At 43.4% G+C, this 72089-nt stretch overlaps 1 long non-coding RNA gene across 1 annotated transcript; it reads right to left on the bottom strand.

The window, feature by feature from the left end:
• Nucleotides 1-24008: 24008 nt before the first annotated feature.
• LOC120230682 lies at nucleotides 24009-52277 on the bottom strand. Its single transcript, XR_005528114.1, has 3 exons — nucleotides 51968-52277; nucleotides 24719-24840; nucleotides 24009-24596 (listed from the first exon to the last, which is right to left on the bottom strand). It is a non-coding gene; the product is annotated as an uncharacterized LOC120230682 (long non-coding RNA).
• Nucleotides 52278-72089: the final 19812 nt, after the last annotated feature.

Here is a 72089-nt window from a genome sequence, read left to right as displayed (position 1 = left end):
AGTCAAGCAAACTTCCTAATCAGATGAGCTCTCTTCCTTCACCCAAAAAGCAAAAAAAGAAGATGGTAGGTGTGGTAGACTGATCTCATCCATGATCCTTCTTGTAGCCATGACCTCTAATGACCTCCTACTCTCTGTGCATCCAGCCATGTGACTTGCTTTATCCAATGGGATGTCAGTGGATGAGACACAAGCAGACGCTTGAAAGAGCACTTACATGTTTCCATTTGCATTTCTGTTCCCGCCTTCTGTCACCGCTGAGACAACGTGCCCCAGCTAGCCTGCTGGAGGATGGGACACAAACGTGGGAGCAGAGTTGACTCATCAGTCATCCCAGCCAAGATGGTCAATAGTCAGACAATTACCAGATATGTGAATGAGTTCTGAGACCAGAACTGCTTGGCCAATTCAGCCTAAACTGCCAGCACACAGACCCATAAATGAAGTAGATGTTTATTATTCTGGCTTTGAGATAGTCTGTTATGCAGCATTATTGTGACAGTGATAACTGATACAAAAGTAAGGAATTATGAACCATAAGAAAAAGGCACTTGAACCAAGGAACTTTGGGGAGTTAGGGGAGTTAACTTTGGGGAGGTAGGAAACTATAGGATTTGGACACATGCTCCTGAAGTCCCTTTTATTTATTTATTTATATATTTATTTGTATATTTGTATATTTGTTCATAGGAAGGCCACCTGAAGAATGCTGTGCAGGGAGATGAAGGCAAGATTGGAGTAGAACCAATCCAGGGATGTGTCACCTTGTGATTAGTTCCTGATAGTGAGGGTGTCTCCCGATCTCTGAATTTGAATCCATGGATTCAAACATATACAGCCTCAGATGAGTGTAACTAAATGATTGTAATAAAAACAGAGCAGTGCCATCATCATTCCACGAATACATGCGAATATGCATGTATGTATTTTGTACATAGATTATGCTTGTTTGCCTTCTTATTGTCTGAAGTCTCTCCCACACTCTGAGGTCTATAGGATAGAGATCAATTCTGCCTTGTTCACCACTGTAGAGTGTTTTCTTTTTATTTATTTGTTTGTTTACTTGCTTTTTAAATGAAATACTTTAAATTTTTTAATGTTTATTTTTGAAAGAGAAAGAGAGAGAGCTTGAGTGGGGGAGGGCAAAGAGAGGGAGACAGGATCTCAGGTCGACTCTGAGCTGGCAGTACAGAGCCAAATGTGAGGCTCAAACCCACAGTCAGATCATGACCTGAGCTGGAGTTGGATGCTCAACCACTGAGCCACTGTTTTATTTGTTTGCCATCATATTTGTTTGTTTGTTTGTTTGTTTTTACACAATTATCTGGAGGTGGGAGTAGCTTTGAAGCCTGGATTTTCCTCCCTGTGTTGATCCGAAACGCTGGGTCTCCAATCCTCTTCAGGTTGGGTTGAAAGAACTGGGAGAAAACAAAACAGTATGAGTGACTTTGACTTAATTAAATGGAAACAATTAAGCGTCAGGCATTGGCAAGGCCATACTTTGTGGTCAGAGGGCAGTTGCCAGAGGCAGAGGAGCATTTGATAGCAGGAGACCTAAAGTGACCACAGGGTAAAGGGCCTTGAGGCATCAGAATCTTTTTGGCAACCAACAGCTTGGATGACGTCCCCTATCCTGCCCATCATCAAGGAGGTCCCACCCTCTCACCCTGCCCCACCTCTACAGGACTGAGCACAGGCACTTGATAGGAAGCCTTCAAAGATACTTTTGCAAAAAGCAGTATCACAGAGTCTTTATATTTCAGGGGAAATGAGCTCTTTCTGACTTTTTAACGTTTCACAGGTCTATGTAATCACACACAGGTACCAAAATAACTGGACAGCAGAAATAAAATCAGTGAATTGTAAGCAAAACAGAAAGTCTCCATCCTTTGAATACTGGACATCGAAGAGCTTCTGGATCTAGTGCCTCAGCTCAGATGCTAGAAAATGGTTAACCCAATGTGGGTTTGTTTGGACCAATGTGGAAGGAAGGTCTTCGTGGACTGTTGAAGGAAGTGACAGTACGAGAAGAAGGTTCCCGAGCAGATACTTACCCTTAGCCTCCTCTCTCAAAAAGATGCAGCCATTTCTTAGGAAGGAGGGATGGGAAGTAGCCTCTAAATTGCAGGGGAGTTAAGCCTACATATATTTTATAATTTGCCTCCGTGTATTTATGCATTTTAAGTAGGGTACAATAAGTTTAATATGTGCATTTTATTTTATTTTTTAATATGTGCTTTTTAAATAGAACTTTCTGGACATGATGCTTTAGTGACTCCCAATTTGTGGCTCCAGCTATAGGAAGTTCAAGCACAGAGCGGGCAGTTCAGAGAGGTACTTTGGAAGTGGACGGTATCTTCCAGCATTCTTGATACCATCTCAAGGCAGGAACTTTCTAGATCACTTCTGGGTGTGGCCAGCTCTCCTCAGAATACTAAATATCACCAATGGGATTGGTTCTCCAAAGATGCTCACCCAGTGCCGTTTTCCAGGGAATTTGACTTTCTGTCACAAAGGGATGCTAAGATGGGGGCCCCGTGCCAGGGTGAGACAGGCCCGCGTGCCAGGCATTTGCCTGAAGGGCAAGGCCTCTGGAGGCCTCTGGACATTCCATAGGGCGGATCAGAGTCCTGGTTTGCGGGGGAGAGGGGGTGTCTCCGGAGCCATGGCCTTTGTTATAACTTGGACGCCCCACCCCCCAATTCAGCTTGCGCCTTCCCCTCCCCCATCCCTTAGTCACCAGGCATCTAGAAAAGCTCTCCCCTTGTTTTATCTGGCAGAACCTTGGGGACAATAATTGGACTAGGTTCAACTGGCCAGGAAACCAAAGCCCACAGAAAAATGCCTCATGACTCTTGCCAACCTCTGCTCCGTGCCAGTCCCAGTGCCGGACAAACAGCCCTGCCAGCGTTTGGATTTGAGAAGGGAAGTACATTCCGTATGTGGAAGCCGCATAATAGAAATTATGTACTTTTCAGGGGCTGAACAGGCCAGCACCACTGCTGCTCCCATTATGTGGCTCATGAAAGGGTTTTCACCTCCTGGACTGGAAGGGAGTCGGTCTGTCTGCAACAAAGGCGTTTGCCTCTGTGGCTTTCTGAAAAAGAATGTGTGTGCTTGTCAAAACAGAACTTTCCTGCGTACTTGGAAGAGGACGCCTGTCTGCTTGCCAGAAAGGAGCAGGGCTCAGTCTGGTTAAAAAGGGAAAAAAATTCCACTGAGCAGGCCCGTTAGCCCCTGGCCAGGACAGCCTGCCTCTCTCACAAAGACATTTGTTCACTGGGCATCGCCGCCTTCCCCAGCAACTTCCCGCCAGTACAGTCTGATGCGTTCTGAAAGGCGGGGAGCTGGCGAAGTCATTGGGGTGCGTGTTTTCCTATCATGGAAAGGTAAAGAAAACTTTTCTCCGTGGTCGAGGGGAGACCCAAGGCTCATGGAATCATGAATCATGTGTTGGTAAACACCCTCACTTTGCTTTTCCAATCATTTTTCCCCCTTCGAAGTAGGCTGCTATTTCCCCTGTGATAGTGGAAAAACAGAGACACAGAGACAACTTGACCCCCGGACCTGGAGGAAGGCCCTGGAAACCCGCTTAGGGATTAATCAGCTGGTTATGATAGTATGGCTCTCCTCCAGAAGTTTGCTCTGGATTCAACCTCCCAGTGCAGACCTGAGAATGTGTTCAACCAAAGAAAAGTTCAGGGTCCAGATTGGCTCTACGAGTCCAAGAAACACCACCGATCTCTTCTGCAATGATCATCTAACTTGGGTGTGATTGGCAAATCCTTCCTTCCAGTGCCTGACACACCCATTCCCATGATGGCTCCAGATTCCCAAGGAAATCGTCATGAAACCTCAAAAAGTTCACTTAGAACAGGAGTCCCATTGCCTCTGTAAATGGATCATGTCTTCATAAGACAGATCTGCACAGTAGACTCCTTGAGGCTACATGTGTATTTGAAGCCACTGATCATGAGAACTGCATCCATTAAATTTGGGCTGTGGGGTAACTTTCCCTAATAGATGAAAATTGCCTCGCTGTTTCCAAGGTAGAAAAGAAAGAATACAGTCAGGGCCTGGCTTAATCTCACATTTGCCTTGTTCTTTGTGGTTGCGGGAGCATTATGATTTGAGATACTACAGTCCTCAAGTATCTGCCTGAACTTCTGGGGACACCCACCAGAAGTCTGCAGCATGAAGGACATTTATGGCTCCAGTTCCCGAAACACTAGTTGTGAGCTCCAGGACAGTAATAAAGTATGACCGCAGATCGTAACTGTTGTTAATTTATGCTTGTTTAGAGGAAACTGGGCATTTTTGTGAACTGACGCGCACAAACTTACACATTGTTTATTGATAACCAATAGCTCACATCTGTGGCTGTGGTTGCTTTGTTATTAAGAATGTGCCTGAGTCCCTGGGGCTCTGAGGGTGAGTGTAACACAAGCACCTGGTTTGAAGCCATGCAGAACTTCATCATTGTTCGAGAAGTTAAAAATCACAGCAGGATATAATGATAAGTGTGGCCAACAAATGAAACTTCAGACACAGTCTCCTCTGTTAAACCTGCTGATCTCCAGGGGGTTCATCTGCTGGGTGCGCTCTGGGGTTCCTCACGGCTCTGGGCTAATACCTAAAGTCAGTGGTAAGAACTTACAAATGTGGTCCACTTGTGATTCAAGAAAAGTACACTAAGTTGAAGAAAAATGACAACATGTATTTAATCAGGATGTGTGCTAGGAAGTTGCTGTGAGCATGATGTATCTCTTTATATGATGCAGTTGAAAGCATACAATACTCCCTAAGAAGTGTTCTTGCCAGAAAGAATGAAACCTGGCTTTAATCAAACATCTGCAGGTAACTACCACTATACAGGAAATTCAGGAGATAGAGGAACACGCTAAACAACATTATGAGAAAGAAGGAAGCCAAGTCCAGAAGGTGGGACATTCTACAGGACAAAGGACTTGATTCCTTGAATATGTAAAGGACTTTGAAAACAGGGGGAGTGGAGAAACTGTTAGAGATTAACAGAAACTTAGGACATATATTTAAAAAACAAAAACAAAAACCAATGTGTCGGTTGGTTTGGATCCTGATTTTATCGGACCAATTGTAAAAGTATTTTTGGAGATATTCTGGAAAATTTGAACAAAGGTGGGTTATTAGATAATCTGGGTTGGTGATAATACTCTATGGATATGTTGAAAAACAAAAGTTCTTATTTGTGTGTGTGTGTGTGTGTGTGTGTGTATGTGTGTGTGTGTGTGTGTGTGTGTGTGTAGCTGCGATTTGCTTTGAAATACCTTAGCAAAAAAAAGTGGATATAGTTAATGTAGATGTAACAAGATTAGCAAAATATTGCTAAATGTTGATGCCTAGGTAATGTGTCCATAAGATTTCAGTATACTATTCTCTCTACTTTGGTGTACATTAAAATTTTCCAGAATATGGGGGTACCTGGTTGACTCAGTCAGTTAGGCATCCGACTTCAGCTCAGATCATGATCTCATAGTTCGTGAGTTTGAGCCCCACGTCAGGCTCTGCACTGACAGTGCATAGTTTGCTTGGGATTCCCTCTCCCCCATCTCTCTGCACCCCATTCTTTCACTATCTCTCTCTCTCTCAAAGTAAATAATGAATAAACTTTAAAAAATATGTATGTTAAAAAAATTTCCAGAATATGTTCCAAATGAACAGAAAGTGGTGGAGACATGCAGCTTTCCAGCAAGGGAATCTTGAAAGCTTGCTGTTCCCTTACTTGGTGATGAGAGAGGGGTTGTTCAAAGCAGCAGTGTGAGCTCAGAGGCTGAGGCAGAGGGGGGTTGCCGGTGCATGTGACAGCCAGGAAAGCTAGTCCTGAAGGTGGCCCACAGGCTGATCACGGCTTAGACACTGGAATCGTAAAGACCGTTGTCTCTTCCCACTCCTCATCCTGTTTTCCTTTCATCCTCAAACAAATATTGACTATCCAACATAATGTTTCCTGGAAAAACATAAGAAATAAAGCAGATGCTCTGCTTCCGACAAGTGGACACACTAACATGGAGAGGATTCGGCAATTAGTTGAACAGTACAAACCCCTAAGCATCCTTGGCCACTCAATCCATCCATCTTCCCGGATATATCAGTGGAAAAATGGCGGCCACATGGTGGTGTGAAGATGGAAGGGTCAGCAGAGGATCTGGGATTCTTCAGAGGATCTGGGAACTTTGGCCACAGACAGATGCTTGGGAATGCTGGTCAGGCTGCCCCTCACCGTGGCCTTTCTGATTTGTCAGCCAGGATCACAGCAATCAGACAAAGGGCTCTGGTCTATGCTGCCGGGCACTCTGGCTCAGGGGGCCGATCCGAGCATGGGTGTCTCCTTGGCCACAGGCACTTCCTTACTGGACTTCAATCACTGGCCCTGGGACCGTATAATCTGGAACAGCCTCCAGGAGACAGATGGCATATGCGTGCTGGACTCTGCCTTTCCTGGGGATATTGTCACATAGTCCCAGTTGGCCAAGTACCTTTGAAAATGTATTTGCGTTGGCCCCTGGGAATAACCATTTCAAATCTCTTAACTCCATGCCCTGTTCCCTTCCTGCCTCCTTTCCTGTCATGGACACAGACACAGGCAACCCCATCCTTCACTTCACTGCTCTTCCAAGAACCCGGGATCACTGCAGCCCCGCTAAATGATTCTCTCTCCCTCCCCTCCTCCGCACTTGTTTTATTTGAAGAACTCCAAAGGATTGTTTGGGCTAATTGCAAAGGCCGTTTGAATGAGAACAAGTCTCTGGTGAAAGAAAAGCCACGGTTTAGAGAATGCTTTGTCCAGAAGCAATCTTGTTTCTGAAAAGTGTGCATAGTAACTCTAACTGCTTATCAAACAGCTCCAAATGTAGGTCTTACCTTTTGAATTGCTGGCTTTTAAGCTGGCCTCCCTGGCCTCCCGGGTCTCTGCAGAGGTGCTTGAGGGGCCAGTGCAAGAGGGATAAGATACAAAAGGACATCTGAGCTTGCAGGGTCCCACAGCCCACCTTCACCTCAGAGAACTTCCCTTTCTTTTGCTTCGTCTATGACTTAAAAAAATCTCCCTGTCTAAAAAAAAACCAAAAAAACTGAAAGCTGAAAACCAACTGCTTTAATAAGTAAATATTCCAGCTGATTGTTGATTTACATAGAGTTGTTGCTAAAGGGCTTGGGAAATGATTTCCTAAGATCTGAACACTCTCCCTGCAAATTTGTTTCATCTATTTATTTTACTGACAAACCTTTCCTTCACAGCTATCATGAGGACAAACCGGCCTGGTCCCACGGGATTTTGGACACATTTGCACAACTGGGGGATCCAAAGGTAATTGCATTTTCTATAGCTAATCTTTTTCCCAAGTGGAAGTTCAATGTCACCAATCAGCCAACATCCCATTTTGGGCATGCCTTTGTGGCTCGCTGCACCTTCCTGGATCCCATATCAACATTTAGAAGCCACCTGAACATGGCAGGGGCTACGGGGGAAACAGTCTCTCACTGATCATGAAACCTGACCCTCTACCTGCTGGAAAGCCAGATTGATAAATCCGGGTAGCCTCAGACATGCCCCTCTTCACCTGCCAACTCCCATAATACCCCCAGCGAAAGGCCAAGCAACATTTGATAGTGACAGGAAAAGCGGCCACACCATCGATCACGAAATCCCAGGGCAGCAAAGAGAGTTAATCACTGCCTTCTTGTCACTATTTCCGATAAAAACAATGGCAAAGTTACTGCCTCATAACCACAAAGTACCTTCATGTTTCAGAACAGGTAAACAAATCGTGGGGGCCACCATCTCTTCCAAACCCCAGAGGAGTGCATTGAATATCAAGGGAACAAACCGAAGAGCAGAGAATGACACCCTGACAACTGTTGTGTTCCCAGTAAGGAGTCAGACAACCATATTCTCTAGCTGACCGTAGAGGAAGTGCCGTTCCATTAGTGGAGAACATGTTCCAAGCAAAGCCCTATGATCTCACTAAATGAGACACAGACACAGTGAGTGATGTCTTGTCCTCAAGCAGCTTATGATCCGGTGACACTGCAAGGTTGTATTCAACTAGCTATAAAACATAAAGCACAGGGTGTTAATATCACGAGAGGAAATGGCACAGGCACCAATGTCAAGGGGATGAGAATGGCATACCACCATGAGGCCTGGACTACAGGGTTCAACAAATCACTATACCCTTGCATTTGACATGGACCATATTGCAGGATGCCCCCAGCAATGCTACACCCCTTTCCATATAAGCAACACATATGCAGGATGGAGGTCTCTCTCTGGTTACTGTGAGGACCCAGAGAGACTCCGGAGAAGCTGGATTATTGGCCCCAGGAAGTGCAGAAAAGGTGAATGCCGTGTGTACAAATGAAGGAAGGACAGTGGTCCACTTGGCCTGATTTCAAGACCAGAGTACTCTTTATGCCAAAATGTCTCTCTAGTTTGCTTCTTTTGAAATAAAAGATGTGCCCTGTAAACAATAATACCTTTATAAGGAATCCACTTTGGATTGATAATGGGTCAATGGCACATTGACATGCACAGATGTTCAGAACTGGCAGGTTTGACAGAAAGAAGATGTCACTCAGTCACCTCACCCCTCTTGTTCCTCAACCTCATTAGGAACTTCAGGCCCCTGATGTCTCCACTTTCTTGCTGTAAATCATCTTTTCCCTCCGGCCTAAGGAGGGGGTGCTCACTCCAGGGAAAGTTATTAGAGAGTTATAGAGAGGTCCTATTGAATCCAAAGATGGGAAACGATCCTAGGCCTGTGGGATTGACATGTTTAGGAGTTAGGGCTGCTCTCTCCATACCTTAGGTACTATTTTCTCACTGCTACTTCTTTCTACCTACCAATTTCCTTCTCTGTCTGCAGATCAGCCTCTTGTAGCATCTCACTAACTTGTTCACAGCTTCTAAACAGCCACTCCGGCCCTAGGTCAATTGGGATCCCCAGTGTTCCACACAGACATCCACATGTCCACGTGTTTTGGTTCAGATTCCCAAAGCAGAGGGTCTGATGACTCAGCTCGCACACCATGACTTGATGGTGGGCCTGTAGTCAGGTGTCAGTTGGGTCAGGTGCCCAGCTTTGCTTCGCACAAACAGCCCAATCAGGGACGTAAGACCACATGACCCGGTGCATAGAACAACGCATCCTCGCCACATTTCAGTCTGCTAGGACTGCCACAACCGGGTGGCTTAAACAATGGAAGTTAATTTTCTTGCAGTTCTGGAGGCTGGAGATCTAAGATATAAATGTTGGTGGGCTTAGTTTCTTCTGAGGCCTCTTTCCTTGCTTGCAGATGGCTACTTTCTTGCTTTGTCCTAACATGCTCAACCCTCTGTGTTGTCTGTGTCCTAATCTTCTTATAGGACATCTGCCATATTAAATGATGGCCCACCCTAGTGACCCCATTTTAACTTAATCACCTCTTTAATGGCCCTGTCTCCAAAACCAGTCACATTATGAATCAAACTGAGGGCTAGGGCTTCAGCATACGAATTGGGGGCCCAAGTCAACCCATAATGACCAATGTGCCCACCAGAGGGGATGTGGGAGGGAAGAGAATGACTGATTTCTCTCACACCATGGCCTGTCATATTCTTGCCAGAATTGTCAACTCCTGTGTCATTGTCTTTTCATCACACACCTGGGGGAAAAGAAAACCCACCTATATATCAGTCTCAGTGTCTCAGTCTATAATTGTGCTGCAGATCACTTTTAAAGAAAACCACCCCTACCATACATATTGGTACTGCGCCAAGTTCTCCATCATCAGAGGGGCCCAGAGAGACCTCTGTGTGCCCTGAAATAGTCCTTCCGCCCCTTTTTCACAGCATCTGTTTCAATTTCTTTCTACTCTCTTCAAACTGCTTCTCTTTTGGCAAATATTCTTACTTGCTTCTCCCTGCAGAAGATGGAACGCATCTGAGAGGGACTCCTTTGACTTCCTGTTACTGAAATTACAAACATACCTGCATCTGCTTCCATCTTTCCTCTCCTTCTAGTCAAAAGGAAGGAACTCTTCTCCTGTCTGAGACCAGTCCCAACCCCTAGGCTCTGGGTCTCTCCCCTTCCAATCTCTGCAGTCTCCTCCTTCAATTACCCCTTCTCCATTCCACTGGTTCATTTCCATAAGTATTTATACATAATCAAATTTCTTCCATATGACAAAAATCCTCCCATAACCCATGTTCTCTCCAGCTAATCCTCAGGACAAACATTTCAAAAGGCTTGACTGTTAATGCTTTCTACTTCCTCACCTCCCATTTGTTCCTCAACTCCAGTAATGTGGCTTCTGTTCCAATCACTTTGGTAAATGTGTGTCACTTCCCTTTGCCACTCCCTACCATACTCCTTTACCGAAGCTCACCAATCAGGCTTCAGCTTAAATCTCACTTCTGGGAAGCCATCTCTGCCTTTAAGACTGGGTTTTATACCTTTTGTCTATGTTTTCATAATGTTTGACTTTTCCTCTTATCATGAAACTCATCGTGATGACTTCCAATGATCCATTTACTTCCTGATTATAAGCTCCTCGAATAGAAGGGCTATTTTTCGCTCACTAAGGCATCTGACTTCCTGTGTCAGTTTCCAGAACAAAAAAGATGTTCAAAGTTTAGAGCTAATGAAGGGCAGTGCCATGACTCAAACCCGAGTCAATGCCAAACCCTATCCAGAATAGTTTCTGTATCTGATTATCAAGGAGATTTCTCTAGACCAGGGCTTCTCAAACTTTAATGTGTGATGCTCATCAGCAGAGCATCTTGTTAAAAGGTGAATTCTGACTCAGCAGGTGTAGGGTGGGGCCCAAGATCTGCATTTTAACAAGCTTCCAGGTGATGCTGCTATTGTTGGTTCATAGGTTCTACCTAAAAGCAAGGGTCTAGCTGATATAAAACAAAATACTTCTGTAGACTATATCAGAGAAAGAGAGTTTCCCTCACTCAGTGTAAGCTCAGATCCCAAACACAAAGTGGGAGGGTTCCTCTGCCCCCTGTTCTCTTCTTTCTCCAGCCTCAGAGCACCTGCTCCCGGACAGCCAATGAGAAATGAAGTCAATGATTCCTTCCTGTGCAGTTATACATTTTAACTCACTCTGCAATTCTTGACTGCATTTTTCGCTCTAGGAAAGATTCTAATTTGACAGTGGAGGATGAAATAAACCCTGAGTTATCAAATTGTATTTCCTTGATCTCTCCAAACAAATTCCCTCAAAACCTGCTGAGGAAATGGTTCTGCTGTTTCCCCAGTAATCTGCGTAGAGTTGATGTCATTCAAAACCCAGAGATAAGCCAGGGCTTTTCCCTTCTGTTTCTTTAAGGTGTATCATCCAAAGGAACTCTACACTTTGGAGATGCTTTCTCTGTAAGAAATTGAAGACACAGTGCCTGTGAGCCAACCAAGCAACTCCATAGCTGGGGAAGGCAATTGGAGGTCACAGAGGGATGCAGTGTGCTGAGTGTCAAAGACACTGACTGTTGGTCATTTCTACTGAGCACATATAGCTTTCTATTTCTTATTGTATTAAGCATAAGCTCTTCTTTTCAACTTTGTATCCACCATTACCTTACTTTACTATACCTACTGGACTGGCTTAATATTGGTTTAGTTTATTTATCTATATCCAATCAATATACACAAGAGAGCATCAATGAGCTGAAAATTAAAAAAAGAACCCAAACACACAGATATAATGGTGCAAATGATAGCAACCAAGAAGTCATTAAAACAAGAGGATATTAACAAAAGCTAAGTCTCTAGGACCTTAGGAAACTTAAGTTGCCAAATATAGTGTCAATTTATTTCTATTCCAAAGTTGTCTAGGAAAATCTAAACCATAGATTTTGCTGTCTTGCAAAAATCTAAACTTGTACTGATGCTCGGAAAGGAGACAGGAAGAAATTCGAGGCTGGATTAGCTTAAAACCCTCCCTCTATCAAGAAAACCTTCCATGTGTGCTCTCCTGATGAGGGTGCGGTCAATGGCAATGTGCTTATTTGTCGCATGTGCTTGTTTTCCTTCCCAGCTAAGTTGTACATTTCTTCACAAGGGTGTCTGTCTCTCTTCTGAACGCAAAAGTCTTACTAAAACTTCCAATCTTACCTCTCCTCCAGATTACCTTAGACTCCCATCTGAGGGAGCTCCACTGAGCTTTATGTATAAACTGTTGCAAAAAAAAAATCCATAATTATTCCCCTCTTCATGTCCACATCCCTGTGCAATGTGACTTAGCTACTCCTCCAGTGAAGAACTGGAATTTTTCCCCCACTCTTAAAAGCTGAGCTGGCCACGTGACTTTCTTTGACCAATACAACGGGGCAGAAGTAATATGTGGAAGTTTCAAACCTAGACTTCAAGAGATCTTACAGGCTTCTGCTTGCTCCTGGGGGCCCCGGCTTCTGCCACAGGAACCAGCCCAGGCCAGCCAACGGGAGGATGAGAGACACCATGGGGTAGAGTCAACTCAGTTATCCCAGCATGGGTACCAGATGTATAAGAGAGCATAGCCAAGGTGAGCGAAGCCAGCTCCAGCAACCCACCAGCTGACCACAGGAACATGACTGAGCTTAGCCAGGATCACCCAAGTGTGGCCAAGATGAGAAGAAAAGCCCAGTTGAGGTTCACGGACATTTTGATAAAATTTCAGTGTTTATATTTACCAAATTGTATTAACTTACAGAAATAAAATGAAACAGATGGTGCCCTTCCAGAAAGAGTTCCTGGATTTAGAAATAAGATTAAATCCTAAGTGTCCATTTGAGGACTTTCATGAATGTCTGGCCAGGACTGGATGGCTTGCCTCCCTACCGCCCCATCCCCTCCATCATAAGCCATTTGCCCAACACAGAGCTGAGCACACAGTAGGCTTTCAGCATAAACAGGATGAATACATGTGGCTTCCCATGTGTCTTACAGAAAACTGGAATTCATCATTAAGAATCCTCTACATCAAGATCAACTGTAAAGAAGATTATTCCTTCCTTCCTAGCCACTGGGGGACAAATAAGGGTAGGAAAATTTCCCAGGAAGGGCCAAGAGTTCTCAACTTTTTTTTCTTTTTCTCTTTCTCTTTATTTTTCTTTTTCTTTCTTTCTTTCTTTCTTTCTTTCTTTCTTTCTTTCTTTCTTTCTTTCTTTCTTTCTGCTGCTCTAAACACCTTGAGTCACACACACTTAGATAATGGGAGCTCACTGCAGAACTGGGCAGGGCCTTTCCTCCCAGGGTGGGAGGTGGTACTTATCAGAATAACAGTGTGAGTGTGTGGTTTGAAAAAGCCTTCCAGGGGCACTTGGGTGGCTCAGTCCCACTTTTGATTTGGGTTTAGGTGGTGATCTCCTGATTCACAGGATCGAGCTCTGCATCGGTCTCTGCACTGACAGCAGCGAAGCCTGCCTGGGATTCTCTGTCTCTCTCTGCCCCTCCCCAGCCCATGCTCTCTCTCTCTCTCTCAAGATAAATAAATAAACATTAAAAAAAAGTGCCTTCCAAGTAATTCTGATCTGCCCCCCTCCAGCTGCATGGAGAATCACCAGGCCTAATATATCTCTGAGTAAACAACCATCTGTTTTCAAACCCTCCTTAAACTAAAGGTTTCTAGTCTTCTGCTGTTCAATATGGCCTCGAGGCATATGGCTGCTCAAATTTAAATGAATTATAATTAAGTAACATCAAAACTTCAGTTCTCCAGTAACACACTGTAAGCACTCCGTGGCCACTTGTGAACGGGAACACACAGAGAGCACTGCCATCACAGGACTTCCCGGGGACAGTCAGCCCGTGAGCTCCCCTTAGGCTCCTGCAGCCTCTGCGTCCCATAGTGAGTCATCTCATTGTCCAATCCTTGGTGTATCTGTCCTATTTCCATTTCCATTTTATTTACCTTTTCCTCTGCTTGCCCCTTGTGTGCCTTCTCCCCTTTAGTTCATATGAGCCTCCCTGAACACCTTCCCCCAGGTCCTGGGTGTCCGCAGCTTCAATATTTTTCTTTTCTGGGAGCACATTGAAAACCCACATTTACATTTAAATGAAGGCCCTACTTCAACCAGACAGAGGTATGCCTCGAAATAAATCCGTATGTTTCAGGCAGGGGAGTTATCTTCACTCTTGTAATATAACCTGTCTGGACTCCATTGGAAATGATTACGAATCTGCCGTTCCCTGTGCCTTCAGGAATAAGAGTGCCAATTTGGGTGTCGGCTAGGAATCCAGGTTGCAAGCCCTTGCTGAGGGCTGGCTTCCACTCTTTCTTTGGCTGCACTGTCTCTAAAATAACTGATAGCAGTTTAAAGCGGAGCAATAAGTCTTGCTGCTATAATTGGACATTGGGCAGAAAAAGATCTTGAGCTATAATGGGAGGTATGTTTGCTAAAGGCGGTCCATCTTTCTGTCTTTCAGGCATCTGCTCCTGCTGACGATTTCCAATCTAAGAAGGATCATCTTGACCTCTTCCTACCTTTGGGCAACCCAGTTCATCTCTAAATAGCACAAAGCCGTTAACTCAGAGTGCACACTTTATTCATCTTGGAGACCTGGGGAGTGGGTAGGGGAGAGAAATTAGTGATCTTGGAAATGAGAGGAATGAATAAGAGTATGTATGCATGCTTATGTTGGGCTCCTCTGGAAGCAGATCGTGAAACAAGGATTTTTAATACAAACAGTCTCTAAGGAGTTGATCCCAGGAAGCACCAGTATGGAGTGAGCAGGTGAGAGAGAACGGAAGGAAGCCAGTAGGAAGTACTGATTACATCTATAATCCCACTAGGGTCCTCCAGGAAATAGTGTAGACCATGCACTCAACCACCGTGTCATTGATGGTTATTGATCAACCCAATTTGCTGATGGAGATTCCTGGGGACATTAACTACCTACACTGCCCACGAACAAGTCAAACACAATCCTGCAGTGAGAGCCCTCAGAATAATTGCAGCTGCAAGGGCTGTCAACATGTATGGGAACGGTAACACCAAGAGGTTATGCATTGGGTGCCAATAGACCCCTCTGTTTACGAGACGAGAGTTTCATCCATTTTCTTAAGCAAGCAGGAGGTTTGTTTTTATATCACTTGGACCATTAAAACAAATCATCCCCAGTTGTGATGCATGTTGAGAACCATATTGTGGCATTCCCTCCCCTAGAATATTAAAGTCAACCCCGACCGGGAGAAGTTATCATGGGTACAGTGGACTCACTGCATTGGCCTTCTTGGTTTTCTTTTTGCCATCCTGCATGGCTGTGATGGAAGGATCTGTGGATCACAGAAGCCTATCTGTCTTCTGGTGGCAGAGGTGGGCATATAGTCCAGGCCAGCCCTATCATAGCCCTCATACGGTGTATAAATGTTCAAAGGGCCCACACGGGTCTCAAGCAAGGTCAATCAGAATGCTTTAATGAGATTGCATGTAGCAGCTTCTTAGGGGCCATGTAAGCCTGGAGCTGCCAAGGACCACCTCTCCATCCACAGAAAGAGAACATCTGGAAAATGAAGCTGTACAGAGGAAAGTAGGACCCTGCAATTGGTAGGCAGAGACTGACTTATGGTGAAAATGTGAGTCCTTGCATCCCCCTTTGGCTAAGTCAGTCCACTCCTGACTTTGAAAGCATACAAGCCGACAAATGCCACTGTTTGCTAAGGTTAATTTAAACTGGGCTCCCATCACTTCATCGAAAGAATCTTGTCCATACAATGTGTTCAAGAGTATTATACTTTTTGTCTTTTTGAGGGCAGACTCTTCATCCATTAGACTCTACCAAGAGATCAGCCACTGCATTCACCAGTGGGATACCAGTGTCACCTTTAAGTGTGTCCTGCTTTTACTCTAAGGGCCATGGAGGAAGGTTAACTTTGCCTAAGATTTACTTGTCACATGGACAGTATACACGGTATAACTGATCAGTTTCTCTCCTCCTGCTGACTGCTAAAAAGACCTTGGGAAACGTGTACTGTTTTTCATTTCCTTCATTGCTTAATTTCATCACAGCTTTTATGTCTTAAACTGTAGGTATTTTTTTATACCACTGAAAATATGGGTTTTTTTCCCCTTCTTTTTCTTTTGAATATGAAGAATTGCAGCAGCTATTTTCCCACCCTCCAGCGTCAGCTTGTGGCTATGATGAACTAATCCTTGCATTTAACAGTAACCCAATTCACTGAGCTTCTTGGTTTTTCTGCCTCGGAGCTTCTCCAAAGTCACCAGGGCTTACTCAGTCCACACAAGCACAGCCCAGAGTCTTGGGGGGATTGACATCCCCAGGATAGACCCTCTATCAAAGGAGGATGGGGATTGGTATAAAAATTCACCTCTTTTGAAGTGTATTCTGCATAATTCCTTAGGAATCCCCAAGAAGGACTGCTCAGGTGTCCATGGAAATAACCAGTTTTTACCTGCATTAAGAACTCACCATTTATTGGCTTTTCTTCTTCTTATCTCACTCTCCCCATTTCTATATGTTACTCGTGGAATAACCTTGCAAAAAACTATAAGCACCCAAGTCCTAGTCTAGAGTTTGGTTTTCAGCCCAAACCAAAAGAGAAGTTAAATAAAAACAAATAAATAAATTAGTTAACAACTTTTTTTCCCATCACCTCATTTTAATAAATGCTAAGTGAAGCAGCATTGTGCAAAAAATAGAGCAAAGTCAATACGTGTGGCTGAAAATGGCATCGAGAGTATCTGAGAGGGTCCCCCAGCCAAGCCTGGGGATCACATTCCCTCGGTACGGAAGGCTGAGATGGGGTCTGGAGGGAAGCCAGACAACCACAAGGCTCCGTCGGACACATCGCTGCCTGCTGGTTGCAGAATAAAAGCAAAACCACCGAAGGGAGGATCTCCTTCTAGACTGCAGGCTTGCAGATGCATTTATATATACATACCATGCCATTATACTAAAGAGAGTTACATTCAGATCAATGGAACACAAACAAATACAAAACTTGAACCTTGAAAGAAAATAAAATTAGCCAATTATTCCACATCAAACTAACCATTTGGTACAAATGACTGGCAAGAAGTAATGTTCTGCCTCTTTCTTCTGTGAACAAAATTTCCACAGCATTTGTTCCCAACGGTGTAATGTACTTCCTGTTGTGATTTGTGAGCTCTTCACACCAACCTGATGTTTCGAGTCAGTTAAAACGTCCCCTTACACCAGGCAGGAGTGATTACACTGTCTGGGATGGGATGAGATGGGTGCCCGGTAGCCTGGGGGTGGGACTCCCCTGGTCTTAGACCCAAGTACTTTCTCCCTTGTTTAGTCATATGGGACTTTGAGCCTCGGAAAATTCAGCCAACACCCTGAGGCCTACTCACCCCAGCACGTTGGTGCTCGAGGGTGAAGTCTCTGTTCTTTCAGAAGTGTAGAAAGTGGCTATTTACAGGAGCAGGTCCTGAGAAGGACCAAGCCCAGAATTCTTCTCCAGGATACACAGCCAGGGAAGATTTCCACATGAATAAAACATAAATTAAACATAGCCAGTGGAGTTTGGCTCCACATCAATCTCCTTGCAAAAATATAAAATAATAACAGAAGGGAAATTGGAGCTGAGGGAAAGAGGAAGGAGATGGTGGAGAATGACTGTGGGTTCCTACTTGGGGCACTGTGAGGCAGGAAGGAACGTTCTGGCTAGTGGAGACCTGGCCTCTGTCCAGGCCTCCATGTCTTCCCCTGTCATGACTCAGCTTTGCACCAGCTTCTTGGGGTCTGGAAGAGACCCTCCAGGCCCCAACGTGTGGCTTTTGCTGAATCTAGGGTCACCGATGGGTCAGGGTTCTTTGACTGTGGCCCCAGGAGGTCCCATAGCTGCCCCTCCCTGTCTCCAGGAAGCACGGAAGAGGCGTGGGTGACCACAGGGCCCACAAGGAAGGGCCTTGCTGGTGGCTCCGTCTGGCGAGCATCCCCCCTGGGTTCCCTTGGGGCCCGTCTGACTCAGCAAGCTCCCAGGAAAGCCTTGCCTCGAAGGGATCCGAAGCCAGGATTGTGAAAGTAGAGCCAAGATGCTGTGATTACAGAGGAACGTTTCAGTCCATCAAAGACACAGGCTTCGAATGCCTCACACTGAGGCTCAGGCTTGTGTGGGATGAGAGTGGATCTGGGCCTTTGTTCCCGCCCTCGGCTGCAGCCAGGCCGGTGGCCCAGGAGGGGGACTGGAGCTGACTCCTGGTCTCCTGAGTCACAGCCATTTCCCTGGCTGAGGTGGTAAAACACACTCCAAGCCAGGTGCAGGGGCTGGGGAGGGGTCTCAGCTCCAGGTGGGTCAGGGTGGCAGGCTCAAGGGCTGGAAGACACCCCCAACAGAGGTAGTTGCTAGGCCTTATTAATCTGGAGCAGCATGGAGGCAGGGCATGGTGCCAGGAAGGCTGTCTGTGGGGTGGGCCTGGTGCGGGATAACAAGGCACAGTCGGGCTTGGGGTGCGTGGTGCCCCGTGGAAGAAAGACGCCCAGGGCTATTGGTGCACCTGGAAACTGGAAAGGGAGGTGTCAACATCCCAGGGGTTACTGTTTGTCATGCTCTGTGACCTTAGGAAAGCTGGTCACCATTCTGGGCCCCTGAGATTTCTCACCTCTTGGCAAAGCTCAGTGAATTCTCCTGAAGAGAAGGGAATGACAATGGGCCCCGTGACTGCCAGAGCTCAAGGGCTCAGGGAGGCCTTGGTACCCCACAGAGGTGGGGCGGCTGCGTTCAGGAAAGTGTGGTGACTCCTGCCACACACACACGTCTACTCTGCAGAAGCTCCCAGCCAGCACAGGTCAGCCCTGACCACAGTGCTCAGAGAGGGAGGAGCCGGGCCCACGTGGGGCAAGCCCTCGGGGAGGCTCCACAGCCCAGCACTCCCAGGGACTGGTTTCCTTCTCAGCAAACACGTGACACCACTGCCTGTGAGCACTGGATCTGCACTCCTCTAGGAGAACCAGGAAAGGAATAGGAGGAGGGACCATCATTCCCAGGAAAGAATGGCCCATTTCTCTTCCCTCCTTCGGGCCAGCTGAAGTAGGTGCTTAAGAGCTGGGGTGCTGGGTTCAGGCTGCAGCAGATTCAAGGTCGGACTCTGAGATACCTTTCTTCCATCTCTTTGAGTCTTGTTGCCTGGTGTGTGACCTAGAGGGATCAAAGGTAACAAGCTCAGAGCTGTTAGTGGGATGATGCACGTATCTTGTTTGTCATAGTCTAGCAAACAGCAATGGCCCAGTAAATACTGGTTATTGTAACTATGGAGCTCTGAGGCAATGTTGCCCAACACATGAAAGAGGCTTCCTAAGTGAATCTTGGCACTGGTAACCACCTCTAGGAGGTTGGTGCCCTGGGGTCTTGATGAGGGGAAAAGAGAGGGGCTGATGCATGAAAATGCTCCAGCTTGGCCTCCCTCCAGCCATCTGGCTTCCGTTGCATCCCAGCCTGACCAACCACGTTGGCTCAGGGGAATGAAGAGATGGCCCTCCAGGCCTGGGAAGATCTCCAGCTGCAGATGGAAGAGGAAGGAAGGAGATTCTAAATCCTTCAGAACCCTTCTTTGAGGAATCATGACACATCAAGACTATGGAGTTGGAAACTGATATTCAGATTTCAATTCCATCATTTGTATCTTGTATAACCTTGAGAAACGGAGATACGCACCCCTAACTTGGGAATAACCGTAGGGATTAACTGAGATCATATATGGTATAGCTCCTAAGAAATGTTTCCTTTTAATTCCCATATTTTATTTATTTTTTAAAGTGTATTTATTTTTTAAAGTTTATTTCTTTTGAGGCAGAAAGAGAGAGAGAGAGATAGAGTGAGCAGGGGAGGGGCAGAGAGAGAAGGGGAGAGAGAGAATCCCAAGCAAGCTCTGGACCATCAGCACAGAGCCTGAATGCAGGGCTAAAACCCACAAACTGTGAGATCATGACCTGAGCTGAAATGAAGAGTCAGCGTTTAACTGACTGAGCCACCCAGGTGACCCTATATATATATATATATATATATATATATATACATTTTTTTTTTTAAATTTCTACACCCCTCCAATGTGGAACTCAAACTCACAACTCTGAGATCAAGACTCACATGCTCAGCTAACCAGGTGCCCCCCCCCCGGAAATGTTTAATAAATTTTAGTTTCCTTTTATTTGCAGGATAGCTCCATGAAATCTCTGTCTCATTCTCTGTTGTGTCTTTGTTTCACTCTGTACAGAATCAATTGCCAAGCTTCTAAAGCAAAGATCCCATTACCTTCTGTGTCAAGCCGTGCTCCACCCAAAATTGCATGGATACACACACACACACACACACACACACACACACACGACACTTTTAACAGGAAATTTACTTCCAGTCAGAGAAAGACAAATACCATATGATTTCACTCATATGTGGAGTTTAAGAAACACGACTGATGAACATGGGGGGAGGGAAGGAAAAATAAGATAAAAACAGAGAAGACAAACCAGAAGAGACTCGTAAAGATAGAGAGCAAACTGAGGGCTGCTGGGGGTTTGGTGGGAGGGGGATGGGCTGAATGGGTGACAGGCATTCAGGATGGCCCTTGTTGAGATGAGTGCTGGGTGTTACATGTGAGTGATGAGTCATTAAGTTCTCCTCTTAAAACCAATTCTACACCATGTGTTAACTAACCTGAACTTAAATAAATAAATTATGCTTTAAAAAATAAAAGAAAAAAGAATAAAGAATAAAAAGGAAATTTACTTCTCATGACCAATCACCTTCCAGCAGGAACGAAGGTCCCGGCCACCCTGACGAGAACTGTGAATTCAACCCTCGTGTCCTCTTTGTCGTCTCCTCCCACCAAGTACCTGAGCCCCCTAATTGCATCCAGAGGCTTTCTTTCTGCCCAGCACTTGGACGAAAGGATGAGTCACTCCTGAGGAGGCTGCAGCTCTGCAGCTCGGTGCCATCCCAGTGGGTCCCCGTGGAAAACAGCTAGGGCCACTGCCAGAGTCACAGGTTATGCCTGTGGGATGGAAGATGGGCTTCAAACCCCAGGGATTACAGTTATTTGAACCTCTTGGTTTACAGTCCTACACGCACGATGCAAAAATCTGCCCCTAGTTCCTATCTCAGGGAGAACCCAGCCACAGCCTCTCAAATCAGTACACAGACAGCCCTGCTTGAGTCAGACCACGCACACCCATCACTCACCCAACAAACAACTTGGGGGAGCGGCTGCTATTGTCAGACACCAGGCAAGGAAGCCACGTCGGCTCTTTCTTGTCTCCCCTCCATCCCAGGGTTACTGCCCAGGCCCAGAACATCACTGTCTTCTGTCCATCCAGGGCAACAATGTCTTAACAGACCACCCGCTAAGCCACTCTCCCTCCAGGAACAGCCCATTCGACTCTGCCAGTCCAGTGTTGCTTCGTGGTGCAGCCTCATTGTTCGGGGACCCTGTTCCTACACACCGTGCTTCAGTGAAACTCCCTTCCTGTGGCTCCCCATTTTTTCTGCCCGGAATGACCATCTGACTTCCTTACCCTTCCCCTACTTGCCCGGTGAACTAGGATTTCCTGAAAGAATTACCTCAAAACTCCTGTCTTCTGGGAGCCTCCCTGAAAACCTGGCCAGAGTGAGTCATGGTGTCCTGTAGGCTGTTGTCCTTTTATCACAGTGCAGTGTAAACAAACCCTGTCCACGTTTGTTTCCCCCCCTGACTCTGAGCAACTCAAGGCCAGAAACTCTGTCTTAGTCATCTTTGTGGACACCATCTCACACTGAGGAAGGGCTCTGCTGGATGTTTGTTTGTATCTTCCCCAAACTCATATGTTGATTCCTAACTTCCAGTGTGGGGGCATTTGGAGGAGGTGATTAGATCAAGAGGGCAGAGTCCTCATGAATGGGATGAGGGCCCTTATAAAAGAGACCCCGGAGAGCTCTGTCACCCCTTCCACAATGAGAAGACACAGAGGAAAGACAGCCATCTGTGAACACGAAGAAGGCTCTCACCAGACACTGTGTATGCAGGTGCCTTCATCTGAGACTTCCCAGTCACCAAGGCTGTGAGAAAGTAAATGTCTGTTGTTTAGAAGCCAATTAGTCTATGATATTCTGTAACAGTAGCCTGAATGAACTAAGACAGGCTTAATGAAGTTTTACAGAATGTATTATTTATATAATGTTATAAAACAAAGCGCTCCAAAACTTGGGGGCCTAAAACAATACAATCATTTATTAGGACTCACAGTATCTGTGGACCAGGAATTTGGGAGTGGCTTGGCTGAGTGGTTCCAACTTGCAGGGGGCGGGGGGTCTCTTAAGAAGTTGTGGTCAAGTTTCCAGACTTGATTTCATCATCTGAAGGCTTGACCGGAGCCAGAGGAGCCACTTATAAGATGATTCATTCACATGGCTTCTAGTTGGGGGCCATGTTGATGGGGAGAGGGGGTCTTAGTTCATTTCCATGAAGCAGTGTTACCAGATATATATAAATATAAATGTGTATATGTATATATATACAACTACATAAATATAAATGTGTATATGTATATATATACATATATATAAATGTTTGTTTTTTATTTTACACGTGCACACGAACTGGGAAAGAGCAGAGAAAGAATCCCACGCAGGTTCTGTGCTATCAGTACAGAGTCTGATGCAGGGTTTGATCCCATCAACTGCAAGATCATGACCTGAGAGGAAATCAAGAGTCAGACACTCAACCGACTGAGCCACCCAGGCACCCAAATTATATTTTTATTTGTTAAATCTGTCTACCCTGACATGAGGGCCTCCCTACAGGATTGCCTAGGAGTCCTCACAACATGGGGGATGACTTCCCCTCGAGTGAGTGCTCTCAAAGCAGAAGCCGCAATACCTTTTGTGACCTAGCTTCAAAAGTCACATGCCGTCACTTTCCCCATAATCTTCTGGTTACATAGGCCAGCCCTGATTCGGTAGGAGGGTAGTACACGAGAGAGTGAATTCCAGGAAATAAGACTGAGTAGAGCCATCTTGGAGGTTGGCTTTCATATGGAGTAGATTCTCCAATGGCTGAATTCTATTCCTAGCCTCTCTATTTATTTTCAGGATGCCAGTTGAAACATCCAGTTCCCCCATCTTTGAAGTGGGAAGCATAGCCAGTCCTGCTGGGTGCTTTTCATAGACCAGATCCTTAAAGATGTGAACCAGCCACTCCTAAATGCCTGCTCTAGTGGAGGGAGGTTGAAGCTTAAGTAATCCCACAACCAAGTAGATGATCTAAAAACCCACAGCTATGTATATTGGAATTGTCAATCTAAATGCGTGCAACGTCCTTCTCAGTGCCTTTATTGCATTAATCCTTCCCTTATTAAAGACTCCCCTTTCTCCTGTCAGAAGCGATCACTCACCAAAGGAGAGCTGGCTGTATTGAAATGTATTACAAAGTATTCAGACAACAGGATGGTCCTCATCAACTTCCAGAAAATTTGATAACCCAGAATGCACTTTACCTCCACAGCACATTCAAACTACAGACTCATCTTTGATCCAACCTCAGGACATTTAGACTTGCCATGGCCTCTCCCTGGAAATTCTCCGTGACACCCACTCCCCAAGAGTCTAGCTATCTCTTCTCATTATTCAGGGCTCTGCTCAAATAGCACCTCCTCCGATAGGCCTTTCCTTACTAGCTTATGTAATATCGACCACCACCCTCCAAATCTGGTCAATTCCTATCCCTTTAACTTTCTTTGTTTTCTTCTTACCACTTGCCATTCTATGAAGTCGCACTTTTCACTGTTTATGTGTGTATGTCTGTTTCTTCCACTTAGAACGTAAGCTCCAAGAGGACAGGAGCTTTGTGTCTTGCTGTGTCCTCAACAAATTGAATGGCTTCTGGTATATATTAGACAATATACATTTGCATAATGAACAAACGAATGAGAGAATGAATGAATCCTAGCAGATATATTGTTTTATAGTAGACTTTTTTCCCTTCAAGTTTATTCATTAATTCACTCATTCATTGAACAAATATATATTATGCACCAGGTTCTATTTTATTTACAGTGTAATCAGAACAGACAAGGTCATATTCATAATCTTTTTTGAGAGGAGTTTCTCATTATAGACTTAATCGCTGCTATTTTGGGTGTATAATTGGCTGTGAGATATCACCCTTAAAATTCCTGGAAGCTCTCCTGTCTAGTTGAGTGGACTTATCAGGAACTACCTTAATTCTATCAGCATCTCATAACTACATCCTTGATTTGATATTACCTTGACATCATGTGTTAATTTGATCATCTTTTCCTCACTCAAGCAGCTAGAGATGAGAAAGTTTTTATTTTTCAAATCAAGTATTACTAGATTCCCTCTAAAGGTGGCCTGGAAACCAGCCAGTTCTCTTTTTGAGTTCATTTCTTCTTGTGGCCTATTATCATATATGGCTAGTAAGAGCCCACTGACACTTTCAGTATTCTGCCTGGAGATCCTTTGGACATGATCAAAATTCCATTTGGTACATTTTCTATCTTCTACATTAGTACAGGCAACTGGCTGTTGGCTGATCAGGATGATCTTGGCTGGCTCAATTTGCTTCTCGACCAACTCCCCTTCAGTCTCCAGCAGGCCAGCCAAGGCCTGTTCTCCTGGCAATCAGAGACCAAAACAAAAACAAAAACAAGAACTTTTAAAATCAGCTCAATGCAACAATTTATCACTACTTCTCATAACTGTGTAGATGGGCCAGAATCACCTGGGCAGTTCTCACCTGGGGCCTCTCATGAGGTTGTAGTCATATGGTGGCTGGAGTTGAAGTCCTCTGAATGCTTGACTGGGCCTCTATCCAAGATGGCGTCTTCACTCACGTGCTCAGAGACTCACCTAGGACAACTGGAAGAATGGGGTCTGCTCAGCCTCATTCCAGTGGCTAGGTTAGTCTTCCACAACAACTCCAGTCTTAGAATAGCTGGAGTTCTTACACAGTAGCTGGCTTCTCCTGGAGTTTGCATTCTAAGAGCTATATATTACCTGAAAAGCTTTAGTAATTACTTATACCTTTACTTCTACACTGCATTTCTCATGTGGCAAGACACTGGCCATGAGTGGAGTGACGGGGCTCTCCTTGCCATCTAAAATGAAGGAACAAGTCTATCCACCGGTGGGTGGCAATTACAGGGTAACCACTCAGGTGCCTCGGAGCGTTGCAGTAGTCTCTGAATTGACTGTGTCTTCTGTACTGATGAGTGTGGGGTTCTGAAGTTGGGACTTCCTATTTTCAGAGTTTCTGGGACATTTGGCCAGCATTCTCATATGACATCAGAACATTTGACATCTTCTGTCTTCCTCTGCTATCAGAACAAATCCACTTGCCTTCTATCTTACCACAATGACACAATATTTCTGTCTTTGCTGGAGTTTCCCTGAAAGTAGAGCCTGTGATGAGAACTTGGGAACATTTATTTGGTAAGTGACCCCAAGAAGTAGAAGGGAGGGAGTGGGGAGAGCGAGACTGGTGAGGAGGAAAAGCTAAGAAGGGGACATTAAGTGAGCCACCACTGTGTGCAACTGTGCTCAGTTCCACCGGGACCTCCAGAGAGTCATAAGAAGTATTTCCTAGAACTGTCCATCCAAAGGATGGATGTTAATCCAGTCAGGCATTTATCCACAAGCTTCTGCCTAGTTGGGGGCTGCCCCTGCAGGGCTAACCATGCACTCAAGCGTAGGCAGAGAGAGCGAGCTGGCCTGGGAGAAGCCTTGGGGCAGAAGGCGGAAGGATTGATCCTGTGTCAAGATGCTGTCAGCTCAAGCAAGTCTGAGCTTGCACAGGACTGTCCTCTGTAGCTGTGGCCGGCAGGTGTGACGCAGGCCACTAGAGGCATCTGGTGCAGTTTCCAGTGACCACTTCTTTCTATTCAGGGGCAAAGGTTTTCATCTCAATTCTTGTTCTTGTAGCCCACAGGAGGCCATTTAGCCAGCTCATCACCAAACACTGAGGAGAGAGCCAGGAAATTCTCATCTTGATTCCACTCAATCACAGTCACTTTCCCCTTTGAGAAGAATAGTGTGTAGGAGTTAATTTTTTCTTTACTTTGAGGTACACACACTGTTTTCGGGAAGGCATTTATTTCTACATCACATTCTTCTCAGAGAAGGGTGCGTGATGTACAAAGAAGGCAAAGGAATAGCCCCACAGGCTCCAGGGAGTGAGATGAAAACTTGCTCGCTTATGGGGGGATCCTTGTTACTTGAACCCCAGCCGGCCTCTGGGGATCCTCTTTACACCCGGGGGTCTAGGGGAATTTACTCTGAAGCTGTCTTCCCATCTCCAGGCATATTCCACCAGCCAAAAGAGCCTACAACCCTCTCCCACTGTTCTCTCAGAATTCTGCCAATTCTTGGGAATTTCTGTTCTCCTAGGTCCACTGCCTCACAGGCTCCCGTGTTGTGGGATGTTTTATAACACATCAATCCCAATGAGAAACTCAAGCTGGCATTTCATTCCAGCAACAAATAATTGTTCACATTCAGCATGTGTGAATTTGGTGAATTTCACTAAAAGCTGGATAGAGCAGATCTCAAGAAGATGGTCTCACCCCACTTCATGCAGAATTCCAACACCTCACTGCTTCCTTCTCTCTCGCCCTTCCATCTTTTATCATCATGAGTAACTTTAAGAATGGCCTGGAAACTCAGAAACTTTCTGCTTCTGCTATGCAACTGTGCTCTCAGCAAACTTGTCCACCAAACACTGAAGTTCAATGGGCTTTCAAAAATGCTTCCCTGTGTACTTATGAAAGCTTTGTTTTGTTCTGTTTTTATTTCTTTATTTTTACTTTTTTATTTTTTGAAGTAGAGAACGTGTGTGCAAGCAGGGGAGGGGAAGAGGGACAGTCTTAATCATGCTCTATGGTCAGCATGGAGCACCACGTGGGGCTTGATCTCACAACCATGATTTCATGACCTGAGCCAAAATCAAGAGGTCTACGCTTAACTGACTGAGCCACCCAGTTCCCTGTTTTATTTTGTTTTTAGAAACAATGATAGTTCCCTAATTAAAAGAAGTTTGGTGCCACCTACTAAGATAATATTATCCTATTCATTTAATTAGTGATGTTCACTGATGTATTATTAGAAATTCTGTGCTACTCTCCGCACTTCCTTACAGGCTTATTTGCCACACTCCCTCCATCCTTTGCCTCCCCATGGCAGGCTTTCCCACCCAAAGTGTGACCTACAGGCTGTGGTATGAGCAGAAGCAACAGAAACCATTAATTAATTAATTATGAGGATTTACTGGAAGAATGCAAGGGTAGCTTATGGAATATAAGAAACTGGGGAAGCCCCTAGCTCCAGGAAGGCTGGGATCAGAGCTGCCCATAGCAGCATAAGTCTAGAGTTTCAGACCTATTTCTTTAAGTGTCTACCATTAATGTGACTCTGCTTGAAAGACTGCGAGTCCATATTTGTCTATGTTTCATATTTCACATTCCCAAGACAGAGACTCTGATGGGATTAGCATAGGTAAAACATCCACTTGTGGATCTATGAAAGATAGTTATGGGCAGAAGAAAGTGAAGGTTTGTGATAGAGACATGGCCTATTTCCACAGTGGGATCAGGGAGGTAACATGGGGAGGGTGAGACTATTGAACTAGAAAGCTCCCCCAACCCTGCCAGAAGGTCTGAGGTAGCCATTCATCGATAGTCTTTCTTGCACTCATATTGGTGGGTCCTCAGTTCTGATATCTCCACCTTGGGGATCCCAGACCTTCAGTCACTTGATATTGATGGAATTGATTTAAAAATTTTTTGAAATGTTTATTTATTTTTGAGAGACGGAGTGTGAGCAGGGAAGGGGCAGACAGAGTGGGAGACACAGAATCTGAAACAAGCTTCAGGCTTCAAGCTGTCAGCACAGAGCCCAATGCAGGGCTCCAACTCACAAGCTGTGAGATCATGACTTGAGCCAAAGTCAGATGCTTAACTGACTGAGCCACCCAGGAGCCCCATGGAATTGACTTTTTAAAGAGTATAAGCTGTGGACTCTGGGGAAATTTTATGCTTTAAGGCTTTGATGCCTGAGAAACATATTCCAACTTTTCCTATCACTGCCAGGGAAGCCATAATATAATTTTGGGGGTTGTATTTCATGGGTCTTGTCATCTTTATCTTCCCTGTGCTGTGAGGCCTGCTGCCCTCAACTTCACAAATGTGATCCTTTTATCTGTTGCATTTCTGATTTTTCTTGACTCTTCTTCCTCCTCTAATCATTTAATGCAGGCAGTCCCCCCTGCCCCCACTTGTATTATCCACCATCCCATCTTTTCTCAGGGTGAGAAAGACATTTTATAAAGAAATTTGGGGATGAAAACCATTTATCTTAAGCTTTGTAGGTATGACTTACACCGTATAGTTTTAAATATTTCCAAACAGAGCCTAGACATCTATTTCTTTAGAATTTTGTATTGTCATGGATTCTTTTAAAATTAAGCATCAGATTGTATGGTTAAATTTAGTGGTTTGAATAAAACAAATTATTTCTGCTTGTAGTGGTAAAGAAAAAAAAGAATAGAAAAGCATGGAGATTCTCAATCGATCAAATAGGTGATTCTAGTCTTGCTTATTTAGACTTTGGATCGTGACACTTCTTCCACCTACTGCAGAGGATCCCAATTGCTGGTTGAACATTATGATGTATGATTAATAATTGTTGGTGACATTTTTCAATTATTTTCTATCTGGTAAGCACTCTAGCGGCCTCTCTGTGTAACGTATTAGCTTTCTTGGGCTGCCATAACAAATGACCACAAACTTGATGGTTTCAAACAATAAAATTCTATTCTCTTCCAGTTCTGGAGGCCAGACGTCCAAAATCAAGGTGTTGACAGGGCCATGATCCCACCGAAGGCTCTAGGGGAGGATCCATCTGGTGGCTCCTGGCCATTCCTTTGCTTGTGACAGCTCAACGCCAACCTCTGACTTCATCTTCATGTGGTCTTCTTTCTGTCTCTCTGCCCTTTCTTCTTCTTAATCAGTCATTGGATTGAGGGTCCACCTTAATCCAGTATGAGCTCATCCTGAGCAATAACTAATTGCATTTGCAAAGACCCTGTTTCCAAATAAGATCACATTGTGAAGTTTTGAATGGACATGAATTTGGGAGGGGGCAGTATACAAGCCACTACACATAAGGATTATTACATAACACTGTTTCCATTTCATCATTGGAAAAGTTGAGATCCAGGAGGGGCAGCCACTTGCCTTGTTACTCTACTGCCCACTGGCAGAGCTAAGTTGTAGCCTCAGATAAGTCTGAGGCCAATTCCATGTTTTTTCTGCTATACCATGCTGCTTCTAGAAAACCAGTCTGCAAACTCAAGCCTAGAAAGTAATAGCATCAATGGTAGTCCAACAATTGGCCCCCAGATCATACCACTGGAGGCAAAAGGTCAGTGGGGTCTGTGAGAATTTGGTTTTCATTTTAGGTATGGAGTTAAGATCTAAGAGAATAATAAGCTCATCACTGTTTCATAAGGGGAAGCAATCCTTTCATGCACTGTAATTCTGTCCAACCACGATGTAACTAGTCAGCCATCACACGAGGGTGGGAATGTCAAGGACTTGAGTGGTCAAGTGATCCTGAGCAGGTCACTTTTCCAGGTCTCTGTAACAGAAGGGCCTAGCATTGGACAATGCTTTCACTGCAGATGTTTCTCAAGTGTATACAACGCACTTGTATAGTCACGGGGAGGTGTTCTTGCCCATATATGTTAATGTTTGCTGGAGTGTGGGCAAGGTAGTACAAAGAATGTACATTGACTTTTCACCTCAAAGTTAATAGTTAACGTAGTCTCCTTGTTTGACTCTGTTGCTTGTTAGCTTTGATCAGAAAGAAAAATTCTGAAACATGGGATGGAACTGTTTGAACATTTACCTTTCTTCACCTACAGTTTATTTTTGTCAAGTTAGGTCAGGATAGCTTTTCAAAAATATGTTTCAAAAATACAATATACCACTATGCTATTTACCATATAAATCTTGGAACAGATGTTAAGTGTTCAAAATAGGAGAATTTTCTTTACAAGCTCGTGCTGTTTTTTAAAGGTTAGAGACATCTATTTGCAGCGATCTAGAAAAATTATTCTTTGTGGGTGGCTCAGTCAAGGTCTGTGGCAGCTCTGTGTGGTGTGAACATCATGAATTTTGGGGTCACAGAGACCTAGGTTCATATTTAAGTTCTGTGACCCACTAGCCATATGACTTTGGGTGAGTCACATAACCTCTGGATCTCATTCCCCTCCCTGACTGCACCTTGAAATAGTCACTTTGTAAAATTATTGTGACTTTCGAAAGGAACATGTGTAAAAATTTGGCATGTAGTAGGAGGTCAATAAATATCACTCACCTTCTTCCTTCCTTAAGTCAGCTGTTCTGTTGGGTCAAGATCTGCCATTTTGAAAATGTGGTTAGCACCTTACAATTAGATTCTCTTCTCTTCCAAGTTTACTAGGGAAATGGAAAAGGCTGATCTATTTTTCTCATTATAATTAGGCCTTGGGGCAATATTCTGGAGGAAACCCAAACAGCATGGAATGTTGCTTCTCCTTTCAGGGAAGTGTCTACGTCCAAATCTGTAAGTTCAATCTGCCATTTTTCCTCACCAGTGGATTTTACCTATTGTGCCCTTGAAACAAAAGGAACACGGTGGACCCGGCAGCAGGCTCACTTGATAAATCATTGTTGGAACTAGAGGGAGTTTTGTTGCAGAAGTGACAAGGGACCACAGCCTGCTTTGGTGCCCAGCCCAGATAAAATGTGGCTGAGATGCAGAATTGCTTACTGTTCAGTGCTGTGGTACATTTCCTGTTGGCTCTGCAAAGAAGTGACAGATGCCCATGATTGTGACCAGGACTTGGTCTGCCAGGGGAGCTTGTGTAGAAGGGACTAGGCTATGGGGGAGATGGGGATGAGGAGGAGTGGCTAAGTTTGCTGGGTGCAAAATCCCAGACAATGATGCCAGGGGCAGGGGAATGGGTCAGATCACCTTGCCCCGCCCAATGCCAAACAAGTAATAATCCTCAGCGGGCTTCCCTCCTTCGTCAACCTTCCTCTGTGGCCCCTAGATGGAGCCATGAGGAGAAATGAGTGCAGGAGACAGCCTGGTAATCATTCAGTGCAACAAGGCAGAGCGGTGGCCATTCCTGCCCCTGGAAGGAAGATCATGGTTCAGAACAGGGTCCCTGGAACCCAGCAGCCTGGGTTCAAATCCTGCTTGAGCCACTCCCTGTTGTGTTACCTGGGGCAGTTATCTTACCTCACTGAGCCTCAGTGGCCTCCATCTGATGATAATAGAACCTACATGGTGGGGTTTTCAGAGGATTAAAAGAATATTTTTAAGTGGTTGGCACATCTCAGCACTTTGTTGTTAAATTTCATATAATCCTTAAGGAATCCTTTTCCATTATGGGATGAGACACCCCCTTTTTCAATCTGAAAGTTAAAGCACTGAATACATACGCAAAGCTTTACTGATTTATAAGCATATATTTATGAGAAGTCTTACAGAATGTGAAAACATCAAACATGTTTGTATGTAACAGACCACCTTTTACAGAGAGAATCCACATGTCTGATATGAGCACAGTATCTTTTTTTTTTTGCCACTGATTCTTCCTAGCAAAGTCTTACAGGGCTCTTTCTATCTTGGGAAGAGCTGGAAGCAACCCCAAATCTTCAGTAAACCTCCTTAGTTGTAAGAGCAGTGTAAGAAGGAACTGGGTGCGATGAATCTTGGGAACAAATCGAAAGACTTCTTGAAGTAGAGCGAGCCAGCTGGGGTAGAAACAAGTGCTTCCCCAGCCTAGCTCTCTGTGTTAAGTCTGCTGTTTTCACTCTATGCATCCTGGATCCCACACCACCATGCAACACACCCTGAGCATGTATATGTGTGTGTGCGTGTACGAGCATGCACATATGCTTCCGAGCACACACACACACACACACACACACACACACACACACATGCATGCACCTGGGTACAGGCATGCCAGGATTATCCTACTGAACTCCCCTCGCTCTGATGCAATGACCCTGCTTCTGACTGGATCTAAACAGGACCCAGTAATGCCATTTGCTCAGGCCTGGAGGTCTGGGAACCAGCTGTGTCTCCTACACACCATTGGTCTGTTGCCTGTATTTCTTCTGACCCTTTCAGTGCATCCTTGTTTCCAGCCTAAAGCCCTCCTCTCTGACTTGAGACACAACTTGGCAATCAGGCTCCATGGGACACAGCCTGCAGTGCCCCACCCCCCCAACCCCCAGCTCAATACTGGGAACATGACCAAGTCAGTTCCAGCCACTGGGACCTCACCCAGTGTAGACAGCCAGGCCTTGAGCACCTACTACCTGTTCTAGTGAAGAGGTGTCACTATGTCCTTCTGAAGCTGTAGCTTCTGCTAATCCTCACATTCTACCATTTTCCTCTGACCTAGTTTGTAAACGGCACATTTCCTACTCTGAGGAGGCACCCTGGTGGTGTGCAGTGATGAGCAGATGGACCTTGACTCAAAGGCTGTTTTAGTTTGCAACTTTTGGGGGGACTTCCATGTGCACCTGGGACATGATTTCTCCCTCCCATATCTTAAGCATCCTGTGAAGTTGCAGAGGTGGAAACCCTGTAAATTTCTAAAGGAAACTATCGTTTCTTGCCCTTTCCACTCTCAGACCTGCTCTCCTCCCACCTTGTCCCTCACACCACCTCCTCCATATTAGAAACAGCATTTTCATCAATTGTCAGTTTCTTTGGCCACCTATTTCTGGCCACTGACTCCATGGGATAGACACATATAAGCCACTAAAGACTGGGAACATGAGGACTGAGTTCCTCAAGAGCATGACGGTGTCCCCAGCCCAGCGCCTGGCTGAATGAATGAATGAACAAATGAATAAACGATGATGTAACATAATGTATTGGCTACTTAAGATGGAGGGATGCCTCATGCCATCCAGACTGAAGACTCCATCTGGTAATGTGACTGCAGGACCCCATGAAGCTCAGCTCCCCAGTGAAGACTAACTGAGTTGAAGATAGTGTGCCACGGAAGTATCCCTGCTTCTGTGCTGCTCTTTCTGAACTTCTCCGCCCCCACCCCAGCCAGGACTCTTCCTAGAGTTCACCATTGGAGCACCCACATAACTCTGAGAGAGTCAGAACACCTGTCTCTCTCTCCCACCCACCATCATGGAACCTCGGTCATCCCCCCCTCCACAAATTTCTCTTCTTGACTTCAACCACCAATCTTAGCCATGATCATCTCTTGACTTATTTACTGTAGAATTTTATTTTATTTTTAAAAAGATTACTTATTTATTTTGAGGTTGAGAAAAAAAGAGAGAGACAACATGAGCAGGGGATGGGCAGAGAGAGAGAGGGTGAGAGAATCTCAAGCAGACTCCCTGCTGCCAGCACAGAGCCTGACTCAGGGCTCAATCCTGTGAACCATGAGGTTATGACCTGAGCCAAAATTTAGAGTCTGATGCTTAAGTGACTGAGCCACACAGGCACTTCACCTTACAGAATTTTAGACCTCCTAATTTGTTCAGGCAGAGTAATCATTTTATAGTGAAAATCAGGTCATGTCATCATGTCCTTGCTTAAAATCCTTGCACTGTATTTAGAGCAAAATAGAATTCAAAATAAAACTTTGAGAGTAAAAGTGATGCTAGCTGCTGTAACAAATGGAACAAAAGACATAGAGCAGTTGAAACACAATAAAAGGTTAATTCTCAGGTACATAAGAGTTCAGGGTGAGTGTGCCTAGGCAGCCACCACCTGTCCTCTAGGATTCAGGAGCCAGACTTCCTTCCTTCCATCTTACAATTCCACAGTCTTTCAAGGCCTCATAGACAACTGCTTCCAGCTGGAAGACTGGGAAAGGAAGTCTATGGAGAAGACAGACCTACTTCTTAAAGGTCTTAGCCTAGAAATCGCACATGTCACCTTGGTTTCTGGCAAGAAGTGGTCTATAGCCACATCTACATGCAAGGGGGTTGGGTCCTGACCTGCCAGCCATTTCTCAGAAACAACTCCATTCTCTGGAAGGGGTAGCATGATTTTTGGTGGAAGCTGGTTATCTCTACAACATGTAGCACCCAAGGCAATGTGTGATCTGGTCTGCTTTTATTGGTTCATTTGAGGCCACCAGCATAACCTTCCTCAGGGTAACCACTCTTCTCGTTCCTTACTAGATCTCACTCTCCAGCTCCCTCAAAATGGCCATGACACCTTGTCTTCTATCTTGAGCATACCAAGTTCTTCCTGCGTCAGGGTCTTCACTCATTCTGCTCTACTCCAAAGTTCTCCTCTTCCTCCTTCCCCACCCTTGTGGTTTTTCTGGGCTATCTCTCACAATTCCTTCAGATTCAACTTAAATATATTTTCCTCAGAGAGGCTTTCCTGACCTCCACATACAAACTTGTACCTGTCTAGTAGTATGCTTTCTCACGGGGCCATGTTCTTTTTCTTCCTGATACACGTGTAACTAAAAATTCCTTCATTTTTAGTTTAAAAATTTAAAATTAAAAGCTATTTAAAAATAGCTTCATTAATGCCTATTTTCTCCTGTTAGACTCTATGAGGGCCAGGACCCAGCAGGGTTGCTCATCACCAGGGTTACTCCTGGGTTAGACTCAGGGCCAGTGCAGTGCCATAAATATTTGTTGAATGAATGGATGGATGAGTGGATGAATGCCTTGTGAATGTCAGGAGACAAGGTAATCTTGTATTTATTTAACATTTGTTATATGTCATCACCTGGCTAACACCTTTACACACATTATCTGATTTCATCCTCAGTCCAACTTTTTAAGATGAATATTTTTATTTTCACTTTCTCTCTGAAGCTCACAATTCTTAAGCATTTCGCCACAGTTCAAACAGCCAGAAAGTGGCGAAAGCAAAAGCCATACCCATTTGTACTTGCTCCCAAAGCACTGGGCTCACTAAGGTTTTACAGGAAGTGTCCTGCAAGGGAATTTGACCAGGAAGTCTGAATCGAGCAAACTGTTTTGAGGGCCAGCCTGCTGCCTGAACTTTCATTTATGCTTGCTTTCTTTCTGTGTAGGCAGGTGCTGTGGGGCATGTTTTCTCTTTTTATCTTCATTTAAATAGGTTTTGGTAAAGTTTAAGTGTATGTCTATTCCCACCTACTTCGCTCACAAAAATTCTCCCTTCCACTTTTTTCATGTTCCGAGAAATACAAATTCTTATAGGACCTTCTTCTATGAAATGTGTTCAATCAGAAGGGCAAGTGATCATGTACAGGCTTAACCAGTGAGGCCCCAGGGCTCCAAGGCCAAGCAAATCCAACTCTCCATTGGGATTTCCCAAGGCTCTGGCTGAGGGGCAGAAAAATATCACCAAACCCAAAAAGGGAGACAGAAGGAACTGTGGCATAAAAGCAATGTAAATGGCTTTGAGAAAAGGTAATTTCACATTTGCACTGAGATCCCACTTTGGAAATCTCTGTAAGGTCCCCTCCCAGACTCCCCCTTATCTCCCAGTACCCCTGTCCCCAACACTTCATTGTCCAATTACAGAATTCATTTTGAGGCTAAAAGAGAAGGACCAGGAGAGAGGTGGGGCGGGGGAGTGGAGGGAGGTTCAGTATGGAAATGCCATGGTCAAACCAGGCCACATCCTGTCCCTGTTAGGATGACCAACTGTTCTGGTTTGTCTGGGACTGATCTTAGTGCTAAAATCAGCAAAGTCCTGGACAAATGGTGACAAGTTGGTCACCCTCATCCCCACCGACAACCCTGAGAAGTATGTGCTCATACTTTTGTGGCTAGTATTTTCTAACTCCCAGCCACTAAAAGTTAAGACACACAGGTAACATGTGCTAAAACAGTTTTTGAGATGCATCATTCTATATTTTTGAACAATCAAAATATAGCCTAACTTTACTGGTGCTTTAGAAAGATACACTAGGATAATTTGCAATTCAGAAGTTGCTTAAAATTAAATATTAAAATAAAAACCAACATTCACCAGGTTAAACACAGGATCTGTGCATTTCTCTGCTTTTATGTTACATTTTAATATAAATTTTATTTAAAAAACAACAAAATTTCTCATTTTGGAGATTCCTATTGCTGTTTCACAAATAGCAACTGCCATGACTTCATAGATTAGTGATTGACAAGGAGTTTACATTTTTAATTTGAATTCAGGTTATTTGTTTATATATAATTATGCAATGTAAGAAAATGCAGGGAAACTTGTCATTAAAAAATGATGGCATTTGACAATAACATAATTGAACACTTTAAATTTTAATGTTATACATTGTGATATTATCTTATAGAGCAAAAACTACTATAATCTGTTCAAATTAGAGACAATGTATAAATGTCTACTATCTGCTTTTGTTAACACTTTTGAATCAAAGCCTTCATTGTAATTGAATAGTGAATATCAATCTGTGAAGTAATAATCTGAATTACATTTTATAAAAGAGCATTGATTGAAGGACCAAAAAAAAAAAGAAAAGAAAATAATATGTGAGCCCCAGGTTTAACGCACCTGGCTGTTTTCAGTTGGCCTCTGTGATAGGACTGTATTTAGAGCCTTGCTTCATTAAAAATGTCAGGAGAGGGGCTCCTGGGTGGCTCGGTCAGTTAAGCGTCCACCTTCAGCTCAGGTCATGACCTCACAGTTCGTGGATTCAAGCCCTGCATCAGGCTCTGTGCTGACAGCTAGCTCAGAGCCTGGAGCCTGCTTCAGATTCTGTACCTCCCTCTCTCTCTAACCCTCCCCTGTTCATGCTGTCTCTATCTCTCTCTCAAAAATAAATAAAACATTAAAAAAATTTTTTTTAAAGTAACACTTAAAAAAATGTCAGAAGTGGTAGTGTTGATTTATTCAGATCCTAGATAAATACAGATGGCCAACCTAAATGATTTTGCATATGTCAGCTCTAAGTAGAAAAGTTAAAGAAAACCCAGGAAAGAAAATACGTGGTTTATTTAGTATTATGAGGTCTACACGCATGGAAAAGAGTCCCTACTCGTCATCATGGATGGGAGAGAAAAGAGGATACCTACGTTCTTTACCTTTTAACCCAAAGTGACCTCACCTGTTAGGGGACACAGCTGGGTTGGTGGGCTGTTCCTCCCTGGGAGGAGGGAGAGGAGGGGGAGGAGCGAGAACAAAATGAGAGGGGACTCTCAAGGGGTATTGGCAATTGAAGCATGCAAGAGACTCCTCCACTTAATGGTTCCAGTGAGGTCTTTTTTTTTTTTTTTTAATGTTTTTATTTATTTCTGAGAAAGAGAAAGAGAGAGACAGCGTGAGCAGGGGATGGTCAGAGAGAGAGGGAGACACAGAATCAGAAGCAGGCTCCAGGCTCTGAGCTGTCAGCATAAAGCCCCACGCGGGGCTCAATCCCATGAACCGTGAGATCATGACCTGAGCCGAAGTCGGATGCTTAACTGACTGAACCACCCAGGCACCCCTGGCTCCAGTGAGTTCTGACTTTGATTAAAAGAAAGTAAAATGGGGGCACTGAGACCCAGATCATGCCAGAATGTACACATTCATCCTCTTATTCTCTCATGTGTATCTCGTTCAGCCACCTCTCTTCAGGACGGCTGTTTTCCAGAAAGGGGACATGTCTGTTGGAATGCACACCAACTTGGGGAGATGTTTGTTAGATAATATGGTTCATATTATGTATCTGCTTGGCTAGGCTGTGGGGCCCAGTTGTTTGGTCAAACACCAGTCTAGATGCTGCTGTGAAGGTAATTTTTAGATGTGATTAACATGAACAGTCGTTTGATTTTGAGTAAAGATTAACATTTAAATCAGCATACTTTGAGTAAAGCAGATTACCCTCCATAATGTGGGTAGGTCTTATTTGGTTAGTTGAAGGCTTTATGAGTAAAGACTGAGGTGTCCCGAGAAAGAAGGCATTCCCTTTAAGACTACATAATATAGAAAGGATGCCTGTTTCCAGTCTTTGGATTTAAGACTGCAACATTAACTCTTGCCTGAATTTCCAGATTGCCAGCCTGTCCTACAAACTTTTGGACTTGCTAGGCCCCCATAATTGCATGAGACAATTCCCTAAAATAAATCTCTCCTCTATCCCTCCTTTCCACCCCACATAAATATATCCTGTTGGCTCTGTTTCTCTGGAGAATCCTAACTAATACAATTTTCTTTCCGAAAAGAAGGCCTAGAACATCACAACCAACCTCTGTCACAAAAGGACCCTTGATGGATCAAGCTGTTCGGAGTGAAGGCTGCTTACCAGACTGGAAGGTCCTGGTGCCAACTCTAGCAAGCAGAGAAGAGTGGCTGAGGGTAAGATCAGCTTTCTGAAGGTCCCTGGTTTACCAGTTTGTTCTGGTATAATTCAGTAGATCCGTCCCTAAGTACCCATATCAATGGCTGCTTCCATTGGGTGGGGGTGGGGATCCCAAGCAAGAGTTTCAGATACTCAATGGTAAAGTTTTATTTATCTGCAGGAATTGTGATCATGAGGATAATTTGTAATGGCTGTCTGTGTTTGTCTGAAAATTGTCCCAGAGCAGGGGTGGATTGCATCTACTTTTGGCTCAAGGGCTCAGGACCTTCTTTCTCCACCAGCAATTCTGTTAGCTTAGGGGACAAAGCCATGCCAACAGAGCAGTTTCCTGCCTAGAGTGTTGGCTCCAGAAAGATGCTAGTTCATCCTCACCTGGCCAGTTTAACCAAAGATCTTTCACCTGAAGCAAATCTTGTTTCCTAAGTAACTCCCTCATATTCGATTAGCATTACAAAGCACATCCTCCAAGAAGAAGTCTCTTATTTCAGGATGGGTCATCATGGGTGCAATTTCTGGTTCAGGTTCTTCAGCGAAGAGCTATAGAGGTAGCTGCAGAGATGTGAGCTCTCTCATCCTTTTGACGTTTAGTCAGTGTAGAAGCTGGAACTGAGGTTTGCAATGGTATGCCAACCTTAAGAATGCATGATATATTCCCTCAAAGAAGACAACTTAAAACCAGAGACCCGATTGGACACTCTTGTTGGTATCTACCAAAGGTCTAAAGATTGCATTTTCCAGATAATGGCTGGACACACACAGGGCACATTTTACACTCAAGGAGTTGATGGTTTCTGATGGCCCCATATGCCACCCATAGGGGAATGTGGATATAAGCCAGAATTCATTTATTTGTCAATGAACAGGTATTGAGTGCCCACGGTGTACCCAACATGTCTCTGGGTGCTGGAATTTGATGCTCTGTTTCCCAGAAATCATATGGTCTGGGTCTGTCATGTCTCTTAAGACTCTGTGGCCACAGGAGAGAGGTGGATGGGACTTGTGAACTCGGCACTGGTATATGAGCATACTTGCAGCTACAGAGGGGTAGAATTTTCTTGATTGACCATGTCCCAGAAAATCTGTACCATAGGCCATATAAGTCAAACGTCTGATCACCGTCCTTGGTATAAATTCCCCCAACTTCCTCTCCCACAACCTGCCTGATGAGGAGTTTCAAAAGTTGAAATAGCAAAGACAAAGGTGTGCCATGACCAGGCAAAGAGGCCACATAGGCCCGGAGAGTTTTCAAACTGTTTTTTTTTTTTAAACTATGAAATATAGTTTAATCAATTACTGGATGAAAAAGTCCAGGAAAAAAAAGGAGGGCATACCAAGTACAAGAAGGTTATTTCTGAGGGTGTGGAGAGGGTGGGGAGCCAATGGAGTAGGTGAAGTGCTTGTGGCTAGTAACTGTGGGGTCTTGTGGCAAAGGGCAGAGTGATGATCTGCACAAGAGCCTTGGCCTTTGTAGGAGGGCGTCAGCACCCACATACGTGCCTCCCACAGCCCCACCAAACAGAAAGCAGGGGTGACAGGTGTCCTTGCTATAGTCCATCAGGGTCAGCCCACTGGAAAGGGCAAAGGGAGACTGACTATCCAGCCCACTGGCTAATGAACAACATCATGACAAAAGAAGGGTGCATTGTTGAGCTCTTGTGTGCCAGGCACTGTGCTAGACACTGGGAAATGCATTCCTTATTTAACCCTCAGATAACAGGATTGAGTTGTGTTGGGGTTAAGAATCAGATCTGAAAACACTTGGGGCTCCGGCAACGAAACCAGTGTTGTGTCCATGGGGGGCGGGAACAAATATTCTTACCAAGCTATGTGGAAAGAAAAAGAGCTTGAGAACAAAATATGGGGGGAGGAGGAGGGCACTATTAACCAAATAGGTCCTCCCCCCTCGCCCCACACGTCCCCAGCACAAACCCTGGCCGGAGTTCTGAATTCTGGGGCCCAGTTCTGCCTCCAACAAGTCAGACAACCTTCTGTGTCCTGTCTCCCTGACCCTGTGTGAGATTTTGACCCCCATCTACCTGCCCGCCTGAAGGAAAGCTTGTTTCCAGCAGTCCAGCCCTGTTGACACACAGTGAATGGGAATGAATTACTCTTCCCTTCCCAGTCTGAAGTTTCTAAAATTATCACACTGTCACAGAACAAAATTAGTCAAAGCCCAAGTGAGCCATTAAATTAACACCCCATGAACTTAACTCTCCTTACTTGACTCCTAAGACAAGTTTACAATTTTCAACAACATTCTTACTGAGGAAAAACGGACGGAGGGTTTGTCTGGAACATTCTAGATTGCTTCCTGGGGTCATCCGGCCGATTCACCTCCTGTGATGTTGTTCACACATTACCCTGTTCACTGACCCTTGTGTCAGCTCAGTCATTTGCGGTGAAAGTGAAGGTGACTTTCTGTAGCAGGAATTCCACACCTATGTGATATGAGGATTTGGTTAAACGGTTAGAAAGAGGTTGCCCTTGGCATCAGGTCTTCGAAGCATTAAAAAAAGCTCACCTGCTCCCAGAGGCCACCGGCCTTGGGAATTTACAACTTGTGTTAAGTGATCAGAATCCTATCCCTTGACCCACAGACTTGTTCTCATGGGGACTGAGTGCTGCCCACACCAAGCTCACCAGGTGATAACTTGTGAGCTAGACTGGCAGCGAGGAGGCCAGAGCTCTGCTTTCAGTCTGCAATGGGGGAAGTCACTCCTGGGTTAAAAACTGGCAAACATTGGAGGCACCTGGGTGGTTCAGTCTGTTAAGCACCAACTTTGGCTCAGGTCATGATCTCACAGTTTGTGAGTTCAAGTCCCCTGTCAGGCTCTGTGCTGACAGCTCAGAGCTTGGAGCCTGATTCGGATTCTGTGACTCCCTCTCTCTCCCTCTCTCTCTGCCCCGCCCCCATTGTACTCTATTTCTGTCTCTCAAAAATAAACGTTATAAAAAACCAGCAAATACTTCCCATTATTCTTCAGTGGGAGCCTAGCCTCCTATCTGGCTAAGCCGACTTTGCTCGGCCCTACCTGTCGCTGCCCTGCTCTGTGCTGAGCACCTGATGGTGACCTCCAGAGCCTTTTCCTCCACAGGTCATGTCTCTGCCGGTGGTTGCGTCTTACTCGTGGATCCAGCTCACATCTGGGCTCTGGCAACACCACCACCTTAGTTCCCCCAGCCCAAGGCGGGAACAGCCTCCCCGGTATCCCTCAGATGCCCTTTCAGCGTTTCTCTTACCTCTAATAACCTGCACCGACTCCCTGGCGTGGGCTCTGGCTTACTATCTACACCCTTCTGATGCACTGGCTTTCTTTTTGTTACATAAATGGGCCATGCCATTTGTTCTTTCTCCTGTCCTCTACAAAGAAGCAAAATACCCCTATGCTTTTCACAAGCCATCCTTCCTTTCTGGGGCCTGGCCAGCCCAGAGCAGCAGCCTCTGTTTCGGATTCTTAGACAGAGGTTTCTTTACAAAGCAGGCCAGGCCCTGGAGCTTGGGCCCAAGTTGTACACAGCTAACTCACTTCCACCTTCCCAAATTCTGAAAAAGCCCAGAGATACCAGCACATGCACAAAAGGTCACTGCTCATTTTAATCAAACCACATTGCTCTGCATGGCTGGGCTGTGGCCTTCAGTCAAGATTTCCTGCGTGGCAGATTTTCTCTCCTCTCGGATAACAGTGGTATTTGCTGCGAGCATCTAATAGAGCTTGAAATTACCCTGGCAAGTTGTTTACTCTTCTCCAGAGTGGTGCTGGGCTCTGTGCAGTGTTTCTCCAGCACTGTCATTGTTTTTATTAAGTAAGCCCTTGCACATCCAAAGTGTGCTGTAGGCTCTGTAAATATTTTATTAGCCTTTGTAATTAGTCCTTACATCTCACAGCCCTGCTGGGAAGTGGGTCAGTGTGACAGTCCCCATTTTGCCACGGAGGTGAAAGACACTTTTCCCGGAGCTGGGAAAAGGGCCTTGGGTCTGAGGTTGACTTCCAGCGAAGGGCAGAGACTGTGGTTGCTGGCGTTGATAGGGATCTGATAGTCCAATGGGGAGTAGTGAGAAAAACCGTCCATCACCCCCATCATGGTTGGTGATTCCTCTGTAGGACTGTGCTGAGAACTGAATGAGAAAATACAAGAAAAGCTGAGGGCATATGGGCAGGTCAGCAAGAGGCAGGCTCTCAATGACACTGGTTCCCTCTTCACCACTTCCCTGCCCCCACCTCTGCCTCTGCTCAGTACCACACTGAGGCTTGATGGATGCACCCCCCCAAGTGTGGGAAGAGGAGGGACAAAAATGGCCACAGTGTATGAGGGGTGTGTTTCCAAAATGAGATCTATGAAGTCTCTTATTGGAAAGAATCTGTTTTCTTGGAGGTCAAGTACATGTTGATATTTATTTATTTGTTTGTTTGTTTATATATAGACAGAAAGTGCAAGTGAGTGAGGGGCAGAAAGAGAGAGAGAGAGAGAGAGAGAGAGAGAAGTGGGGCTCACCAGAAGCAGGGCTCCAACTCACAAACCTTGAGATCATGACCTGAGCCGAAGCCAAGATACTTAACAACTGAGCCTCCCAGGCACCCAAATATTGATTTTTAAATACGCTTTCCAGGGTAGAAAAAATTCATATAGAGCTATTAGATGAACTTATTAGTTGTGATATTTAAATATTCCTTGGTATATACTCAATAAGGGAAGAGATGTAATAAATGTACCCCCTGGGTGATTTTGTCAAGCCCCCCTTATATTTCTGGGCAGTTTTGTTCTGTGTATTTTTAATTTTTTTAATTTAAAGAATTTATTTATTTTTAATGTTTATTATTTATTTCTGAGAGATAGAAAGACAGCATGAGCGGGGGACGGTTAGAGGGAGAGGGAGACACAGAATCTGAAGCAGCCTCCAGGCTCCAAGCTGTCAGCACAGAGCCGGATGCGGGGCTCAGACTCACTAACCGCGAGGTCATGACCTGAGCTGAAGTTGGATGCTTAACTGACTGAGCCACCCAGGTGGCATTTAAATAACTTTTAAATAAAGGCCAAAGTAAATGAACATGAATCAAATAATCAAATTTTAAAAATATAGCTAAATGGAAAATGATAATAGAACAAGGAATTGCAAAGTACAAATGTAGGATTTTTGAAACCAAAGGTAAATATCTGAAGGGGAAAGCTGATGGTGTGGCATTTATAATTATGGGCAGTCTCAGCAAAATTCAAAGTTGAAGGAGGAAGGAAATAGCAAGTAAAAAAAATAAAGTTTCCTTCACCGTGAAAGTGAAGGGGGCTGAGCTGGCAAAATGTTTATGGGGACATAAACTTACTTAATTTCATATAGCAATGGAAGATAGAAGATTAAATACACTAATATTTACCCACTGTCATAATGGAGAAGCGTGGTAACAGCTGTAAGTGGATGGTGACAAGGGAGTTAGTATAGGAAGAAACCCCCAAAACTCGGTCAGGCCACATAGTAGGAAAAAAATAGATAAATCGGGACCAACAATTATAATGAATAGAAAACATAGAAAAATGTTCTGTGATTCTGTGTCTCCCTCTTTCTTTGTCTCTCCCCCACTCACACTCTGTCTCTCTCTCAAAAATAAATAAACATTAAAAAAAACTTTTAAAAAGTTTTAAATCAATTTTGTTCTTTTTAAAAATGTTTTGATGTTTATTTATTTTAGAGAGACAGAGAGTGAGCAGGGGAGGGACAGAGAGACTGGGAGACGCAGAATCCGAAGCAGGCTCCAGGCTCTGAGCTGTCAGCACAGAGCACGATGTGGGGCTCGAACCCATGAACCATGAGATCCTGACCTGAGCTGAAGTTGGCTGCTTAACCGACTGACCCCCACCCCTGCCAGGCGCCCCCACATCAGTTTTGTTCTAACTTGAGTTTGCCAGAAAGCAACGCCTAAGACCAAGCCAGACACACTGGGGTTTTGATCCAGGGAATGGGGCAAGTGACAAGTGGTGAAACAGAGGAGGCAAAACCAGTTCAAAGACGCACTACTGCTTGGTCATGACTGCAGGTGACTGGTTGCTCTATCAGGGGGACAGCCTGGACAGCTGCATGAATACGTCTTAGCACTGTCCATCCATGGGAAGAGAGAGGGAAGGATGCCTCTGTCAGCTCAGGATTCCTCCCCCACCCAAACCAGGTGGTCAAAGATGTGACTCACGGGGTGTTAACTCTACTCCATGTGCAGGTTGAACATACATCAGAAGGGAGGTGGCTCCTGCCTGGGTCTTTGAGAGAAGCCCAAGGGCAAGAAGTTAGAAGCACATGCATGGGGGGCGCCTGGGTGGCTCAGTCGGTTGAGCTTCCGACCTCGGCTCAGGTCATGATCTCACGGTTCGTGGGTTCGAGCCCCGTGTCGGGCTCTGTGCTGACAGCTTAGAGCCTGGAGCCTGTTTCGGATTCTGTGTCCCTCTCTCACTCTGCTCCTTCCCTGCTCATTCTCTGTCTCTCTCACTCTCTCAAGGATAAATAAACATTAAAAATTAAAAAAAAAAAAAAAAAAAAAAGAAGCACATGCCTGGGCCTGAGGCCAGATACTATCAGGCTGCACCTGCAGGGAGCTGGCCAAATCTCGTGGGGTGGGATCCGGCACTGCAGCTGAGATTTGAGTAACAGGCAGGTGAGGCCAGGACAATCTGAGGCATACAGGATTTCAGTGTAAGCATAGTACCTGCAAATCACCACCCGATCACGTCATACAGAATGGCTTAGAAGAGTTACCCCACCCACCCCCAACCCTTCCTCAAGCCCGCTCCTTTAGAAGCAATTTCTTTTTGCCTCCTTGAGCTGTTCACCTCTGATATTAACCTGCAGGTTTCTTCTTTTTTCTTAATTTTTAATGTTTATTTATTTATTTTTTTTAATTTTTTTTTGTAGTCAATGGTATTTTATTTTATTTTATTTTATTTTATTTTTTTTAATAGTTTATTGTCAAATTAGTTTCTACATAACACTCAGTGCTCATCCCCAAAGTGCCCTCCTTCATGCCCATCCCCCCCTCCCCCCCACATCCATCAGTCCTCAGTTTTTGTCAGCATTCAAGAGTCTCTCATGGTTTGCCTCTCTCCCTTTCCCCCACCATTTCCGCCCTTCTTCTCCCCCTTGGTCCTCCGTCAAGTTCCTCCTAATCCTCCTATACGTGCAAACATATGGTATTTGTCCTTCTCTGCCTGACTTATTTCGCTCAGCATAACACCCTCAAGGTCCATCCATGTTGCTACACATGGCCAGATTTCATTGTTTCTCATTGCCATGTAGTATTCCATGGTATAGATAAACCACATCTTCTTGATCCATTCATCTGCTGATGGACACTTAGGCTCTTTCCATGTTTTAGCTATTGTGGAGAGTGCTGCTATGAACATTGGGGTACATGTGCTCCTATGCCTCAGCATTTCTGTATCCCTTGGGTAAATTCCTAGCAGTGCTATTGCTGGGTCATAAGGGAGTTCTATTGTTAGTTTCCTGAGGAACCTCCACACTGTTTTCCAGAGGGGCTGTACCAGTTTACATTCCCACCAACAGTGCAGGAGGGTGCCCGTTTCTCCACATCCTCGCCAGCATCTAGAGTTCTCTGATTGGCTCATTTTAGCCACTCTGACTGGCGTGAGGTGGTATCTCAGTGTGGTTTTGATTTGTATTTCCCTGATGAGGAGGGATGCTGAGCATCGTTTCATGTGTCTGTTGGCCATCTGGATGTCCTCTTTGGAGAAGTGTCTGTTCATGTCTTCTGCCCATTTCTTCACTGGGTTGTTTGTTTTTCGGGCGTGGAGTTTGGTGAGTTCCTTATAGATTCTTTAATGTTTATTTTTGAGAGAGAGAGAAAGCACAAATGGCAGGAAGGGCAGAGAGAGAGGGAGACACAGAATCTGAAGCAGGCTCCAGGCTCTGAGCAGTCAGCACAGATCCCCATGCGGGGTCTCAAACTCGCTAACTGTGAGTTGCCCTAAGCCAAAATCAGCCATTTAACTGACTGAGCCACCTAGGAGTCCCTAACCTGGATATTTCTAAATATTTTCATATCCTTAGTCTCTTATTCACTAGTTTTTAGAACGTATCTATTAATATCCTGTTCAAATGAGTCAAAATGTTGTTGTAATGCCACCAAACACCCACTTCCCTGCTCTCATCTTCCCAAAAACATTTACAGAATTGTTTTTTGTTCGTTCAATAACAGTCGATGTTTACAGGATTGTGGCTATAGAAATAATGTCCATTGTGGCGACATGTAGAAGATTATATTTTTTCCTGTACAATTTGTTTTCATTTTTCTGAAATTAATGGTTGCCTAGTTTTTATGTACCTGTGTCTCACCCACACACAACATCTGATCTACCATATGCCAAGCAGTGTTTTCTTTTGGGGGACTCCTTCCTATTAGATCAGCTTGGGGTAAATAGTTCCCTTCATTCTCTTTGTTTGGCTCTCTCTTTCGGAGCCCCTGCTCTTCTCTAATCTGGCTGCCTGGACCTGCTACAAAGTTCTCAGCCAGAGACTTCCTTTTATGCTCCTCCCTACTGGAGAAACTTTCTTAGACCCTACGCCTTCTTCTTCTTTGGTTTACTCTCTTAATTTGCTGGAGCTCATCCATCAACGGTTGCCTAGGAAAGGGTGTTTTTCAGCCCATGTCTTTGTTTTCTCCTTCATACCTGAATGAGACTTGGGTTGGCAATAGAATCCTACACTGTGTATTATTCTGTCTCAAAATTGTGAAGGTGATTCTCCTTGGTCTAGCATCCAGCATTGCTCTTTAGAAGACCCATACCAGTCTGACTTGTAATCTCTCTCATTTTATTTCCCTCTGGAAGAGTTTGGGAGCTCTGAAGTTTCATGGCTTTGCGTTGGGTAGGCTATTTTTCACTTTTGCTGCACTCTTTCAGTAAGGAAACTCATGTCTTTTCATGTTTGGCATAAAGTATTCTTTTGGCATTTTACCTTCAATCATTTTCTCTCTGGAACTTATCATCTAAAAATTTTTTTTTTTAAGTTTTCCATTTATTTATTTTGAGATAGAGAGAGCGTAAGTGAGACAGGGGCAGAGAGAGAGGGAGAGAGAATTCCAAGCAGGGTCTGCACTGACTCAGCACAGAGGCAGATACTCGGCTTGTACTCATAAACTGTGATATCATGACCTGAGTGGAAATCAAGAGTCAGATGCTTAACCGACTGAGGCACACAGACACCCCTGGAACTCATCATTTTGATGCTAAATGTCTTAAATTGATCTTTTAGGTCTCTTATCTTTTTTTACTTTCATTTTTTTTTTAAAGAGAGAGAGTGAGCAAGCATGAGAGTGGTCGTAGAGGGTCAGAGGGACAGAAAGAATCCTGAGCAGGCTGCATCCTCACTGCAGAGCTGGATGCAGGGCTCAGTCTCATGACCATGAGATCATGACCTGAGCCGAAATCAAGAGTCAGACACTCAACCAACTGAGCCACCCAGGTACCTTTAAGTCTCTTATCTTTTATTCTATTTTTCTTATTATCTCTTTTCACAATGTTCTATGCTTGGTTCAGAGCTGCAACATTTTATTTTATCTCATATCAAGTTTTTATAACAGGCAGTTATAAAAGGCACTCCATAGATACTGGTTAAATAAATGGGCCTTTCTGGGGGTAAGATAATTATTTGGGGCTGTCTTCTGTTCCTGGTACTATGTTTGATTTCCAGATTCCCGTTTATTTGTTGATTTCATTTGATATCTTTCTTCACGTATGAAGTTGAGTCTGTTAGAATTGGGCTTGGCTGAAAGCAACAGAAAACCATCTATAGTGATTTAATTAAATAGGGGTTATTCTCTCATGCAAGACAGCCTACAGGCTTGCAACTTCTCCACAAAATGATCAAGCATCCAGGCTCCTTCTAAGTGCCTGCTCCACCCTGCTAGGCTGAAAGATGGCTGCATCATCCCCAGGTATCACATCCACATTCCAGAGAGAGGTAGAACAGAGGAAAGACAAAAAGGCAAAATCTGGATGTAGTTTAGTAAAGAGCTTTCCATGCAGGGAAATGTGCTGTTATATCTCATTTACTAAGTGCGAGCCACGTGACCGACGCTGCCCGCAGGAAGTCTGAGGAGCGAGTGTGGGCACATTGCAGCCCAGACAGAACCAGGGCTTACACTTATCAAAGAAGGGAGATTGGGTGGTAGCAACTGACAACATCCAGTGATTGTTCGTTGACTGTTTATATTTAGAAGTGAGACACTGGACGTCTGACTGTCCACGTGCAGGGTTGTCAGTGGAGTTTCCCTGTAGATCAGTTGGAGACCTGACAATTCTGACAAAGGCTGAAAAACATTAGCAGGTTGCTGTCTGTTTTCTAGTATCCTCAGGAATGGCTCTTATTCACAGAAAACACCATTTAGAGATTTGTTTTCATTTTTGTTAAGAAGAATCAATTTTTGAAAACTCATTCTTCTTAAACTTTTGACTTGTATTTACATATGTTATTATCCTATTTCTAAGTGTTATGGGTCTTAAAATCACCTCTAAGAAGTTTTTGAATGATGTTTGGTCCTGTTTATGAGCATCGTTCATTAGATACCTTCAAATATTTTTAAATGCATATAGAAATTAATACATTCAATTTTCTTTTTAAATTCTTTATTTTCCTGAATTAACAAACAATGCTTTCCTGAGCACATAAATAACTTTTATGTTTAAAGTATTAAATTTATAATTATGTTGAATCTAAAGTTATCTTATATGTTTAAATTCCCTTAAAATCACATATCTAAAACAAATATTTAACACACATTTCTTTCCCCTCCCTCCCTCCTTCCCTCTCTCTCTCCCAATCTTTCTTTTTTTCTTTATCTTCCTTTTCATTTTAATTCCAGGGTAGATAACATACTGTGTTCTATTAGTTTCAGGTGTACAATATAGTCACTCGGCAATTCTATACATTATGCAGTGCTCATCAAGATAAGTGTGCTTTCCAATCCCCATCACCTATATCACCCATCCCCCCACCCACATCCCCTCTGATAGCCATCAGTTTGTTCTCTATAGTTAAAAATTTGTTTTTTTGGTTTCTCTCTTTTTTCCCCCTTTGTTTGGTTTCTTAAATTCCACATATAAGTAATTTATATGGCATTTGTCTTTCTCTGACTGACTTACTTCACCTAACATCATGCTCTCTAGATTGATCCATGCTGTTGCAAATGGCAAGATTTCATTCTTTTTTTATATATAGTTGAATATATATCTGTATATAGATATATATCTCACATCTTCTTTATCCATTCGTCTTTTGATAGACATTTGGGTTGCTTCCAGAGTTTGACTATTATAAATAATGCTGCAAAAACATCAGGGTGCATATATCCTTTTGAACTGGTGTTTCATATTCTTTGGGTAAATAGTGAGTAGTGAAACTACTGGATCATATGGTAGGTCCATTTTTAATTTGGGGGGGAAACATTATACAATCCTTCTTAGTGTCTGCACCAGTTTGCATTTCCACCTACAGTGAATGAGAGTTCTTTTTCTCCACATCCTCTGTAACACTTGTGTTTTTGACTTGAGTCATTCTGACAGGTGTGAGGTGATATCTCATTGTGGCTTTGATTTGCATCTCCCTGATGATGAGTCATGCTGAACATCTTTTCATGTGCCTGTTTGCCATCTGGATGTCTTTTTTGGAGAAATACCTGTACGTGTCTTCTGCTCATTTTTTAATTGGCTTATTTGTGGTCTTTGGGTGTTGAGTTGTATAAGTTCTTTATATGGTTTGGATACTAACCCTTTATCAGATGTATCATTTGCAAATATTTTCTTCTATTCAGTAGGTTGTCTTTTAGTTTTGTTGATAGTGTCCTTTGCTGCACAGAAGCTTTTTATTTTGATATAGTCTCAGTGGTTTATATTTGCTTCTGTTTCCCTTGCCTTAGGGAAAATACCTAGAAAAATGTTGCTACGGCCAATGTCAGAGACATAACTGCCTGTGTCTTCTTCCATAATTTTTACTGTTTCAGGTTTGGTTCTTAACCCATTTTGAGTTTATTTTTGTGTATGGTGAAAGAAAGTGGTCCAGTTTTATTCTTTTGCATGTCCAGTTTTGCCAACACCATTTGTTGAAGAGACTGTCTTTTTCCCATGACATATTCTTGCCTCCTTCATCAAAGATTAATTAGCCATACAATTGTGGGCTTATTTCTGGACATTCTATTCAGTTCCATTGATCTGTGTGTCTATTTTTAATGCCAGCACCATACTGTTTTGATCACTATAGCTTTGTAATGTGACTTAAAGTCTGGAATTGTAATACCTCCAGCTTTGTTTTTCTTTTTCAAGATTGCTTTAGCTATTCGAGGTCTTTTGTGGTCTCATACAAATTTTAGGATTGTTTCTTCTAGCTCTGTGAAAAATGCTGGTGGTTACTTTGATAGAGGTTGCATCAGATCTTTAGATTGCTTTGGGTCATATGGACATTTTAACAATATTTGTTTTTCCAATCCATGAGCAGAGGATGTCTTTACATTTGTTTGTGTCATCTTCAATTTCTTTCATCAGTGTTTTATAGTTTTTAGAGTTCAATTTGTCACCTCCTTGTTAAGTTTATCACTAGATATTTTACTGGTTTTGGTATCATTGTAAATGGGATTGTTTTTCTAATTTCACTTTCTGCTGCTTCATCTTTAGTGTATAGAAATGCAATGGATTTCTGTATATTGGTTTGTATCTGCACCTTCACTGAATTCATTTATCAGTTCTAGTAGTTTTTTAGTAGAATCTTTAAGGTTTTTGTATATACAATATCATGTCATCTGCAAATAGTGAAAGCTTTACTTTTTCCTTCCATATTGGATGACTTTTACTCCTTTTTGTTATCTGTTTGCTGTGGCTAGGACTTCCAGTACTGAGTTGAATAAAAGTGGTAAGAGTAGGCATCCTTTAATACACATTTTAAATTCGAGTTCAAGGTTTTCATTTGTAATTAGCCAAATTCTAACATTAAAAATACATAACATATTCCTTCTTAACCAAATTCTAACATTACAAATACAAAATATTCCTTCTTAACCAAAAATATCAATACAAAGATTTTTACTCTCTGAAGTCTTTCCATCCTCAATTCTAAATCTTATTGTGGCTTAAAGATGTCTAACCACTAAAAGTTCAGCTCTGCTCCTAGGTAACCAGGGTTATTTCCTGTTAGAGATTTTTCCAGGACTTGATACCTGGAGCTTCAGAAACTAGAATGATTCCTTTACCCACCCAATCTGTCACATTGAGCCCCTCTTTAGTAGGTTGAACCATATGAAAACAGCATTTTTATAGCATTGCAGATATGTGAATATTGGTTCAACTTAGTGGAGACATTTATATTATGGGTTGTAAAACACAGGGAAGCAATATTCTTATAGTCCTTTCTGCTTAATTCTCCAGGCCACACATTTCTTATATATATCTCAAATGACATTTGAGTGATCTTGAGCTATCTCCATGAAGTCATTTTTAGGATGTCATCCTCCCTTCATCTTCCCTTGACCCAGGGTCAAATAGTATCTTCTAAATTTGGTATGTGTTCAAGTCTGCATACTCTACTGGTACACTGAACAAATCAATAATAGCCATAGGATAGCAGCATAAGTAATGAGACCCAACAGCAATACATTCTATCCCACTTACCTTCACATTAACTTCTCCGTCTGGGGATATTTATCCTCCCCAGAGGTTACTGCTCCAGTCCCTCTTGGGGAGTCCATGCTTGAACCCCAGCCTCCTGAGGAAGGCTGTGGGGGAGGTCCTTGTGTGCAGGCTGCAAACTTTCACTTAGTTCCTCTAATTAAGCTTCAGGCATTACGTCCCACTCCCCACTGTCTCTGCTGTCTTCTGCATTATAAGATTTTGCAAGTCAAGCTCCCCGGGCGTCCTCCTGACACTGGGATGGAAGAGAGTACAGCTGAGGTGCAGATGGTTTTAACCAGTCTGCCCGGTTCCAGCGCCCAGCGCCGCCCCGCCCATTGCTGTCTCTGGTGCCTTTGAGTCCTGTTCTGCAGGGTCAATTGGCTCTCACATGCTCCACCCCCTTTTTCATTGCCAAACATCTACTGAAACCTCTGATCTGCCGCTGTTTCTTCTACTGTCTTTTGGACCTTGTGGGAGTTTTCCTTTGTAAAATTCATTTACAACCTTTCAAATGGGGTCACAGGAAAGAGAAATGTAAATGTGTGGTCAACTTTAACTGCAAGCCATCCATTTAGATTTTACTCGCTGCATTAGAAGTGAGAAGCCCACTGCTATTTCTAGTCGTTTGCAGATCTTGGATCTCATGTGATTTTCATCTGGTTTGCATTCTCCTGTCATGAATTCTTCTTAGACAGGACACCTGGGTAGTGTACTCTCTGAGACTTTGAGTGTTTCAAAATGTTTTTCTTTTGCCCTGACATAGTAATGCTATCTTGAATGTGTGTAGCTTTTATATTAGTGTCCTTTTCTCTCAGTGGGGTTCCTTTCAGACGTAGAAATATAGCTATGATTCCCAGGGCTACAAGTGAGGAGTCCACTCCTAATCTGATTCTCTTTTTTATTTTTTAAGGAAGTGTGAAAGATCTGTTGTCCTTAGGATGGATACATTTAGGCAGGTAGGGCTATTTTTTTGTTGTTGTTTATACTGGTTTTGATATAAATTTTTACTAATTTTGCTTTTCATTCAGTAAGTGTTTAAAATCTGAAGATCAAGTCAACTCAGAGAAGTTTTCTTCTATTATTTCCCTAATTATTATTACTTTCCCTCCACATTGCTTCACATCTCCTATTATGTAAATGTTAGATTTCCTGTATTAGGTTAGACACCCTCCTGGTATCTCACATTTTTATTTCCTCACTCCATTTCCCTTGTATTATTGCTCAGCGTGGTAAGATTATTTCTTCCTTTGGATCTTCAAAACCAGTGTTAGACAATTCTCGGGGCTGGTGGTGTGGTCTCCATAACAAAATACCAGACTGAGTGACTTACGCAACAGATACTTATTTTCTCACAGTTCTGGAGGTTAGAAGTCCAAGATGAAAGTGCCAGCAGAGTTGGTTTCTGGTGAGATCTCTCTCCTCAGCTTGCAGATGACACCTTCTCACTGTGTCCTTGGATGGTCCCTTTTCTGTGTGTGTCTAGAAAGAGCTCTCTGGGGCCTATTTCTCTTCTTACAAAGACATCAGTCCATTAGAATTAGGACTCTGTCCTTTTATGACAGAGTCACTTAAATACAATCACCTCCATAAAGGCCCTGCCTCCAAATATAGTCACATTGAGAGCTGAACTTCAACATAGGAACTTTGGGGGCACACAAAACCGTCTACAACCAGTGCTTATCATTTAGTTTCCTTATGAAAGTCTTAAAATAAAGAAATTTAAAGAGATATTAAAGAAATCATGTCTTTCCGTTTCAGACCTTTGGGATTTTATAAGTTTATCTCTTTGAGAGGCCTCACCACTTTTTAGATAAAATTAAGTTCCCCTTGGATCTTAAAAGTTTAGTTTGATTCAATAGGAACCACCTGTTGGTGATGGTCAACTTAGTGTCCCTTCCTTGAGTTCTGGAGTCCTCTATGGTTGAGCATTATCTGTTTGCTGCCCTTGCATGTGAGTCCCATAAGCTGCCATCCAAGGTCAGGCTGAAGGCCCACAGGAGGTGGAAGACCACACAGTCATTCCAGTGGCTCAATAGGAAATGAGCTAGCAGAATGTCAGCAGTTTGCCACCATGCCGAGAAACATCTCTCTGTTCCCTGATTTCTTCTAGGACCAGCAGGTCGACAAAGTCTTTTCACATCTCAAAGCCTAGGAGAACTTCAGCCCACTGGTGCAGCCCCCGCCCCAGGTGCCTCAGGATGCACAAGACTCTATGCCCACCATTAAGGGGCCTAGGCTCTTGGGAGAGTTGATAGATGTGCTGGCAGGAGACGGGTAACAACTCAAGTCCAGCATGGCTCTTGCTCACTCCCCCAACAGAAAGTCTCCTCCTTCAGGGACAACTGCCCACTCTCATGGCCCATGTCTAAGCTCTGTTCCCTGCTCATCCTCTGCCCTCTCTTCTCCACATATGCAGCGTCATCTGTCACTTCTACAGTAAACCTTGAAGAGCTATTAAAACTACATCTCAAGTCATTAGCAAACAAAAATAATTGTCTCCCTTCCTAGAAGACAGGAAGGGCTCTATCATCAAACACTCCACTGAGGTGAAAAGAAATAGATTGCTTGATGGCTTCTAGCATAGACTATGAATTTCAGAATATAGATTCACATTCCTAATAGGAGGGGGGAAGAAAAGAAACATTAGACTTTCCTTATTAGAAATATTAAAGATGCATGACCTGATGCAATTCCCATACCCCTAGCCTACTCTTGGGATGTCTCCTCCATCAGCCCTGTGGCCGGGCCTGAGACCACAGCCCCAGAAAACTCACCACATAGCTGTAGGGTCTCTGTTCCCACATGTCAAAACTCACGGCTGTAGAATGGCACGGAGAGGGGCAGGCTTCCCTCAGTGCACAAGACATACCGTACACTGCGTGTGAATGAGTATAGCATCTGTGTGTTTAAATTGCTCTACGTGTCTGTGCGCACCTTCCTAAAGAATTTTGGAAGCCCTTCAATGTGGATGCATTGTTGGGGCACCTGGGTGGCTCAGTCAGTTGTAAGCGTCCGACTTCGGCTCAGGTCATGATCTCATGGTTCATGGGTTTGAGCCCCATGTTGGGGTCTGTGCTGACAGCCAGCTCAGAGCCTGGAGCCTGTTTCAGATTCTGTCTCTCCATCTCTCTCTGACCCTCCCAGGCTCACGCTGTCTCTCTCTCTTTCTCTCAGAAATAAATAAAACATTAAAAAAAACCCCAAAAAACCAAAGTGGATACATTGTTGCTACCACCGCGTGCCCCCCAATATGGCCTGCATGATGTAGTGACCAGTAAGTATTTTCTAAAATGAGTAAAAGTCAATAGAATTGGAGCAAAAATAATGTGATAGCATATAGCTGAAAAGTAAGGAGAGAGCATAAGGCCAAAATTTTAAAATCCTAAAGATTGGGGGAACTAGAAAGGATCATTATGGTAAAATCATTGTTTTTCAAAAATTTGTTCATTTTTTAACAAAAATTTGTTATTTATGAGAGAGAGAGAGACAACACAAGTGGCCGAGGGGCAAAGAGAGAGGGAGACACAGAATTTCAAGCATCTCTGTGCTGCCAGCAACAGAGCCTGCCATGGGGCGTGAACTCACGGAACTGCAAGATCATGACCTGAGTAGAAACCAAAAGCCAGACACTAAACCACCCAAGCCACCCAGGCGCCCCTAAAATCACCTTTCTCACATGAATCTTCAGCTGCAGCGTGCTGTGAGGAGTGATGGCCCATACTGGACGTGAATATGATGACCTTCTCCAGGCTGCTCATAGATAGGGGCACGGACTTGAAATCTCTGACACACCCAGAATTGTTCAAGTGTGACCAACCAAGCCTGCAAGACAAGAGGAGCATTTGTGTCTACGGAATACTGTACAAATAGGCATGGGGCGCCTCGGTGGCTTAGTCGGTTAAGCGTCCGACTTTCGCTTAAGTCATGATCTCGCGGTTCGTGGGTTTGAGCCCCGCGTCGGGCTCTGTGCTGACTGCCAGCTCAGAGCCTGGAGCCTGTTTCAGTTTGTGACTCTCTCTCTCTCTGACCCTCCCCTGCTCACGCTGTCCCTCTCTCTCTCCCTCTCTCCTAGAAATAAATAAAACATTAAAAAAATAAAATCTTAAAAAAAGAAAAACAAAAAAAAACAAAGAGGCACCCAATAAACGTAGCCAACAAAAACATTTGCATTTCTCACATTGTGAGATTCTGATCAGAAAACACAAGTGCTCGGGAAACTGGGATGTAGTCCCCACTTCCCAGTGTTAAAGTGACTGTTGTCCTCACTTTGCCATATTCTGATGGGAGAGACAGAGACACCTCAAGAGCACCTGGGACGAACGTGGGGTTGTGTTTCATGTTCACTGTCTTTCCTTGGTCCTGGCAACACTCTGGAATCTGAAAATAAACCAGTGCCCAGGCCTCACCCCGACAAAGTCTGGTTTGGGGACTGAACATTGATGGGTTTTAACCTTCCTGGCTAAATGCAGGTGAATGTAACATGTGGTCAAGGTCAAGAACCACTAGTTGATGAGTTGTCATTATTGACCCACTTCCAGATTGCAGATCGGAGGGAGTTCAAGGAGCCTCCAAGGAAACAGAGGAATGAGACAGACAAAATAAAGTACTGTGGAATATGAGATCAGTGATGTTTAGAGCAAACATGAAAAATGGTCTTCTGAGGTTCAGAAATGCCCTTTGGGGTTAGAGTTGGGATCAATCCCAGTATTTCTACTTAGCAAAAATAGCAGCCTGGAATTTCTGCTTTGCTGTCCCTTCAAGGCCCTCTCTCCCACCCCCAATCCAGTCCTAGGAGCCAACACTGCAGAAAATCACATCCGAGAGGTGGAAGCCATGCTTGGGAAGTGCTTTCAAAACACAGAGGTGAGGGAAGAGATGAAAATGATAAGAGAGATGGTCGCTATCCAGGATACAGAACTGAAACCCAAGGTCAGAATTATTGCTTTCCCTGGGGCAGAAAACCAAGGCAAAAATTAAGCTCATAACTGATGACAACCTTCCTGATTTCTCTTGATGTGAACACAGAGATTGAAAGAGCCTCCCATGCCAACATTCTAAATAAATGAAAAAATAAATGAGAAGGGATCCATACCAATATGTGTTCTGTCAGTTTTATTGAGTTACCCTGACGATGAAAAAAAGTCCACCAAGCACCTGCCTACACACAAAATACAGGCCGTTCAATCTCCACTTCATTTCAGAGCTCACCTGTAATGCTCAACAGCTCATTCACACTAAACTTGCTGCCTCCGACACAGCATCTGTTTGCACACCTCTGTACCCCAGGGAATTCAGCTATCTCAGCTTAGGGCCTCCCCTCCCACCACTCTTCTGAAATTCTCTTGGGTTCATTTATCCTTCAAGGCCTGGTTCAGACTATAGCCTCAGCCAGTTCCCCCCCCATTCTGGATATTGGAGGGAGTCTCCTGTTGGCCTTGCTCTCCGCCCCCCACATTATGTTTACAGTTGTCGCCTGCCTCCTTGCTAGATGGTGAGTCCCCCTGAAGGGCAGGAAGCAGCACCCGTCTAATACATACCCCCCCAGCTCCTATCCCACAAAGCCATGCTTGCTTCTTAGTTTGGCTTTTGACTTCCTTTCGGTCAGGTTTCTAGAATAGGCCTTGGCTCCATTCTCCAGAGGACAATAAGCAGTGGGTCATCGGTCGGTGAAATTGTTCAGGAATCACGACCTGGATGGCCTGAATGAGAGGCTCCCCCATCCAGTGGGTGACTCCAGCCTCCAGCAGAGCCGTTTCTCTCAGGAAGGGACTGTCACAAGAATTCTACTGACTCCAGAGCTTTGGGCCTCTGAGTTCTCATGGCCATGATTCAGATTCGGTCACAGAGCACTGAGGCAAGTATTGCCATCTCCACTTTCAAGTGAGGAACTTGTGACTCAGAGAAGTAAAGTGTCCCACCCAGAATCACAGAGTCCCCTAGCACCCTCATTAGGATTGGCATGCAGAACCTGGGTCTCCACCATCCCGGGTTGCTTCCAAGATGGACAAAAGGAAGCAGAGGAGAGGTGGAGGTTTGCCCCATTCCTACACATGTCTGTGGTGGTTCCGAGTGTCCAAAACACACAGGCCATGGTCTGTCCCTCTCCTGCGGTTCATCACTGCGCTGGTTTCTCGCGGGTAGAACGCTCGTTTAGAGATGTGGTCAGGCCGTGGGCCAGCCTCCTCAAGGAAGACAGTTTAACTGTGACACATCTCCAGAGAACTTGTTGCAATCCTCAGCTTCAGAAATTAAGATCGTCCAAACTGAGATTTGGCTTTTGACCTCTATCAAAGAGAGTAAAGAAGCAAACCCAGACAATACAAGCGTCGCACAGAGTCACGGCAGCCCAGCCCAGCATTTTAGCAATTAGAGGACTTGTCCATAAAGCACTTAAAAATCCATTTAGACTGTCCAAGTTGGTTTAAGCTCTTTAATCTTGGATAAAGTAAACAAGACTGTTTTTAAGTTGGGTTTTCCCCCCTCTATTTTAAAGTAAGAATATTGAGAGAGAAAAAAATAAGACATTCAAGGCCAGACCTCTGTGCCCCGGTAATGTATAACAGCTGCAGAGGCTGGTCAGACGCTCTGGTGGTATTTGCAGCCTGCCAACATCAGCTCGCCCTTCTGTTGACGGAAAACAACACATCTCCTTGAAGTATACTTTTTTTTTTCACTTGAGGCCTGGAAATTCCTGAAGGGCAGGCCCAATCCTTATTCCACACCCCACTGGACATGTAGCTCACCCCTTGGGGTCTCAGCAAATGCTTGCTCACAGACTGACCATTGGCAGCAGTATGCAATGCCCCCCCTCCCCATTGTTCATCATCTGCAATGAACACTTCTCACCATGGCCCACGGGCACCCTACTCTTCAGTCAAACCAGCCCACTTCCAATTTTGCCAAGCTTTGAACCACTCCTTGACCTTTGTTTGGCACACGTTGGCTCTCCACCCAGAGCACATTTCCATCCTTCTGGCCCCCACCATGTCTCCCAGCTGAAGGAACACCTCCAAGGAGCTTTTCCTGAACTCCTTGCCCTGTTTATTTTTCTGCTACTGCTCTCTTGGCAGGAAGTTCCGGAAGGCATGGGCTGCTCCATATTTCTAGGTGTTTATTTGCTTCATGTCTGTTTTCCTTACCCAACTCCATGAGAGACAACAAGTGCTTTATTCACTTCTGCGTCCCAATGCCTAGCCCCCTGCCGGAACGGGGACCGAGTTGAGCTGAATAACGCAGATATCTAGAGCACCAGGTGCACGATTCTCAATTTATTCTCCCTTTCAGTTAAAGGTCTTAAAGTGTAGAGTGCCCTTTAACCAGCATGGCTCAGCCAACTCGTGAGTCACCTAAAGCCACAGAACTCCAAGTTTACAGGGTGTGACACTCCAAGATGTGACTTGCAGGGGCCTAAGGAGAAACGCTACACAGCTTATCTGAACCAGGTGCACCTAGGAGAGAATTCCCGGAGTATAGGAGGTGGAACTCAGCCAGAGGCTGGGAAGCAGTGTTTATTCCCACTGGGAGACATTGTTCAATGAAGCTGCAGTCACACCCCCACTTTTTTCAATTCTTGTTCTACTGGAAATTGTTCTTCTACTACACAAGGATTTTCCTAAACAGGAGGGTTCCCCAGGGGCCAGCCAGCCTGCCCCTGTGTGTGCAGACAGGTGTGGCTCTGTGAGGCAGTGGTATGATGAACTTCGGACCCTGCTGAAGACCAAACACTTCAAAGCTGCTTGGAGTCTTAGGAACACAAACAAAGCATTTAATCTCAAGTCTCTGACACTTTCCCAAGGCGCCACACTTCATTCTTCAATGAAGAAGAGACGTTGCAAACATAGCACGCAGGCTCAGAATACTAGCTCCTTTAGATTTCTTTTAGAGTTGATTTCCTTTCAGTTTGAATGGTCTCTCTCTTTTCTTTTTAACTTCTTGTGGAATAATTATGAATTCATAGTAAGTTGCAAAGATAGGACAGAAAGGTGTCATGTACCTTTCACCCATTTTCTCCAAAGGCTACATCTTACTAATTGTAGTTCAATGTAAAACTGGGGAAACTGACGTTGCTACTAGGTATTTTGTTCAGTCTTACCTCATGTTACTAAGCATGTAGATTTCCAGAGCCACTACCAAGTAAGATACAAAACTGTTCCATCTCTCGGTACCTAGGTGTTTCAGTCCGTTGAGCATCTTACTTTCGGTGAGGTCATGATCTCACAGTTCATGAGTTCAGACTCAGGTCATGATCTTACAGTTCATGAGATTGAGTCCCGCATCGGGCTCTGTGCTGACAGCTCAGAGCCTGAAGTTATCTTCAGATTCTGTGTCTCCTTCTCTCTCTGCCCCTCCTCTGCTCACGCTCTGTCTCTCTCAAAAATAAACATTAAAAAAAAAAAAAAAAAAGAACTGTTCCATCTCTGCAAAGATCTCCTCCTCCTCCTACTGGGTATAGTCACTCCCACTCTACCCCCCACCATTCTTTACCCCTGGAAACCACTTTCCATCTATATAATTCTGTCATTAGGGAATAATATATAAATGGAGTCATACAGTATGTAATATTGAGGTTGGCTCTTTCATTCCGCATAATGCTCTTGAGATTTGTCCTGGTTGCTGTGAGTATTAATATTTTATCCCTTTTTATTGATGATGGGTTTGTTGAGGTTGTTTACCACACTTAACTGTTCCCTTGTTGAGGGGCGTTTTGGTTGCCTCTGGTTTTTGACTATTACAAATAAATAGCTATGCTGTGAACCATCCTGTAGAGGATTTTGTGTCGACATAACTTATCATTTCTCTGGAAGTGTAATTTCTAGTAGGTGTATGTTTAGTTTTTTTTTTAAGACACTTCCAAACTATTTTCCCGAGTGACCATTTTACATTCTTAGGAGCCGTGTATGCAATCCAGTGTCTCCACATCTTTGCTAGCATCTGGTCTTGTCACTTTTTTTCTTTTTACCTATTTCTATGTAGTGATAAAACATCATGTTCTTAATATGCATTTTCCTAACGATTAGTGATATTAAGCATCATTTTTTGTGCTTTTTTTTTTTTTTTTGAGAGAGAGAGGGTGCAAGTGAGCAAGGGACAAAGAGAGAAGAAAAGAGAGAGAGAGAGAGAGAGAAAGGGAAGGAGAGGGAGAGAGATGCAGTGCTCATGCTCACCTGAAGCAGGGCTTGAGATCACCCAATGAAGGCTCACTCTCACCAACTGCGAGATCATGACCTGCGCCAAAGTCAGATGCTTAACTGACTGAGCCACCCAGGCACCCCTTTGTGTGCTTATTTGCCATTGCATATCCTCTTTGATGAAATGCCCGTGTCCTTTGCCCATTTTAAATGGGATTCATTTTATATGTGACATGCTGATGTGTTGACATGTGAGGATTCTTCATCTATTCTAGATGTGAGTCCTATGTCAGCTATATGGTTGCAAATATTTTCTCCTGGTTGGTAGCTGGCCTTTTCATCCTCTTAATTGAATGTTTCATAATATTTTAATTTTGATAAAGTCTAATTAATTGATTTTTTTCTTTTCTAGATCATGCTGTTGGTGTCATGTCTGAGAACTCTTCACCAAGACCTGGGTCCTAAAGATTTTTCCTGTATTATCATCTGTAAGTTTACAGTTTTACATTTTATTTACATTTAAATCTATAATTGATTGTCAGTTAATTTTTGCATAAAGTGTAAGTTTTAAGTCAAGGTTCATTTTTGTTGTTTTTTTGATTTGTTTGTCTACCGATCCCCAATTGTTACAGCACCATTTGTTGGAAAGACTGTTTTTCCTCCATGGAACTGCTTTTGCCCCTTTGTCCAAAATCAGTTGCTCATACTTGTGTGGGGTTCTTTTGAGCCTCTCTGTTTCGTTCTATTCATTAGTCTATGCTTTCACTAATGCCACACTGTCTTAAATACTATACCTACATGACAAGTCTTGAAATTAGAGGTTTTAATTCATCCCACTTTTTTCTTCCTTTCCAAAATTTGTTTAGCTGTCTAGTCCTTTCGCCTTTCCATATGAAGCTTAGAATAATTTTGCCATTATCTAGAAAAAAGTCTCACTGAGATTTGGTAGTTAAACCTACATATCAATTAGGGAAAATTAGCATCTTTATTATGCTGAACCTCTCAATGAATGAACACAATACAATATGTTTTTTCATTTACTTAGATTTTCTTGAATTTTTTCCTGGTGTTTGGTATTTTTTTCCGCAAACAAATCCTATGTGTGTTTTGTTAGATTTACACCTAAGTATTTCCATTTTCTTTTGAGCAACTTAAATGGCACTGTATTTTTAATTTTAGTTTCTATGTGTTCTTTACTAGTATACAAAAATACAATTGATTTTTATATATTCTTATATCCTGTAACTTTACTGAACTCGTTAATTCTGGAAGTTTTCTTTTTGGTTTTAATTTTATTTATTTATTTATTTTGAGATTGAGAGAGAAAAAGCACAAGTCGGGGAGGGGCAGAGAGAGAAGGAGAGAGGGAGAATCCCAAGCAGGCTCTGCATCAGAAGCACAGTGCCCGATGTGAGGCTCAAGCTCACAAACGCTGAGCTCATGACCTGACCCAAAGCCAAGAGTCAGTTGCTCAACTGACTGAGCCACCCAGGTGCCCCAATTCTAGGAGTTTTCTTATAATTCTATGCGACTTTGGATGTGAATAATCATATTATCTGCAGACAGAGACAGTTTTACTTCCTTCCATTTGAGTGCCTTTCATTTCCTTTTCTTGACTATTGTGCATGGTAGAGTAATGTGTTAAGTAAAGTGGTGAGAGTGAATACCCTTCTCTTAGGCCTGATCTTAGAGGAAAAGTGTTCAGAATTTCATGATTAAGCATGATCTTAGCTTGGTAGTTTTAGTAGATGTTCTTGATTAAGCTGAGGAAGTTCTCCATGATTCTTAGTTTTCTGAGAGTTCTTATCACAATAGATGTTTAATTTTATCAAATGCCTTTTCTATATCAATTGATATGACCATGTGCTTATTCTTAAACTTTTTAATATGGTGGATTATATTGACTGATTTTCTAATATTAAGTTAGCCTGTCACCTCTGGAATAAACCTCACTTGGTCATGGTGTATAATTCTGTTTATATATTGTTGAATTCTATCTGCTACCATTTTGTTTAGAATGTTTGTACATATATTCATAAGGGATGTTGGTCTGTATTTTTCTTCTTTTGGTATTGCCTTTTGTTTGGCATCAGGTAGTGTTGGCTTTATGAAGTGACATGGGAAGAGAGTATTTCTATTTTCTGGAAGAGGTTGTACAGAATTAGTGTTCATTCCTCTGGAGACATTTCATGGAATGGGCCATTGAATCCATTTGGGCTTGGAGATATCTTTTGGGGGCACTTTTAAAGTATGGCTTTCATTTTCATAATTGTTATTGGCTATTCAAATCATTTATTTCATACTGAGTGAGTTATGATGGTCTGTATTTTTTAAGGAAATGGTCCATTTCATCTAAATTGTCAAATTTATGTGTGTAGATGCGTTCATCATATTCCTTTGTCATTCTTTTATGTCTCCAGGGTCTGCAGTGATAGCCCCTATTTTATTCCTGATATTAGTAATTTGTGTCTTCTCCCTTTTTTTCTTTGTCATTTTTGTTAGAGGTTTGATCAATTTTATCAATCTTTTCAAAGAACCAGATTTTTATTTTTTATTTTATTAAAAAATATTTTTTTAACAAATAGTTTATTGTCACGTTGGTTTCCATATAACACCCAGGGCTCATCCCTGCAAGTGCCCTCCTCCATGCCCATCTTCCCCCTTCCCCCCCAACCCATCAGTCCTCAGTTTAAAGAATGAGATTTTTAAAATTGACTTTCTGTATTATTTTTCTTCTTTCAATCTTATTGATTTCTGCTCTTACCTTTATTTTTCCTTCCTTCTGCTACTTTTGGGTGTGTTTTGCTTTTTTTCACTTCTTGTGGTGGGGATTTGAGACTTTTTCTCTTATTTAATGTAAACATTTAGTGCTATAAATTTCCCTCTCAGCACAGCTTTAGCTGCAAATTTTAATATGCTGTATTTTCATTTTCATTCAGTTTATGTATTTTAAAATTTCTCTTAATATTTCCTCTTTGATCCTAAATTGAAGTCTGATTCCATTAAGGCCAGAAAATACATTCTGTAATATTTCTATTTTTAGAAATGTGTTGAGGTTTACTTTTCATCCCTGTGACTTATTTATTTTATAACTGAAAGTCTGTACCTTTTTAAGGTTTTAAGTAGGCTTCACCCCCAGCACAGAGACCAATGTGGGGCTTGAACTCATGGCCTTGAGATCAAGACCTTAGCTGACTGAGATCAAGAGTCAGACACTTAACTGACTGAGTCATTCAGGCAACCCAGAAGGTTATATCTCTTAAACTCCTTCACCTGTCTCACCTTTCCCTCCACCCACCCCCTCCCTTCTGGCAGCCACCAGTTTGTTCTCTGTATTTCCAAGTTTGTTTCTGGGGTTTTTTGTTTGTTTTGTTTTATAGATTCCACATACCAGTGAAATCTTATGGTATTTGTCTTCCTCTGTCTGACTTATTTCACTTAACATAATGCCCTCTAAGCCCATCCGTGTTGTCCCAAATGGCATGATCTCAGGTTTATTACATGGCCCACAATATAATCTCTTTTGGTATATGTTCCGTAGGCATAAAATGTGCATCCTGCTGTTGTTGGGTGAAGTGTTTTATACACATCAATTAAATCTAGTTGGTTGATGGTGCTGTTGAATTCTTTTATATTCAGCTGATTTTATTTTTCTATTTTAAGTTTTTAAAGTTTACTTATTTATTTTGAGGGAGAGAGAGAGAGGGAGAGAGAGAATGAGCAAGGGAGGGTCGGGGGGTTGTGTGTGGGGGGGTGGTGAGACAGAATACCAAGCAAGCTCCACATTGTCAGCACAGAGCCCAATGCAGGGCTCAAACCCACAAACCATGAGATCATGACCTGAGCTGAAATCAAGAATCAGATTGGGGCACCTGGGTGGCTCAGTTGGTTAAGCATCCACTTCAGCTCAGGTCATGATCTTGCATTTGTGGGTTCAAGCCACGTACCAGACTCTTGTACGGACATCTCTGTGTCTTCCTCTCTCTCTGCCCCTCTGTTCACACCCTGTGTGTATGTCTCTCTCTCTCAAAAGTAAATAAACTTAAAAAAAAATTTTTTTAATAAAAAAATAAAAAGAGTCAGATGCTTAACTGACCCAGGTGCCCCTATTGTTGCTGATTTTATGTGTGGTTTTGCTATCATGGTTGAGAGAGGGGTGTTAAAGCCTCCCACTAAAACTGCGGATTTGTTTATTTCCCCTTTCAATTCTATCAGTTTTTCTTTTACATATTTGGTGGTTCAGTTGTTTGCTGCATACACATTTAAAAATGGCATATGTTCTTGGGAGATTGGTTTATCATTATGTAATGTCCTTCTTTATCTATAATAATTGTTTTTGCTTTGAATCTACTTTTTCTGGTATTTATATAACCACTCCTGATTTCTTTTGATTAATATTTGCCTGGCATATCTTTTTCCCTCCTTTCAACAGACCTATCCCATCATATTTGAAGTGAGTTTCTTGGAGTATATTAATTCGATAATTTTTAAAGAAACTACTCCACCGAATTCTCTTTTAATTGGTATATATGTTCATTTACATATAATGTAACTATTAATATGCTAGGGCTTAAGTCTACCATTTTACTTTTTTGTTTTCTGTTAATTCTGTTTTTCTATTATTCTGTTTTATTTTTCTTGCCATCTTGAGGGATAACAGAGCATTTCTTTAGAATTCCATTTTGACTTTTCTATAATGTTTTTGAGCGTGTCTCTCTGCATACCTTTTTGGGTGATTGCTGTAAGTATTACATTATGTGTCTATAACTGTCACAGTCTGCTGAAGTTGACTTTTTGCCAGTTCAGATGAAGTGTATAAAAAGTACTCCTCACTATACATCCTTTTACCCTTTCTGATTTGTAATATAATTTCCTGAAATATTTCATCTACATCCTTTGAGAACTACATTAGATGATGTTGTAATTTTTGCTTCAACCATCAAACATAATTTAGAAAAGTTAAGAGGAAAAGGAATACCTCTTTACTGACTTTTTAAATTATGTTATTCCTTCCCTCCTGATGTTCCAAGATTCCTTCGCTTATGATTTTCTTTCTTTTTATGGAACTACATTTAGCCATTCTGTTAAAGTAGGTCCTCTGGTGACAAATTCTCTGTTTTCCCTCATCTGACAATGTCTTGATTTCCCCTTCATTCCTAAAGGATATTTGCTCTGAATATATAATTCAGTGGTTGCAGTTCTTTTTTCAGTACTTGAAAAATATTGCTCCACTTCCTATGACCTCCATGGTTTTTGAAGAGAAAGCCATTGTCATTTGAATTGTTCTCCCTACAGGTAACACCTCATTTCTCTCTGGCTTCTTGCAAGATTTTTTTGTCTTGAACTTTTGGAAATTGTGGCACAGATTTCATTGGGTTTATCCTACTGGAGATTTGTTCATCTTCTTGATTATTTTCTTTACGTCTTTTGCTAAAGTTGGGAAATTTTCAGCTATTTTTTTCAAATACTTTTCCAGCTCCACTCCCATTCTCCTCTCCTTCTTGGGCTCCAATACCCCCAATGCTAGCTTTTTTGGTTATAGTCCTACATATCTCTGGGGCTCTATTCATTTTTTACTAGATTCCTTGGGATGTTCTATAGTAAGATCATGTCCTTTGCAAATAAAATGGTTTTACTCCTGTCCTTCCAGTGTGGATACATTTTATTTCTCATCCATGTCTCATTGTCCTGACTAGAACCTCCAGTACAATGTTGAATAGCAGTGGTAAGACATTCTTGTCTTGTTCTCGATTTTAAGAGGAAAGCATTCAGTCTTTCATCATTAAGTCTGTTAGTGGTGGGTTTTTCATAGATGCCTTTTATCAGGTTGAGAAAGTTCCCTTCTATTCTTAGTTTGTGGAGTGTTTTTATCATGAAGGGGTGTTGAATTCCTTCAGCCACTTTTTCTGCATCTACTGAGATGATCATGTGGATTTTATCTCTGTGGTTCAGATTCTTAATTTCTATTGTTTTACCTTTAGGTCTATTGATTCTTTTCTCTGTTCTCTTCATTCTGCCATTGAGTTTTTATTTTGGTTATTGTATATTTTAGTTCCAAAATTTTCATTTGGTTCTATTTTATATCTTTTATTTGTTAGCTAAGGTTTTCTATTTTTAATTTGTCCAAGTATGTTCATAATTTCTCATTTAAGTGTGTTTATCTTGGCTGTTTTTAAATTTTTGTCAGGTAATTCTAAAATGTCATCTTGGTGTTGGTGTTGGTATTGGTATTGGTATTTTGCATTGATATTTGTATTTGGCACTTGGTATTAGTTGTCTATTGATTTCTTTTGTCATTCAAGTTAAAATCTTGTTCTTGGTATGACAGTTGATTTTCACCTTAAGACTCTAGATCTTATTTAAATTTTGTATTGTAGAAATATTCTTCTCACATTGCTCTCATGGAGGAAAAGGAGACATCACTTCATTACTGGGGGTGGAAGTCAAAACAGGAGGAGGGAGGAAGTTTTTTTTTTTTGTTTTTGTTTTTGTTTTTTTTTTTGCTCCTGGGCAGGAGTTGAGTCTCTCCACTGAGCCTCTGTTGTTATTATCCTGGCTGAAGGGACAGAGGTGGCACTTGGTTACTGTTTGCAGTCATCTCCCAATGTGCAGTAGTGAGCTCATGACCGCTGGGCAGTGGCATAAGTCTTGACTCTCCACTTAGTTTTTTCTGAAACCCCCAGTGAGGAGGGGAAGGGGTACGTCATTATCACTTGGTGGAAGTGGAAGTCTAGGCTTCTCAAATGATCTCCACTGACAGAAGGTGGGGGTGGGCAGTGTCTGTACCTCGGAGATGAAAGTCCCACCTCCCTACCTTCCGTGACACCGCTCTGCAGAGGGGAAGTTCCTTGTCACAGTCTGTTGAGGGTGGAAATCTAGCTTCTCTACTTGACCTTAGCTAGAAGAGGGGGAATAGGACTACAGTGCTTTCTGTGATGTTTGGCTGGGGGAGAGCAGCGGTTGCCCCTTTCCTGGTCCTTTGGCTAGAGACAGCAGACTTTTCTTGGGGCTTCTTTTTGTCTGCAATCTTTGGCATATCTGAGTTGCTGGCTTCCTTTGGCCTCAGTCTTGGATCTCTGGGGCCAAAAGAACACCCAGGGAAACATCAGCTTTTCATTTCTGGGGTCCGGAAGTCCCCAGCCAAGGTCCACCTTTCAGAGTCTCCTTAACTGTTAAATTTAAAAAAATTTAATGTTTTATTTTATTTTTGAGAGAGAGAGAGAGAGAGAGAGAGACAGAGACAGAGACAGAGTACAAGTGGGGGAGGAGCAGAGAGAGAGAGAGATTGAGAGACAGAATCAAAGGCCGGCTCCAAGCTGTCAGCACAGAGCCCAACACAAGGCTTGAACTCACAAACCATAAGATCATAACCTGAGCAGAAGTCAGACACTCAACCGACTGAGCCACCCAGGCATTCCTCCTTGTGTTTCTTTTATATGTAATGCCCAGAGATTTTAGCTGGATTTAGCAGGAGGGATAACAGAAAGTACATCTGTTCCATCTTTCCAGAAACTTCTCCCATTGGATTTTAAAAGCTGACATTGGCAGCCTTCTGGAGCCCCCATATAAGTAGCTTCATGGTGCCAGTGCATGCACACATTGCACACATGATCAGTGCCTTGGGACAGGGATCCCAAGGGTCTAGGTTATAATGGAACACTGTGAACAGCTCCAAGAATCCCATTTACAACCCATCCCACACTTCAAGCCAGTTTAATAAATTGTCTGAGGCGGTCTGAAAAATTAGGCCACGTTTCCTAACAATCGAGGCTGGGGTATTTATTGGAAGTTATCACAGTTGTACAGTTAGTGAACAAAGGTGATGAAAAAGAAAAGAAGTAAAATCAAATTTCAATTCCATTTATCTAAAAAACTTGAATATAGACACGCCCCCAAATTAATGGGTTGTCGGGTGACTCAGAAGAAGAGAGAGTTCGGAAAAGTCACCACAAAATCTCCATTTCTTCACCTTTTTTAGGTGCTTGAGTCAACTGGCTCATACTCTCTTTGTAACCGTCATGACCTTACTAAGTCTCTGTTTCTTACCATCCCCAGGAGAAAGCAAGCAAACAAGGAAAATCGAAACCTCATCCAGATTCCTTCTGTAAGAAATTCAGTGACTGCCTGAGTAATTCTACAGGTGGAGAATTACAGATGCACTTCTCCATCTAAACTGCTTCTAGTTACTGTCTGCTTCCTGCTTCTGCTGCCTGTTCTGTTTCCTCGGCATTGCTTTGCCCAGACGCTGACTTATCTGCTGTTTCCCCTCTAGTTTCCGAAGACACTGCTAACACGGTGCTCCATGGGTAATGGGATTCACTGAAAGTCTGAGAATAACAAAAGGGAATCACTGCACAAAACCAAAACAAACAAACAAACAAACAAACAAACTGAAAATTGACCATCCCTGCCCTGGGCATCTCTTCACCGATGACTTTCTAACTTCTGACTTGAGCTCACTAGGGAAAAATGTTAAACCTCTTAATATTAAGTGATCTAAAGCAGAGTAATTTCTCTTTTTGTCTTGACAAGAGCCAGGGAGCTTATTTATAACTGGTGAGCCATTAAAGCATTTCCTGAAAGAATTGTTTTCTCCCTGTGAACAAATAACACTTTCTCAAATGCAGAATTGATGGAAGTGGGCTTTTTAACAGCATTTAGTCCAAAATTTTTAGATGATCATTATTATAACCCAAAGGCAATTCCTATGGCCGGTCAAGTCCCCCCATTCCCTCCCCACCTCCACCCCCAATGCATGAATATATCCACACGAAAAACCTTTCAAAGTTTTAAAACTAAATCAGATCATAGTGCCAGCCTAACAGAGCCTCAGCTCTCTTGTCTATAAAACTAGACGATATCATGTACCTTCAGAGCTATTGGGTTGTTAAGTGTCTTGCAAAACAAATGAATAACATAGAAATGTAACCTGGTCTCCAACATACAAAGCACACTTACCATGTTAGCTGGCCCTTTGATGAGCAGAGTAAATTAAAAGAAATATTTGGGTGGGAGTTACCCCACCTCACCAAATCCATGAGTCTGACGCCATCTGTGATGTATTTACTTTCTACAACAGAAAGAATCCCAAGGGTATATGAAGATCAAAATTAATTCAGAGGATAAAAGGAATCTTAAGAATGCCTCTTCCCAAAATCTTTCTCCTCCATGCATCACCCCATCATTACCTCAGTACATTATCTTGAGATTAAAGACAAGAAAATTTGTCTATTAACTTTTATTTTCAATTTTGGAGGTTTAAATTCCACTGCTATGTTCTTTGTGTGCTTTTATGAATGTAAAAATATTTATAAGGGTTTCTAGGTTCACATACAACCTCCCTATCCCAATCTTTTTCCAGCCATTCATCCTTCTAGAACTGTGGGGTTTTTAAAAATGTAGCCATTATGACTGAGGAAAGAATACCCAGCAGCTTTCTATTGAGTTAAACTAGAATTTCTTCTCACATGCTAAACTGAGTCCCCTGACCAATCCCTGCACCAGGTCCTCTGAGCTTTCTGTATCACTAAGTCCTTTTCACAGCCCAAGTTGAAAATAGCCACTTCCTGTGGATCAGAGGGGTTTCAAAGCCAGTGTTGGAACTCTCCTCTTCTCTGGTTTAGGTATAAATAACAATTCCAAAAGATAAGAGCTTCAAATGCCTTTTATTTCCAATCCTCAAGATGTTAATAGCACTTCTGTCTTAGCTTGGGTTCCCCAGAAGCAGAGCCTGAGACAGGACTGGTTTATTTAGGAGGCAATCCCAGGAAGCAAGGGTAAAGGGAAAGGGGGTGAGCATGCCCAGGAAGGAGGAAAAGCTACTTTATGTGCATTATCAAGGTTGCTGGGGAACAGGGTCTCAATTCTGGAACTTTGGCAAGTGTACAGAATTCCTTCTAGAATGTTCCATCCAAAGGATAAGAGTCTGGGTTTTTGTCTACTGGCTCTCATTCTCCATTTGTTGACAGTGATCCTGGGTGTGACCTTCCCACACGTCCAGGTTGTGCTTGTGTGAGGGCTGTGTGGGCTCCCGGCTTCAGAGATGAACTTACCGCCAGAACTTACTGAACTTACCACCAAAGCTACAGCTGAAGTCATAGGTGGGCTGAGGGGGTGTGTCACAGGATACCAAAACCATTGTCTGTAAACATATTGTCCCTTCTGTATCTACTGTTCCCCACTGTGCCCATGGGGGCACTCCCACCAGGGGATCCAAAAGAAGACTAATTAGTCTAGTCCCAGCGACACTGAGATGGAAGGACATTACTATTAGTTTCCCCTGATGGGCGTGGGGGCCCTAAGGAAAGGCCCTCCTCTGTCTTTCCTCCAACCTATACTTGTGTCCGCACTCCCTCCTGCAGAGAACTGAGGAGTCATGCATTCTCAATGGGCCCCAGTGGTAGATGAAAGCTGCCGTCTAAGGCAACATTTCACTTGATCACGAAAGAGGGTGGCAAAGAATCATCTGGCCCTGCCTAGGACGTCTCCCCTGCACACCTCACCTGTTCACACCTGGCCCTGTGCCCAGGACAGTCTCCAGGCTGAGTGCTGGGCCCTGTGCTGTCGCTTACTAGTGAACTTGTCCCGTCTGCTTTCTTGTGTCTACTGGTCCATTCCCCGTGCACACCAGGAGCAGCCCGCCATGTCTTCATTTCTTCACTCAAGCCCTAGTGCCATGCCTGGGACACACGGGTTCTCCAAATATCTGCAGATGAAAAGGGAAGGAGGAGGCAAGTCTGTTGCTGGGAGAGCAAATGATCTGCTTCTATCACAGTTGCCAAAGAGAAGTCATCAGACACACGTGGGGAATTCCCAGAACTAACCATTGAGAGCACGACTCAAATGAAATCGGTGGCAAAACGCAGTACTTAAAGTAGGCACTTACTTCTGCCTTTATTATTTTTTAGAAAGAGATGCTCTAAGACCAGTGACTCACATACCAGGTGACTTGGCTGTGGCTTCCTATGAGTCAGGCCTACCAGACAGCCAAGGAC

The sequence above is a fragment of the Hyaena hyaena genome, unplaced genomic scaffold, assembly GCF_003009895.1.
Source record: "Hyaena hyaena isolate Hyena2069 unplaced genomic scaffold, ASM300989v1 scaffold_45, whole genome shotgun sequence".
Lineage (NCBI taxonomy): Eukaryota > Metazoa > Chordata > Mammalia > Carnivora > Hyaenidae > Hyaena > Hyaena hyaena.
This window is presented reverse-complemented; position numbering and strand designations above follow the sequence as displayed.